The following is a 72089-nucleotide window of genomic DNA, read 5'->3' as shown; positions in this document are numbered from 1 at the left end:
TACTGTCTTGTTCTTGTGATGATCAGCAAGGATCAACAATAAACCTGTAACCTGTTTGCAGCCAGTGTTAATCGACTACCAAAAGTTTGGCAAGCAAGCATCTTTTCATAACAAACGACAGTCAGAGTTAACCTCTTGTAGGTCGTAGCTAAAGCAACAAGCAAGCTAATGTTAGCTGGCCAATGCTGAGCAAAACATGTTCACTAAACTCAGGTTTTGCATTTAGCGCTTAATTTTGTTTGGGCCTTGTTGTATGAAGTTTTAAAGCCAAAGTTTATGATGAATGGAAAAGCAGCGTGTTGTCCTTTCTCACGTCTAACCGCGCGCAGCAAGTACGTAGCATATGTTACGTAGGCAGGTTATAGGTAACGCAGGGAGGGGAATAATAGCAAGCTAATCAGACGTTTCCTAAAAAGAAACATTGTTCACGAGTCCCGCACCTCAAGTCCGAGTCAAGTCTGAAGTCTTTTGAGGACGAGTCTCAAGTCAAGTCAAGTCTGAAGGCACTGTGTTTGCGACTTAAGTGTCTCACACTTGAGTGCCCATCTCTGCTCTTCTCTGCCCTCTCCATATCAGGTTCTCCTGGCACTACGCAATGCTCACCTGTTCCTTCTCTCGCCTGCCTGCTAATCTCTGTCGGCGGAGACAGAGGGAGAAGCTCAGGTGCCTTTCGTGCAGCCGTATGCAAAAGTAGCTTGTCAATCTCACTTTTCCTGAAGCGGGCAGGTCTTTCAAACAAGGTTAACAGTCATAGGTGTCATTTACAGTGGGAACGCTGGGGACATATCAGGATCAGAATGTCTCCATCACTTTTTGAAAGCATTTATTAAACTTGCTCTAAAAACAGCTTGCAACGTCAAATGCTGAATAACAAATTAAACTTCTTTGAGAAGGGTTTATTTGCACAATAAGAAAACACGCAATGCAATTTAAAAATAGAAGAAACAAATGTGCATTGTCCAAAAAAGTTACTTATTTATTTTATATTTTGAATTTTCACCTGCCACCTGAATTTGGTTTCTTTTCATATAAATAAAGACATTTCCACCATAAATTGATGCAGAAAATGTCTCCAGAATGTACCAATGTTTGTGATAACGGTGGTTGGAGGTTCTGCGGCCAATCCTGACTGACTGGGGCCCGCCAGTCAGAAAAGTCCAGAATGTGGGGAGCAGTCCAAGTGCAGAGAGTTTGTGGGTGAGTTTGTGGGGGATGACTGTATTAAATGCAGAGATGTAGTCAACAAAGAGCATCCTGATGTAGGAGTCTTTGTTTTCCAGGTGGGGGAGGGATTAAGGGAGGGTAGCAGCGATGGCGTCTGAGGTTGACCTGTTGGGCTGGTAGGCGTACTGCATGGGGTCCAGGGTGTCCGATATTGTGCTCTGAATGTGGGCCAGCACCACTCTCTCAAAGCACTTCATTAGGATTGGAGTGAGAGCTACTGGCCTGTAGTCATTCAGGCAGGTGGGTGGGTTCTCTTTGGGTAGGAGGATGATAGTTGTTTTTTTGAAGCAGGAAGGTACGGTCTTCTGGCTGAGGGAGAGGTTGAAGATGGAGGAGAGAACATCAACTAGCTCGTTAGCACATGCTCTGAGTGCCCGCCCAGGAATATTATCAGGTCCTGCTGCCTTGCGGGAAAAGGACCTTAAGAGGTAGAAGCATAATTCGGCAGAACAGATGATGTAGGCTACCTGCCGAGATTTGAGTGTTACCTCCAGCGAGGTGCATGCAATTCTCGGCAGGCAGGACTTCTGGTGGTGGAGTTGGCTTAGCAACTTTTTTTTTTAAAACTGCTTTAAATGCAGATGTATACCTGTCTTCGATGTAAACTCCACTTTTGAGGTCACTACCCCTGTCCTATGTGCACTAGTGTAGAGACCACCTAAAACCATGCCCCCCTGTCATTTATGTCTCCCGCTCTGACAAACTGTTGATTGTAGGCGATTTAAATGTTCATATTTGTTGTCCATCCAAATCTATGGTCGAGGAGATCTTATGCCTTGTTGATTCTTTTAACACGACTCAATCAGTGTTTTGTCCAACAAATCATAAGGATCACACACTAGATCTTGTGCTCTCATCTGTTTTTTCTGTTTCCAATCTGGTAATTATCAGACTCTGATCCTTTAGAGACAAATCACACAGTCAGCTGCCTCTAGCAGTTTCAACCTGTGCCTTCTTTCCAGCAAGAGGTGGTCTTGAACCCAACCTACTGTTCCCTAGACATTATACTGTCATGCCCATTCAAGGAAGTTTTTGGCTATAATTAATAGCTGTTTAACAAATGGTGTTGTCCTTTCCAGTTTTAAACACAGAATTGTGCAAACTCTATTTAAGGAACCCAGCCTAGACCTCATTGGCCATAAAAACTACAGGCCCATCTCCAAGTTACAATTTATTCCTATGATCTCCAGATCTCCTCTTATTTAAACACATTTACAACAAAGTCGTAAGTCTAGTCTGGTTTTAGAACTCCGCATAGCACTGAATCTGCCCTGTTAAAGGTCTTCTCTCTGTCGACTCTGGTTCCCTTGGCCATTTTAGTCCTGCTTGATCTCAGCACAGCATTTGACACAATCGACCATGCAATTCTTTTAAAATGCCTGGAGGACAAAGTTGGTCTGCAGGGCACAGTATTACAATAGCCTATGTCCTACCTGAGAGAAATAACCTTTACAGTTCTTCATTCTTGCTTCCACTAAATGTGGCATCCTCCTCAAGGTTCAATTTTAGCCCCTGTTTTATTCTCATAATACATCCTTCCGCTTGGTATTATCTTTGAAAAGTACAATATTTTGTATCACCATTTTGCAGATGACACACAGTTTTATTTACCGGTTATACCTGACAGCACCCACTTTACATGGGGCTGACCCATTCCACACTTCAAATGGTTCAAAATGCAGCTGCTAGACTCCTAACTGGGACAAAGAATAGAGAACACATTCTCCCAGGTGTGGCTCACTTGCACTGGTTTCCAGTGAAGTTTTACATTTTTTTAAAAATGTTACTGTTCATTTTTAAAGCCCTCAGTTAGCTCCACAATACATTAATGAAATGCATATTCTACTCCTAGGTTGCTTAGATCCTCCTCACAACAACTCATCTCAGTACCCCACTCACGCTTCACAACCAAAGGTGGCTGGGCCTTTCTGTTGCTGCCCCTAGGCTCTGGAATAGTCTCCCGTCTAACATTAACTCCCACCATTTAGAAATGTAAATCTAATTTAATGACCTACTTTATTTCTCTGACTTTTAGTTCATTTGGCTGATTTGACTCAATGTTTTTTGTTGAGGCCCGCTTTTAATTATTTTCTCACAGTGTTTTAATCTGTTGTTTGTCTTTTTATATTTTTTATTGTACTACTTCTGATTTTGAGCCTTGTTATTCTTTTAATTAACGTGTACTATGTGTATCTATATATTGATCTATCATGTATTGCAAATGGCAAATCTAATATCTTCTCCCTTTCTCCAGCTGTTCCTCCTTCTCTCCCCTTACCTTATGTTATTTATTAGAACCTTTTTTTGTGGGAACTCACAAAGTGGTTCATAGAAAATAAAACAACCAATCACAAAATAGAGTTTATAAGCCAGGGAAACTCAATAGAGCAAGTGCTGCAGTCTTTGTTAGCAAAGTATCTGTGAAACTCTGTGACCCCATGGTCCTGTCCATTTCTGCCCCGCCCCTTCCTCCTCCCCTTCTCCCGTGGCTCCTACTTCTCTCCCCTTACCTTCTGAATAATCAATGTCTCTTTATAACTTTACAAAGTATGTCTGGTTTGATGGCACAGTAAATGACGGTGTCATGTCACTGTGCGCAGTGGAGGAAATACATGTATATACAGGCTGCTGCAGGGCCTGTGGCCTGTTCAGACTGATCTCTGTCATTAGCTGATGGTGGTGCCTCCCCCAGCTGTCAACCTGTCGGGGTCAGGATGTAAAAACAAACACTGTGCAGCACTGACCTAAAATTCTTATAACTTTAGAAACGTAAGTGGTACAACCACCAAATTTTGTGTGTGTGATTAGGTCATCCCACTGCCTACTTGTGTGAACTTTCGTGCCCCTAGCGGCTCACTTTCATATAGCTGCAACAGACATGTTAAGTACGATTGGGCATCTTTAAAACATGTAGTCGAACTGGGTCACAGAGGAAATTTTAACCTTAGTGTGCTCGACTTCTTCCCGGAACCACACCATCATGCCGGAGCGATGGAGCAGTTAACTGTAGGGCGCTTTCTCGGCAACCTGGGGCTGTCACAGAAACATGGCAACTGGGGATAGAACAGACCCCACACGAATACACAGCCTATCATCATCACAGGGACTGAGATGGAGTTTTTTGTCCTTCACATGTCAAAAAACATAACTTTACACAGTTTGACGTAAGAGTTCCAATAGAGTCATGTCACTGTGAGCAGTGGAGGAAATACCAACACAGGTATTGTGGTTGCTGCAGGGCCTGTGTCCTGTTCAGACTGGCCTCTGTCATTAGCTGATCTTGGTGCCTCCCCCAGCTGTCAACCTGTTGTTGTCAGTGTTAACGTTGGAGTGGAAATTTTCAAATCGAGAGTCAAGAATCAAGTTTGTTTTTAAACCATTTCTGTCCATTAACTCTGTTTTCAAGTTTTTAGGGAGAGCTCTACGTCTCACCTGTTAATATTTGGTCAACATTTGGTGCTACAGCTGAATGTTACCAGACACGTCATAAACTGATTTGTATGTTGATAGCAGAATTTGGTGGGAACAGAACCCAACCGTCCTGTTATTCCTGTATATATTTTTTTCTATTTCCCTTAGTTGCTTTTATGTTTGATGTAAAGCACTCTAAATTGCCTTGTTGTTGAAATGTGCTCTACAAATCAACTTGCCCTGCCTTGCCTTGCATGTATTATACAAGGTATAAGTGCATCACAGTGCAAAATGTGTTTTAGTGTGTTTAATGTGTTTAGAGTTTTGCAAAAAGAGCGGATGAGATTTGCAAACAGTGACTTAAGTACCAGAATTTTTTAAGCTTTTACCTAAAGAATGACTGATTTGACAAATGGGTTTAGGCCTTTGAGCATTGGGTTCAAAGAATGTGGTAATTCCTCTCCTTTCCTCTGGAGAGTTTCGTCTGTCTATCCTGTCAAATTTTTTGTTTTGTCCCACGATATTCGCTGCGTCATTGCTAGTGTCCAATAAACGCGGTTGTCATTTTCACGCCCAGCGCCCACATCGTTTACTTTTTACCTGACACAAACACCTTTAATATTGGTGCAAGCAGCAAAAATCCTACGGAAATGAAATATTGCAGGAGACAACATAAGATGTGCCTCAGACATGGATGATTAGTTGTCTGAGCGGCAAAAGTTAAACACAACTACAACACAGCTGTCATCTTTTACACACAACAACTCATAATTCTACACACTTGTTTCTAATGATGTGATCAAACCAAAATGTGGTCAAGTCCCTCTCCAGTATAGTGGCAATGTCAAGCTATAAGTAAGGCCAAGCTGAAAGCATTGTTTGATTTTAAGCACAGATCAAATGGTTTTGAGGCAAGTGCTTGATTTTGCCAGAAGACTCAGGGGTTTTGTCAATGTAGTTTTGAGACTGGATTTTGTGAAGGTTTCAAGAAATGTGTCTTAGCAATTGTGAAAAACTGTAAGAGGAATTAAACTCTCAGCTTCTATAATCCTTGTTAGATGCTCTGATGGCGCTCAGGACTGACCAGGAGAACGGCTGCTTTTACTCCGAACAGTTTCACTGTATGAACCTGGACTGTGTGTGAGACCTTTCGGCCCTTTGCTTCATTTTGCCACAGGTGCAAGAAGGGCCCACAGTCTTGTTTTGGTTCCCTCATAGCAACGGTGTGTTTCTCAGGAATAACAGGGATCTGCAGTTAAGAGAGTTTTGGCTGAGGTTTAGTGTCAACTGCAGGATGCTGAACTTGTCAACAATGTGTGATCCTTTATGTGAAAGTCCACCTGTCACATTTTGGCTGTGCTGGAAACGGGCTAAACTGCTGTCTCAGAAGGTGTCTAACAGGACAGCGAAGCATAGAGTAGCTGTTCCAAACGGTCCGAACGATATCTTCCTATCTCCTAAGATGTCTTCAAACTTCCCCGTAATGGCCAGTTTTGAAGGCAGCTTCGATGCTGACTTGATGCTGCCTTTTACAAACCAGCTGCAACAAAAAAATCTATGTAAATATAGATTTTTAAACGTTTCTAGTAGTTTTCTTGCTTTGATTATTGAAAAGTTAGCAAGAACTAAACACTGAACTATCATATTAGCCCGATACTGTAACCAAGTATGATTTCTGAGGCGTCTGTTAGTCATTTGTCTTTTCAATAGCTAGTTAGCTGACAGAGGTGCCTTCACTTGAAAGTGGTGCCTTCGGAAGCAGTTGACTATTACGGTAGTGAGGCAGTGAGGCAACTGCCTTCCGAGCAGACACAGCTTTTGATATTAGTAATAATTAAACAAAAGATGAACAGGTCGATGAAGGAATTAGGCAGAAAGAGTCAAAATACCTGAGGAAAGTCTAAACCGAAGGCAAACACATCCAACAGATACAAGAAAAAATCCAAATCCAAGAAGTCCAGAAAATCAGGCAAAAGATAATCCAAAAAGTTTCAGTCACAAGTGATGAAGACATCGGAGATGAAGAGGAGGATGAATGAAGTATGTATCAAGTATTTAGGAAATGTATACCTACTTTGTATTTACAGTATTTTACTATTTGTTTGGCAGAACTGAAAGATTACCAACACAAGGTGGTCGGGAACGTCTTCTGTCTCCTGAACAGGAAACTGAAATCATTAACATGGTCCTAGAAAACAACGCCATAACATTACAGCAAATACAAAGAAAAATAGAAAACAATGACATATTTCAAAATATTGATAGGGTAAGCTTTTCAACACTGGACCGTGTCTTGCGCAGAAATCACCTCAGGATGAAGCAGGTCTACAGGGTGCCATTTGAACGCTTTTTAATTGTTTATCTCCCTCCATATTCTCCATTCCTCAATCCTATTGAGCAATTTTTCTGCCTGGAGATGGAAAGTGTATGACCGAAACCCACAAACGTGTATACCTCTTCTCCAAGCTATGGAGGATGCATGTGGAGATATAGCAGCTGATGCTTTTCATGGCTGGAATCGCCATGCTAGGCCATATTTCCCCCGCTGCTTGGCCAGGGAAAACATTGCTTGTGATGTGGATGAGGTGCTGTGGCCAGACGGCAACAGAAGAGGATGCAGCAAAGTTTGGTTTTAGGTTGGTTTTTTTGTTTTTTTTATAGTAAATTCTTCTGTTTTGTATGTGCAACTTTGTTGGTTGGGAATGGGATGTAAACTGTGTGCATTGTTTTTGTGGGATAAATAAAATACAGTGAGGAAAATAAGTATTTGAACACCCTGCTATTTTGCAAGTTCTCCCACTCAGAAATCATGGAGGGGTCTGAAATTGTCATCGTAGGTGCATGTCCACTGTGAGAGACATAATCTATTTATTTGTATGATACAGCTGCAAATAAGTATTTGAACACCTGAGAAAATCAATGTTAATATTTGGTACAGTAGCCTTTGTTTGCAATTACAGAGGTCAAATGTTTCCTGTAGTTTTTCACCAGGTTTGCACACACTGCAGGAGGGATATTGGCCCACTCCTCCACACAGATCTTCTCTAGATCAGTCAGGTTTCTGGGCTGTCACTGAGAAACACGGAGTTTGAGCTCCCTCCAAAGATTCTCTATTGGGTTTAGGTCTGGAGACTGGCTAGGCCACGCCAGAACCTTGATATGCTTCTTACAGAGCCACTCCTTGGTTATCCTGGCTGTGTGCGTCGGGTCATTGTCATGTTGGAAGACCCAGCCTCGACCCATCTTCAATGCTCTAACTGAGGGAAGGAGGTTGTTCCCCAAAATCTGGCAATACATGGCCCCGGTCATCCTCTCCTTAATACAGTGCAGTCGCCCTGTCCCATGTGCAGAAAAACACCCCCAAAGCATGATGCTACCACCCCCATGCTTCACAGTAGGGATGGTGTTCTTGGGATGGTACTCATCATTCTTCTTCCTCCAAACACGGTTAGTGAAATTATGACCAATAAGTTCTATTTTGGTCTCATCTGACCACATGACTTTCTCCCATGACTCCTCTGGATCATCCAAATGGTCATTGGCAAACTGAAGACGGGCCTTGACATGTGCTGGTTTAAGCAGGGGAACCTTCCGTGCCATGCGTGATTTCAAACCGTGACGTCTTAGTGTATTACCGACAGTAACCTTGGAAACGGTGGTCCCAGCTCTTTTCAGGTCATTGACCAGCTCCTCCCGTGTAGTTCTGGGCTGATTTCTCACCTTTCTTAGGATCATTGAGACCCCACGAGGTGAGATCTTGCATGGAGCCCCAGTCTGAGGGAGATTGACAGTCATGTTTAGCTTCTTCCATTTTCTAATGATTGCTCCAACAGTGGACCTTTTTTCACCAAGCTGCTTGGCAATTTCCCCGTAGCCCTTTCCAGCCTTGTGGAGGTGTAACATGTTGTCTCTAGTGTCTTTGGACAGCTCTTTGGTCTTGGCCATGTTAGTAGTTGGATTCTTACTGATTGTATGGGGTGGACAGGTGTCTTTATGCAGCTAATGACCTCAAACAGGTGCATCTAATTTAGGATAATAAATGGAGTGGAGGTGGACATTTTGAAGGAAGACTAACAGGTCTTTGAGAGTCAGAATTCTAGCTGATAGACAGGTGTTCAAATACTTATTTGCAGCTGTATCATACAAATAAATAGTTAAAAAATCATACATTGTGATTTCTGGATTTTTTTTTTTTAGATTATGTCTCTCACAGTGGACAATTTCAGACCCCTCCATGATTTCTAAGTGGGAGAACTTGCAAAATAATATTCTGAAATATATTACAACACACTTATGTATGTACTGTCTGTAGTAAGTGTAACACTGAACAAAAAAAAAGGCCTAAGTCATTATGATGAATGGAGAAGAAGTGTTTTCCATTCATCATAGTGTTTTACATTGAGCACATCAGTGTTCAACTGGTTCTTATGAATGTCTATTCATATGATGGTTTGTGAGTCACTTGAAAACAAAATACCATTTTGAGAAGAAATAACGTTGTTTTGAATGTAAAGTTTCATTTTTTGATTTGTGTGTAGAGTTCTGAGAATATGAGGCATTCTTACAGAAAATGTGTGTAAACAATCGAAACTGTAACACACCAAACAACAAATTATTCTGTAGTGTACTTCACAGTTTGTCCTGCGGAGGGCAGAAGGGCAGAACGACTATTTCCTCACTGCTAAATCCGAATATAACTTTCCACTGCATGCATAACACACACAGCCTTGCAAAAGTAAGTTTCCAAACGAAGTTATAAATGTATGACTATAGCCTACTGTCAGAGAATATTGAAGTTTTTTACTTTTAGATTAATCTTGGAAATGCAGTTTTTCCTCGGATTATTAGGCTACCCTTTTTATTACCACTAGTCGTCACATTTATGATATTAATGTAATTATTTAAGTGTATGTTTTTGGGGCATCAGAAAATAGTTTGAGTTCCGGAGCTGAGAAAGAATATAATACGCTTTGCTGTATTACAGAGAAATCCAAAACCATACTAATTAGCCTTTGAAATATACATTTATAAGAAGCTCTCAGTGAGCTGCCTGTTAAAGAAAAATCTTGTTGTAACTGACCTAACTAGCTGATGGCAGAGCCTACAGTTAGTGCCGTGGACATATAATAACAAGTCCTAATTCTTAATACATCTTCATACATCTATGAATGCATCCATGAGCACTGCACACAGGTAAGTCACATCTGTGTTACAAGAGAAAGGGTCCATGTTGCAACAATTTCCAGATGGACTTTAAGGTTGATATTTTTTTCACTGAAATTAATTTACCAATGAAAAAGTGGTTTAGTCGACGGGCAGCCCTAGATATAACACACACCTAAATTTTGTGTTAGCGTTCCACCGTTGCTTGTAGAAAACCTATTAGAATAAAATTCCCTCACATGGTACCGATGTGAATTACGGATCTTTAAAGGGGGCCCAATCTTTTGACTCCTAATAATGTGAAAGATTATTCATCTGCAATACATTGAAATATTTTGTCATATTGATTGTTAAAAAGTGGGATATGTCAACACTAACAATCCTATTTGTATAAAAAATGTAACACCCTACATTGTATCTCAACTAAATTGGTACGATATCATATGAAACAAAAAGTTTTTCTGCTTTGTTCAAAAGTGTCATCTGTTCATTGTCACTAAACCCACTGAGCCACAGCCTGCTGACCACACTGCCATCTGGCAGGAGATACCAGCTCTGTCGTACCAGCAGACTTGAGAGCAGCTTCTTCCCTCAGGCTGTGAGGATCCTCAATTCATCCTCAGAACTGCACCATGCAAAATGTTTTAAAAGTTTATCTCTATGACTTATTATTTATCCAGCCATCGATTGTGTATAATTTTTAATTTTAAAAGTGATTAATAATGTGATATGATTCATTATACAATCCCGTGTTAGCTTATCTTGGTCTGTAGTTAATGATATACTTACCTGTAACAACCTGTAGAGTTAATGATATACGCTTACCAGGAGGAAATGATGGCATTTTCTCCACTGCTCATGAAACTGATTTCTGTGAAACTGGCTGGGTACAAGGTCGATTTATTGATTGTGGTGTATAACATATGTGCATTTAACGCAGAACAGTTAGCTGGATAGAGGATTTGTGACCTTTAAGGGGAGAGCAGAGGTCAGTGGTTATGTGGAAACTCAGATCCTTATCTGGTGTCCAACAAGATGTTTACACTTATTCTATAGAACTTTGCTCTTATATGGATTGGAGCCTTAGTTTGCAGACTCAAACCCTGCTATGGTATTTAGCAGATACCTAAACATGTCCTATATAAGCTGTGTTTGATGTACAGAGAGACAGAGTGGCCATCGGGCTGGGTCACTCTCCAAGCTGCTGCAGAGCTTGTAATTGATGCTGAACTCCTTGATGTAATAACCTTTTATGATCAAGAACAGTGTCAAGCGGATTTCTTCTCAACACATCATCTCAGCATTATTGTTCGGACACCACATGATCTTTTACAGGGTGGTGTAACGATGTGGAAGTTGTAGTTCCCTTTATGCTACTCACAAAAACAAATGTTATATACATAAATGATATCGCGCCAATTCACAACAAACGTTATCTCGTTGTACTTTTCATATAGAGCAGGTCTAGAGAGTTCTCTTTGTAATCTTATTTATCGTGACATGTGGCGACTCTAGGATCACATTTAGGGGGGCTCAGCCCATAATGAGAATGTCAGACCCTCTTGGAGGTCCATAGGCAAGCACCAGAAGATTTTGTACATTTTAAAGTTAAGTCATTAATCTGGTGCACTTTGAAAGCAGAATTAAGAAACTATATTGGTGAACAACTTTGCCCTCTTGTAAACCATCATGTGTTCTAGTAAAAAATTGATCATAAACACAGTGTAAATATATAAAAGGTGATGACACAGCAAAAAGTCCAGCAACCCAAAATCATAGAATAAAGTCATTTCCCTAACATTTTAGTGTTTTTTTTACTTTTAATGGACACATGTAATATGTTTTATACTTCCTGTGAATATCATCAAATTTATCTTATTACGTTGTGTTGACACCTTATTTTGAAATCCTCACGTTATTAAATGTGTACCATGGCGCTAAGTTCACCAAGTCTGGCGCAATTTGATAAATGATATTGTGTGTGGTGTTTGTATGGTGTACAATTAAAAAAGAGCTCAGACTGTAACACTTGTCTTTGTAAAGTGAGACAGAATAAACATAATAACATAAATAACCCTGACTGTCAGCTTAGCGTTTCAGTGCATTTACCATAAAGGCTCAAATACGTGTGCACTCCATATTTAGGTGCAGCTAACTTGAGAATGTTCTAACACAAAAAAAGTGACAGTGGAAACAATCAAAGCTGTTCAAACCTTTCGTTAAGGTTACCGTATGGACCTCAAATTATGTTGTGTCCTCAAAATGTCTGGGATGCTATCTGGTCTTGTGTAAGCTGTCCTCCTGATGTGTACATTGTTTGTTCTGATGGGCTTGTTTGTTCTGTCTTTTACATTCCAACTGGTCTGTAGACACTTGTTGGTTTTAAATAAAAGTTGGATCACAACAGGGGCTGAGTTGGTGATCAAGAGCAGCTCGGACGGCTCGGACTTTCTCCAACCCCTGTGCTGGAAAGGCTCATACATTAATTTACTTATATTGACATTATAAACAGGTTATTATAGATAAGGTTTGGTCTGTTTTTACAGACAGACACCAGCGAGCTGCTGACCTGAAGACATTCAGATTACCATGGTGAGTGAGTCTGATGTGTTTCTTACACGTTTGAAAAACTTTCATATCAGATGAACATTTGATTTTAACAACAGAGTGACGAAGGAAATGGTTTTAAATCAATGTGAGGTTGTTGAACTGTCTGGGGCCTCCTAATAAAGAGGATCTTAATTTGGTGGTGAGCTGTGGTTCAGTCATGATGAATCTTTTGAATAAGCTCTTTATTAACAGCAACAAGCAGAAGGCCTCACACTCAGAAGAGAAATAACAAAACAAAAGTTGACTGTAGCATTTTTGATCTTGGAGTTTTCCCATCAGACTTTTCTATGTAAAAGGGGAGCTGGAGAGAAGCCAGTTTGAATGCATGATTCCTTGTGTGCTTTGAGTCGCCTTCACTGTAAAAACAAAACTAACAACAAAACTAAAGTTGTGGCAACAAACCAAGCCGTTCTTTTTACTTCAGGAAAAGGTTTGTTAACTTGTTGTCAGCTGACAAACCGTCAGTTGTGGAACTCAGGAAAGTTTCAGGTCTGTTTTCTGTCAGCTGCTGGTTTGAGGAGAGGTGAAAGAGGAGCAGAGAGGAGGTGTATAGTTAAACTGATGACCCTTCACTGCCCTCTTCACAGTGTAACTACAACCACACCTCCCACTGATGTCTGAAGCTTATCTGGTTTCTTATCTTGAATCATCCAAACGTCCAGATGAAACATGGCTGCCTCACAAAGTGCCATTCAGTTTAGATCTCCATGAAGCAGAGCTCCATGAGGCCATCTAGTGGACTGATGCTAGAAGACTGTTCTCCCTCACACAGTCAATAACTACCTGTTTTTCTTCTTCTTCAGTGTTTCTGCAGTTTGGACTCTGTGGAGCTCTGTCACGTCTCCGGCCGCTGTGAAAACTCTCCCATCAGAGCGCTGACTGACTGACCGACCTTCTGTAACACTGCCACCTGCTGCTGACTGACTGACCGACCTTCTGTAACACTGCCACCTGCTGCTGACTGGCTTTCTGCTCTCACATCATCCTGACGTTTGGATCTGAAGGTATGATCAGCTGATTTGTTAAACTTGTAACGCATACAAACTCACCACCGTCCATTTAGATGAAGGGTTTTCTTGCAGTACAGTGGGGTTCCCCAAATATATTCCACAGCTAAAGGTTTATATTCCTTTGTTGAGAGTTGTCTGGAAAATATTGCTTAGCAGAGCCAACTAAACGCCGACTGCTTCACCTGTCAACAAGCTCCGTCACCGGCCAAAAAACGTCACTTCCCCACTTCCGTTCAAGCCATATGGGTGAGCGGTAAATAATAACCAAAGAAATTATAAATTATAATAACTATAATTAGAGTCCATATTATAACCTGTGTTTACATAAATGGTAATTGGTCTGTATTTGTATGGCGCCTTTCAAGTCATTTGGACACTCTGGCAAACTGGCCTGACCTTAACCCTATAGAAAATCTATGGGGTATTGTGAAGAGGAAGATGTGATACGCCAGACCCAACAATGCAGAAGAGCTGAAGGCCACTATCAGAGCAACCTGGGCTCTCATAACACCTGAGCAGTGCCACAGACTGATGGACTCCATGCCACGCCGCATTGCTGCAGTAATTCAGGCAAAAGGGCCCCAACTAAGTACTGAGTGCTGTACATGCTCATACTTTTCATGTTCATACTTTTCAGTTGGCCAACATTTCTAAAAATCCTTTTTTTGTATTGGTCTTAAGTAATATTCTAATTTTCTGAGATACTGAATTTCGGATTTGCATTAGTTGTCAGTTTTAATCATCACAATTAAATGAAATAAACATTTGAAATATATCAGTCTGTGTGGAATGAATTTATACATTATACAGGTTTCACTTTTTGAATGGAATTATTGAAATAAATCAACTTTTTGATGATATTCTAATTATATGACCAGCATTTTAACAAGTGAGGGAAAACAATAAAATTAGCATGTTTACAACAGAACAACCATTTTTTTATTCAGAAGTAATTGTTACTACAATCAGTTATATATTTGTATTTCACTGCGTGAGAAAATGAATGTGTGGATTGATAGCATGTGAAAAATGTCAATTACATGAGTCTCGCGAGACGGCTCTTTTCATGACATGACTATTAATTATCTGTTCGCTTCTTTGGGACGCGAGGCCTTCGCTGTACCTGTCACAGTGATGTGTGTCGCCTGTTGTTTTCTGTCATATGCTGGTGGTGAGGAGACACACATTGATCAACACATACACAAAGTCCAACTTCACTTCACTCAGAAGGAGTGTGGGGTCAATGTAAGACAATACAAAAACACGTTTAGAGACAATGCAGACATTTATTAGTTATTAATAGATGACTAACGGCTAATCAGTGGTGATAAAGTTTTTAATCTGATTAGTATGTTTTTTCTTGTATTAACTGTAACAGCAACCAAAAGATAAAGGACAAAACAGAAAGTGAAAGTTTTGTATGATATTAACATCACGTACCAAACCTCTCTTTCTCAATTCAGTTCAATTCAATGTGCTTTACTGGCAATGCAATTCACGACCATTTACTTTAGCAATTATAAGTTACAACAACCAAAGCTTTGTCTGAGGGGAGGCCTACAGTCTCAGGCTTTGAAAACCCCTGATTTACAGGACATGTTTTTTTGGCATGTTGTTACTGTTTGGAGCAGGTCTGAATTGTTTTGCTGCTGTGGTTTGAGTTATTGAGTTAACTTACAGTTTGTAAAATGTGCCCAAGTATAATTAATCATTTTAATAATAAGTCATTTAGCTGACACTTTTTTCCAAAGCAACTTACAATTGCTCTATATGTCAGTGGTCGCACGGCTCTGGAGCAACTAGGGGTTAAGTGTCTCGCTCAGGGACACATCTGTCTCCTACACCACTGCGCTGTCAGCATGGAAATTAACTAATCCTCACTGTTATTTTAAAGGGTGCATTATTCTGATAGTAAGATGCTGCGTAGGTTATAAATCTATTTACCCATGATCCATCAGGGGAGCTAGCGTCTTGTTAAGAGGAGCCGAGCTCCCCCGTAGTTTGCACCCTGCGTACAATCTCCACCATTGGATTCCCGCAACAGGAAATAACGTTACTCTTTTACTCATGGATTAGTTTTTCTGACCACCATAATGTTTCTCGGTGTTTGTGAATTTTTTTTGTGAAGATTGTAACGGGTATAATATTACCGATTATTTTTAGTAATGCGTTACAGCAAAAAACAATACATTACTGTAAATGCGTTACTTTTGTAACGCGTTACTCCCAACACCGCTCATAAACAACTGAACTGCAAACTTTTGCCTGCTGATTAGTTTGGCTTCCAGTTTTATTGATCACTGAAATGGCATTGACTTGGATGTGTGTTTTTTTTCAAAGGTTGGATGCAGTGCTTAATTTGTAAATTATTATGCGCTGGAAATGTGCCGCCTGCCTAAAATAATTAATAATTTAAAACGCATTATTCAAAAAGTTAAAAGGGTCCATTAGAACCTGTTAGGCTGGATGAAATCTTGTAGTTTACTTGTGTAGAAGGGCAGTGCATTGACGGAGTTGGGGGGGGGGGGGGGGTCACTATATTTTTGCAGTAACTTAGCCAACACTGCACATTGAAAATTAACATTTGTAAATGTCAGTAATCTGTCTCTGTGGCTGTTTGAGATTTAAGGAAGATTAATCTTGTTAAAACAGTTGGAGTTCCTGTTTCTGGATGACCTGCAGGTACTTCACACCCTGCTTTTGAGGAAGAAGATATTTTAACATTGCTTAAAGTTTCGCTTTCTCATAAGAAATATGCTTTAGTTTGCTTTCTTTGTACTGCTCAGAAAAATGAAGGGAGCACAATAGTTCAAAGTTCAAACTCTTTACAGTACAATTCATTGAGAACAGTGGAAACCCAAATCACCAACTGATTGAGGGCTGGATTCAAAATCACACTGAAAATTAAAGTAAAAAATTGAAACCACAGGCTGATCCACACCGCGGGTTCCCTAGGAGAAGAAGAGAAGAGACTTTAAAATGTTAGCGATTCCTTTGAAAGGTCTTCATGGCCTCTCTCCCTGTTCTATCTCTGACCTTTTAGTCCCGTCCGCACCAGCACGGACCTTCAGATCCTCGCAGAGGTCTGTTGTCTGTTCCAGAGTCTCCACCGAAAACTAAAGGGGACAGTTTGCTGTCGGGGCCCCAAGGCTCTGGAACAGCTTGAGGAAATCAGGGCGGCTCTTTCTTAAAACAGACTTTTAGGAGAGCCTTTCCTGATTTTAGTTGATTTAGTTTTTATCTTTTAACTGTATTTTAATTTCTGATGTATTTTCTTGCTTTTATCGTGTATCTTGTTGTGTGTTTTGTGTTTTATTGTCTTTGCACTTTGTAACGTGGTTGTAAACTGCTCTATAAATAAAGGGTTCTTTTATTATTATAATTATAATTATTTTCGACCTCTCACTGAGGTTGAAGGTGGTGCTGAAGATCTGGATCGTCCCTGTCTCCAAAAAGGGATGCAGTCTCTGTGGGCCCTCTTCCTCTTTTGGTCCCTGTCTCTCCTGCATCTTTTGAAAAATATTGACAAATAATTGAGCTGTACACATTAAACTGTGGTGCTAATTAGGGTAGTCACCAATGAACCATTCTTACTGTAGTGCAGGAGTAATGACTTGAGGTAGGTGGATTTGGTATACAGTATATAAAATATGACAATGTGAGCAGTATGAGCAGCACTGAAATAGAGAATAGTGAATAAATAATAAGTGGTAACCAGTAAACAGGTGGCTGATTAGAGACTGATTAGAGTTACTGGGTTATTGCACAAGAATTGATTCCTGACACTGTGAGTCAGAGTCAGCTGTTCATCAGAGTGATGGCTTGTGGGAAGGAACTGTCCCTGAGTCTGTTGGTTTTGGCGTACAGTGCTCTGTAGCGCCTGCCAGAGGGAGGAGCTGGAACAGGTTGTGTCCGGGGTGAGATGGATCCGCAGTGATGTTTCCTGACTCTGGAAATATCAAATATCAAAGTCCTGAATGGAGGACATATAATAATAATCTATCTAATATAATATGTATATTCCTCTGTGCTGCTGTGCCAAACTGAATTTCCCCTACAGGGGGTTAATAAAGGAACATCTTATCTTAAAGTTTTAATGAACCTTTAGTATGCTTGCTCTGTAAAACCAATGAAAAGGTTTATTTCAGTTTTAGTTTGACCGTGTAACTGACCCCTTACTATGATGTCATCTGAAAACTCCCCTCAGCTCCACTGTATAAAAGCAGATGTAATACTGGAGGCTCTCCACTTGTTTTTCCTTTTTCTATGTATTGACTTCTGCAACTGATGCTCAAAAATTCTTCAACAAGGCTTCGGTAAGGCCGCACATTGAACTGTTTTCTAATAATTTTTGCCTCAAGAGAGTGTCAAGCATTAAAGGTGTTAGAGTAGGAGTTATAGGCAGAGTGATTCAGTGTGACTTTGTCTTTTAATTCAATTCAATTCAAATCAGTGTGCTTTATTGGCATGAATGTTTCAGTTAAACAATGTTGACAAAGTGGTTTGCAGCAAAATCACAACAAGAATGAATGCAATCAGGACCATTCAGTTTAGCAAAATTACAACCACAGAAATGACAAGATAGAACGTAAACTACAAACAGGAAAAAAACAGTAAGTAACCTGCCATGCAACTCGCTGACACTGAGACACATACTTGGCGGCGAGGTTTTCCTACACTGTAAACCCGAATAAGTTCACAGAACTCAAAAATTATTTTGTGACAGATTACACAAAAATATTTAAGTGATGTTTTTAAAAGTTTTAAGTTTACTTAAATTAAAAATTATATTTACTGTTGCCTTAAATTATCTCAATGTTATCTTATAAATATTGATATTCCTCAACTTAAAATTAGTGAGTAATTCACTAAAAAATTTCAATAATCTTCAAATCATAAAATGTTGGAAATACACTCAAAATTTTCACTTTTCTTAAATTACTTAAATAAAAGATTCTAAGTATTATCCATCCTCAACAGCAATAAACTATTAGAATGTGGAGCCATTTAAAGGAACACGCTGACTTTTTGTGACTTTAGCTTATTCACCATATCACCCAGAGTTAGAACAATAAGAATAATAGGATTATTCTTATTGTTATCCTCTTTGCAATCTGGTATTAATTGATTGAATTCGTCAAAATATTGGTCTCTTCTATATTTATCCCATGTAAGGAGCAAATGCAACTTTGTCTCCACCTCACCTGTCGTAGAGCGCACACATCCTCTATAGGACCATGTTTGAGATTTTAAAATTAAGTGGTGTTTTGTTTTTTTAATAATTCCTCAACACCGCGAAACACAACATCAGAAATAAAAAAAACTCTTGAGGACTGCATACTGGGGAGGAGATGACACGGTGAGCGTTTGTGTAATCTCGTGAGACTTGGTGCAATTCAAACATGGCAGCGCGCAGCTAAACAAACAATTCATTAAACAAACAATCCGCCAATTTTAAGCGAATTAACAAATAAGAGCAGTCAAATCGCACTGGAGGACCTCGAGGACGAGTGTTTGGAGGACCTTGAAGTTTATATTGACCAGTGTTTTCATCGAGTGGTCATGGGGAAATCAAAAAGAAACCGCACTGAAGACTCACCTGGAGCATCACCTGGAGCAGTCTCCTCGCAAGGTGCAGATTTTACAGAGATTCTGGATTCAATAGACAAGAAATTGTCCAGCTTTGATGCCCGATTATCTCTTGTGGAAGTACTTCACAAAGAGTTTCAGGCTCTGCGGGAATCCCTGGAGTTCAGCCAGAAACAGGTGGTTGAGCTCGCGGCAGAAAACAAGGTCCTCAAAGGTTCGGTTAAATCCCTCACGGAGGGAATGACGCGGCTCTCGGCAGACAATAAAAACATTAGAGAAGCAATCATCGATCTCCAGGCTCGTAGTATGCGGGATAATCTGGTCATTTCGGGTATCCCGGAGCAGGCGGATGAAACCCCAGAGGAGACCGTTAAAAGCTTCATCCAAAATCAACTGAAGCTCCCGGCCGAGACCGTAAAGAACATCAGCTTCCACCGGGTGCACCGCCTGGGAGGACGGCGACAGGAGATCGTCGCGAAGTTTGAACACTTCAAGCAGAAGGAACTGGTTAAAGGCCGCGGCAGGGAGCTGAGAGGGACCAACTTCAGCGTTAACGACCAGTTTCCCCGGGAGATCCTGGACCGACGCCGAGTCCTGTTCCCGATAAGAAAGAAGCTTATTGGAGAAGGATCACGGGCTGTCATCGCGGTGGATAAACTTTACGTCGATGGCCAGCTGTACCGCGACCGAGACACCACTCCTTGGCTCTACTAAGAACCAAGTCCAGCAACAGGTGAACTGTATCACTATGCGATCATTTTTTCCCCTATCAGTTAATTACTCCGTGACATATGGCAAGTTAATAGTTATAAAATACAGTGCACGTCTCAACAGCCTATACTGTGGTTATCTGACTAGTCTGTCCGATAATGTTTTGTGTATTTTCCCCTGTTTTTGTTTCACTGTTTCTTTCTTTTGTTAATGTTGCTCTTCCTCCGCCGTTTACACATCGATCAGCTGCGCAATTTTCATACTGTTTAATTCACAAACAGTCGGGCACACCGCTAGCACACACACGCAGGCGCATACAACATGAACACATAGACACACACATACAGGCGCATACAACACACACAATGATACAACACGCACACTGCACACACTAGCCATCACCACATCCCTTAGTTGAATGATGACCTCACTTATAATCACCTCTTGGAATGTACGCGGAGTTGGTTCAAGGGAAAAGAGATTAAAAATTTTTAACCATCTAAATAATCTGCAAGCAGACATTGTCCTACTACAGGAGACTCATTTACCCAAGACAGCAGATAAACTAACCTCACCACAGTTTCCTCACTCGTACTCAGCCTGTTATAACTCAAAACAAAGGGGTGTCACCATTATGATAAATAGAAAAACACACTTCAATCATAATACACTACTATTGATCCAGAGGGTCGATTCATTATTGTTAACATTTCGATTCAAAATACTCCTTTATGCATTGCTAACATCTATGGCCCAAATGTTGACGACCCCTCCTTTTTTCATGCTTTCTTCAACTCACTCTCTGCTCACTCAGACACAGCTCTTATATTAGGAGGGGACTTCAACATGGTATGTAATCCAGCAGTTGACAGGCTCAGTACGGCAGGTGGTCACCGTATTTGGAAATCAACAGACATCCTTAAACAATACATGAGCGATTTTGGTCTTTGTGATGTTTGGCGTTCTCACCACCCCACTCTTAGAGAATATACCTTCTTTTCACCAGTCCACCACTCATTTTCTCGCCTTGACTATTTTTTGGTTAGCAGCTCAATTATGACAGACATTTCCAACACTCAGATTCACCCTATCACTATCAGTGATCATGCACCGGTTTCTATCACTCTTACTAAAAAAAGGGTCACACAGCCAACTAGAAGTTGGAGATTTAACGCATCATTGCTTAAAGACCTAGATTTTATAAATTACTTCAAAAAGGAGTGGGCAATATATATGGAAACTAATGACCTGCCAGGAACCTCGCCATGTCTTCTTTGGGAGGCAGCAAAAGCAGTCATGAGAGGTAAAATAATCTCCTATTCATCATACAAAAAAAGAAAGAGAGATCTTGTGAATTACAGCTAGAACAAAAAATAAAAACATTAGAAACTACCCTTGCTGCCTCCCCACAGGAACACATGCTGAATGATCTGAGAAAATCAAAACTTGAATTAAATGAAATTATTAATAAAAAGACCCAATTTCAGTTGCAAAGACTACGCTTGGAGAACTTTGAACATGGCAATAGATCCGGCAGATTCTTAGCCAGCCAATTGAAATTGAATAAAGAAAAAATAACTATTTCTTCCTTAAAGGACTCAGCTGGGAATCTGACTTATAACCCAGAAGAAATCAACAATGCATTCAGAGATTATTATAAAAACTTATATACATCACAAATTGACCCATCTAGCTCTAACATCGATGCATTTCTGAACAATATAGATTTGCCAAGGTTAGATGATGAACAGATCAGGGCTCTGGATTCACCTGTTTCAATGGCTGAACTCCAGGAAGCTCTCTTACATATGCCGAATAATAAAGCCCCTGGGCCAGATGGTTTTCCCGCTGAACTCTATAAGGAATTCTGGGAAATACTTGCGCCCACATTCTATAGGATGGTTATGCAAATTAGGGGTACTTGCATGTTGCCTCCAACAATGAATTCTGCTAATATCAGCCTGCTCCTTAAACCAGACAAAGACCCCACACTCCCGTCCAGTTATCGCCCAATATCACTTATTAACGCAGATCTTAAAATCATCTGCAAAACCCTAGCAAGAAGGCTAGAGAAGGTCACTCCTGGTATAATACACTCTGACCAAACAGGATTTATTAAGGGTAGGCACTCCACCAACAATACACGCAGGCTACTTAACGTAATAGACTATGCCACTATTCATAACCTGGAAACTATAGTTGTTTCTTTAGATGCAGAGAAAGCATTTGACAGAGTAAATTGGAAATTTCTATTCGCTACTTTATATAAATTTGGATTTGGAAACTCTTTCATAGATTGGATTAAAATCTTATACAGTTCCCCAAGAGCTTCTGTCAAAACAAATGATCATACTTCTCCATGCTTTAGTCTCCAGAGGGGTACCAGGCAGGGTTGCCCACTCTCTCCCTCGCTATTTGCTATTTTTATAGAACCACTAGCAGCTGCGATCAGACAAAATAATAATATTAAAGGAATTCAAACAGAAAATATACACCATAAGATAAGCCTTTATGCAGATGATGTATTACTTTTCCTCCTAAACTCACAAACTTCTCTTTCTGAGACAATCACACTTATAGATAAATTCTCATCCATCTCAGACTACTCCATTAACTGGAGTAAATCCATAGTTTTACCTGTAAAGTGTGATTTCCAGAGTATATCTACCACACCGCTAAAGTCTGGGAATATTAAATATCTGGGTGTCAATATTTCCTCCAGGCTGTCAGAACTGACATGGCTAAACTACACGCCTTTACTTAAATCTATAGAGGATGACCTTGTACGGTGGACATCATTACCTATATCACTCATGGGAAGAGTCTCCACCATAAAAATGATGGTCCTACCTAAAATCAATTATCTGTTTTCAATGTTACCCACCAAACCCTCTGCTGTCTGGTTTAAATCACTGGACTCAAACATCTCAAAATTTTTGTGGAAAAATAAACCCCCACGAATCAGTCTAAAAACTATGCAAAAAGCAAAAGACTGTGGTGGTTTAGAACTGCCAAATTTTTATCATTACTTCCTGTCTAATAGACTACAATATATCTCAAAATGGATCAATCAGAGCCCCCTGGACCACTCATGGATGGACATAGAACAAACCTTCTGTAATGAAATTAAAATTTCCGATATGCCATTCATCAGTTCCAGCATCAAACGTCATACCTGCTTTAAAAGCATTAACATAAGCACTTCCTTGGCAGCTTGGTGGGAACTTCTCAAAATATCTGGGTCTTCACCTATCCCATGCAGATTTACCCCAATCTGGAATAATCCTGACATCCTGCAAAATAAGAAAACACTAAATTCCCCACTGTGGTATGACAAAGGGATAAGACATCTAGAGCATGTAATGCAAGGCAGTAACTTTATTCCATTCCAGGATCTAGTGGCACAATATGGAATTAGCCATAATAGATTTCTGGAATTTCAACAGTTTAAATCCATAATTCAGGCTAGATTTAAGGATAAAATAATGGACTTAGATTTACCTCCAATGATAACAGACTTTCTTAAACTCTCGCCTCCAAAACTGTTATCAAAAGTATACATGTTACTGTTAAAAACAGATAGTTCAATCTCTCTCCCATTCTTAAAATGGGAAACAGATCTATCCATTAGTCCAGACCAAAACTTTTGGATGCAGATATGTTTAAATACCTTTAGAATGACTACAAATCCCAATCTACAACTTATACAGTATAAAACTCTCCATAGAACACACTATACTGGACAAAGGATGTTCAGAATGGGTCTTATGCAGTCAAACATCTGCCGGAACTGCTCAGGTAACATATCTGATAGTTACATGCATGCTATGTGGCAATGTACACCTGTTCAAAAGTTCTGGCAGAAGATATGTGAAGACCTATCGATATGGCTAAGTTACCCCGTCCCAGTTTCCCCATCACTCTGCGTGCTGGGGGACCTAAGTGACATTAGTATAGAGGTTGACACATCATACATGCTTCTCACTGCCTTATGCATCGCCAAGAAAACTATCCTCATGAACTGGAAGGCCAAAAAGAATATAAGTATCACCCAATATCGGAATCACCTTATAGATCACATTAGCATGGAGAAAATGTCTGCTGTAAAAAAAACAAATTGACACAATTCCAATCTCTCTGGTCCCCCTTGATCAACTTTATCACTTAATGGGGGTGGGTGTGTACTGCCTTGCTGGTCAGGGTCCCGTACGGCTGGTAGGTGTGTCTGGGGGTGGGTTGATTCTTAGATGCATTGCGGTGCGGGCGTGGGGGACTTTTTCTAATTTTAAATGTTGGTTGATGGCATGGTGTTGGCGGGGGGGGGGGGGATGCTTGTGGTGGGTTTCGGTCTGGTGGTGAACGTGCGGCGTGGGTCACGGTGTAGCCGTGGGTGGGGTCTGTGGTCTCTCTGGCTGCGGGGGGGATGGGGGCGGTTTGCGCCGGCTGGCATCTCTCCTGCGCAGCGCATTACTTGGCTGTTGTGTGCCGCTAGTTAGATTGGTAGCGGGGTAGTGTTGATTGGCTCATCTGTAGGTCATTATTGGCTTGCGTGCTTGTCGGGGGTTGGGGGCATCGGGTGCGGGCCGGGACTGGGCTGGTGTGCGGCTCTGTCCTGTGTGCATGCTGTGCATCCTGATAATTGCATTTCGGTTCTCTGAGGGGTCTGGCGACTGGTTGTTGGAGGGGTGGGGGACCGGGAAGAAGGGGTTGACGGGGTGGGTTGGGGGTGCGGGCTGGTCCTTTTTGAGCTGGTTGGGGGGTGTCTCCTCTGGATTTTAGTGCCCGGACTGGATGCTTGGTGGTTGTGCCGGGATCCTGTGTATGGAGGGATTGTGCTTTGGGGTGTGTCGATGGTTGCTTGCAGTCGCGTCGCGGCCCTCTGGAGTGTGGTCGTGTTGAGTCCTAGGGGCTATTTGCATCTGCTGACTCCCTAGGGCTGAGGGGCTGTTGCTGCTGTCGCGGGGTGATTGCTGTCTCTTTTCTTTGGGGACGGTGGGGGTTTGTGTGTGGGATGCTTCGCTGCTAGGGAGGGAAGGGAGCGGGGGTGGGGGTCTTCTGGCCTGACCTGGCCTGAGTGGCATTGCCTCCTGGGTGTGGGCCGACCTTCGGATCTGGGCTGTTGGGCCGTTCTGTCCTTGGGTGGGGTCCTTGCTGCCCCGGACCTGCTCCCTTGGGGGCTGGTGGTGCTCGGAGTGCTGCTGATTGTGGGGGAGCGGTGAGGTGAGGGGTTAGCAGTGGGGCTGCCGGAGGGGCCCCGGCGAGGACGGGGGATTGTTGGACTTTGGGTTGGGGCTGCACTGACCTGCCTCTGGAGTGTGTGGGGGTCTGGGGCACGGGGCTTTGGAGCCTCTGGGTCTGGGGCGGGTCTGCGCGCTGGGGGGGCTGGGCCCCCCTGGGCCCGTCCTGGGGATGGGCGGGGTTGTCACTGACTCTGGGGTGCTACCGGTGCTAGAGGGGCTCTTGCTATAAGCCCTGGGCTGGAGGGACCTGGCGTCCTCCTGCTTAGGGGGGTGGGGGACGGGACTGAATAAAATGGGGCCAGTCAGGAATCTGGTCTTCTAGCCTCCCTATGACCTCCTTCACCTTTCCCCCTTTGGTCATGTCTCACAACATACACCCTTAGGATCCTGGGGGACGGGCAGCCTGCAGGGCGTTTGGGGGGTGGGGCTGCTTTATTGCGGCCTCGCACTTCTTCCTCCCTCACTGCCTGCCCCTCAATTTTAATTACACATTAGACACAGAGGGCTTGGGGGGTGGGAGGGGCACGATGGGAGGCTCCACTACCTGACAGTTGTGGGGTGCCTGTGTCACAACTACCCTCCAATTTTAGTTGCACCTTAGTTACCACACACCTTATCTTCACTCCACCATACAACACTTCACAATCCATGACATGCATCCAACACAAAACAATACATTTACAGAGGCAGGCAGAGGGGTTGAAGGAGTGGGAGAGATTCTCATTGGCCTCGTGTCCTACCCCTGGAGCCCCGGGCGTTGGGGGTGCTGTGGGGTTGGTGGCGGCCTTGCCTGATCTGGGGTGGGCTGGGGGGGGTCTCCCCTGGCGTGGGGGCCCGCCCTTGGCCTAGGGTTCTGCGGACTCGGGCTTGTGGCCTTTGCTCATTTCTGGGCGGGTGGTGTGTCCCTGGGCCTGGGGGCCCGTTGTCTCCTCTCCTCGCCTGGGCCCTCTTCGGCAGAGGTGAGGCTCCCGCTGCTTCCCCCTGCCAGCTCTCTCACGGTGGGGGCATTCGGGAGTCTCTGGGGCGCATGACCGGTGCTGTCGGGGTAGGTTTTGGTGCTCCTCCTTGGGGGTGCTTGACTGGGGGGGCTGGGCCCCTGTCCGGGGATGAGATCGGCCTCGGGGGCTGCTGTCACTGGCTGCACTGTAGGGAGGGATGCCTCTGGCTGGGCTGGGGGACCGTTGGCCTGGTTCTCCCGCGTTATCGCTCCCTGGCGGTAGCGAGCTTCCCGGCACGGCTTTCTGCTGTTCTTCCTTGGGGCGGGGTACAGCTTCCCCCTGGACATGCGGTCTGGGGTCCTTTGCGCTTTGGGGGGTCGCAGGGTGTCCTGGCTTCTGGGGGTGGGGGTCTGCGGTGGGATTGTGGGGCGATTATCGATGCATCTTGATGTATTATACTTTTTCCCTGGGCAGGGTCTCTGGATGGCTGCTGGGCGTTTAGTTTGTGCGTTGGAGTCCGGGGGAGGCATCTCCTCGTTGGCTTGGAGGGACCTGTTTGCGTTCCTGTTTTGCTTCGTTGGCCTCGGATCCGTGCTTGCCCATTTCTCTGTCGGCCAGTTGTTGGACCCCTCTGGATACTGAGGTATATAGTTAGTTTTCGGGATGTGCAGTGTGGGTGCGGGGCAGGGCTGTGCTCCGGTTTGTTCTGGGTTTGTGCCTGGAGTTCTCGGCCCTTGATGGATGGGTGGGTTGTTGGTGGCATGCAGCTGAGCTAGTTGATTTTGCCTCGTTGCTGGTTTGGCTGGTGTTGCATGGCGGCCGGGGGCGCGCTGGGCATGGGGGATGTCGGCTGGCGCCGGCGGCCTTAGTTTTTTCCGGCGGTTGGGGGGACGGTGGACTTTTATTGGCGGGTGCACGGTGACCTGTGCGGCGCGTTTGCTGCCGGGCTGGGACTTGCTGCTGGTGTCTCTCTCCGCTGGCTTTCGCTGTCGTGTTGTTCCGTTTGCTCTCTCTCATTTGCCCGACCTCGCACGCGGGATTCGCGGGGGGCTGCTGGGCATGGGTGTCGCCGTGCTCGCGCAGTGTGCGCGTTGGGCTCGTCACTTGTGCATTGGTGTTGATGATTGCGTGGCATTTGGGCATTGTGGTTGTTTGCTGCGCGGCGGTGGGGTGCTGGATGGGGGAGGCCACTGGTCTATGTTGTGTCTGCGCCGCGGTCGGTCCGGGCGCTGCTCTTCCTCTTTTGCGTTCCGTCGGCATTACGTTGTCAACTGGCATTTGGGTCGGGGTCTTCTGCGTTTGCATCGCGGTGCATCTGGGAGTCTTTGTTTTTTTTTTTTGATTTATTCTTTTTCTTTCTTCCACCCCTATTGGCTACTGGGGTTCTTGCCTGCCTGTTACAGTCGTGGCGTCCCACTCTCTCTAACAACTACATTCTTTAACAGGCTTATGCGCACACACATGTACATACACACACATACAGACACATTCACCCACACGCACACAGACACACACAGACACAAACAAACTTAGGTTGTCCCTGGTAGAATTATTCCTGATGCCTTTCTTTCAGTTACTTATTTAAATTAATTATTATTCCAGCTCTCGTGGCTGTGTTGTGTTGCTTATTTAGTGTGTGTGACTGTTTCTTGTTTTCATTGTTCTCTTAGTTGTCTTAATATGTCATTAATATGTCAGCTGTTTATTGCTGCTGTTCGGCTGGTTTCTTTTACTATTATTATTATTTTTATTGTTTTTTTTGTTTGTGTTTGTTTGTTGTTGTTTTTCTCCTCCCCAAGCCCCCCTCTGTTCTCTTGCAGGTTTCGTTGCTTTCTGCAATTGGTGTTTCCCACAGCTTTTCCCTGTTGTCCCCACCCTCCATCCCCCTTTCCCCCTTCTCTTGCAGGTGTTGTCCTTTCTCTGTGCTGTCTGTTTGTGCCCCCCCATCCCCGTGTCTGCCCCCCTGTCCGGCCCGGTGACAAATCAATACATAATTAAATAAATAATAAAACAGACAAAGGAGTATTTTAATACTCTCTTGTTAAAGTAAAATCTGTCTGGCACAATATGGTATCCAGGTCATTATACTCTATACCAGGCTGCTGGGCAGGACAGGTTTAAAAAAAAAAAAAAAAGAAATAAAAAAACTCTACTAATTGTTTCCTTGAACTGGAATTCGATGGTTGAGATTGTAGCCAGGGTGCAAACTACAGGGGAGCTCAGCTTTTCTTAGGAAGATGGTAGCTCCCCAGAAAACAATAGGTCTATTGACTGCAACAGCCTATTAGCACTCTTGGCATAAATAGGAACCACTCTTTGGTTCCTCAGATGCTAACCGGAAGCACAGACAGTTTTTGACCACACACGCACATATGCATGCACACACACACAATACCACTACACAGTCATACATATACAACGATTGTCTAGAAAAACTATGGAAATGAATGGAAATAAATTAAAATCAATGGTTTTACCAGCAAATACTTTCATCAATCAAATCAGTAAAATGTGCACTAATTACTCAACCTTGGCACAGCACCTCAGGTTCGTAAAGCTTGGGCTTAGCCTCTACATTGACATTATGATATTTTGCCATTCATTAAATTTTTTCTGAATAGTTATCATTATGGATCATGTGTAAATTGAATTTGATTTGACTTTCATGATCAGAGAGGCTGCTGTCAGTGCATCCTGACCGATACTGTCAAAATATCAGGAGATTAAATTAATCAGTGAAGTTAAGCTGCTGTACCTTGTGCGTAAATGCGCACAGACTTTTACTTAATGGGGAGACAATTCATCCTATTTCACTAATCTTCAGGCCACCCGCAATAAATAAAGTGTTTATGTTTAAGACCCACCAGATCTGTGGACATAACTGTGATCATCACACCCAAAGCACCCACCTATCCAAGCGCGTCTTAATATATGAAAAATGCACCCATTAGACAGCAGTGAAAGCAGGGTGCGAACTATGGGGGAGCCAGGGGGAGCTTTGCTCCTCTTAATAAGACACAAACTCCCCTGAAAACATCATTTTTGAAACTTTGGTAGGTCTCTAAAATATTGACAATAGTTAACAGTACTTTTATATGAGTACAGGTTTTGGCTACTCAACCTCCCTCTGCCTGTAGGCCGTCTCGTAGTAGTTAATGAGTCCGCCTACTACTGTGGTGTCATCCAGACTTTACTATTGAAAGTTTGAGTGGTAATATAGAAGGGAGATGTGGATCCTTAAGACTCTGTTCCAGGCAGATGCTGTTAAACAGATGTGCTCACTCCCTGCTGTCATACATCATAATGTAGGTGATGTAATTTTATCATTTCCATTACACTTCTGCAGGTATTTCATTTCTACTACTTTCTACTTCAATTGCACCACATCTCAAGGGAAATTTAGTTTTTTTAATGCTGCACTGGCAGCTTTAGTTACTAGTTACTTTACCTTATACAGCTTACTCATCTGCAACTGTTCTTTTTAAACTGGATTGAAAAAAACATTTAGATTTACTCTTTGCACATTGCTTAACCAAGAAAAACATTGAAAATTCTATGGCATTAATCCCTCATAAATTAATAATGACGTTATTTTTCACAGAAATACTTGGTTGTCATTTAAATTATTATAATATCAAATGGAATCGTTTCTGAATCGAATAATGAACTTCACATCATAAATCACATCGAAGTGTGAGATTAACACGTCATTATATTCCTAATATGTTTAGAATCTTACTCTCTTGCCAATGCAAAGCTCCAAACATAATGTAAATGGTGTATATTGACATTGTTTATTTTATTTTTTACATTTCTGCTTTGTGATGACACTTACAGCTGGACAGAGACAGGAAAGAAGAGAGAGAGGTTGGCAGACAAAGGAACTCGGGTTTCAATCAAACTCACCACTGCAGAAAGGACTCAGCCTGTACACATGGTATGCATTGTAACAGGTGGGCAAATACTGTATTGTTTTGTTGGCTATGCTCCATTTTACAAAGAACCAAAGAAGCAGGAGTTCCTGCTTTGAGTTAGTTTGTATTTCATAAATATGTCTTTTTTGTTTGTTTCATCAAAACACAGGTTCACAAAAAATCACCACTTAATGCTGAATAAATCTATAAAAATGGGGAACGTACCATCAGAATGTAACATGGGCGACCGCCTGAGATGCTGCAAGTGTTATAAAGTCCTGCCTCCTGCACATCCTTTGATAATCTCTCCAAAGTACTGTTCATGGGCGGTACGTCTATGTGTTCAATGGAGGTGAATACTACAGACCAGTTGGCGCCGATAATATGTACGAGTGTGAATACTGCTTTAATAAACCAATCAGGGATCAAGAGCAAATGAGGAGAGAGGAGAGAGAAGAGAGAGGAGGAGAGGAGGAGAGAGGAGGAGAGGAGAAGAGAGGAGAGAGAGAGAGAGAGGAGAAGAGAAGAAGAGAGAAGAGAGAAAGAGGAGAGAGAAGAAGAGAGAGAAGAGAGAGGAGAGGAGAAGAAGAAGAGAGAAGAAGAGGAGGAGAGGAGAAGGAGAAGAGAGAAGAGAGAGAGGAGAGGAGAAGCGAGGAGGAGAGACAAAAACTGGATCAAAGACTACAAGAATCGCAGCAACGAGCCAAAGAGCAGCATGAGAAACAACAGAGCAGCCATTTCAGAAGAATATGAGTCCAAGCGAGATGTTGAGATGTGGCATCTGGATGAGTTTGAGGCTAAGTATGAATCAGGCAGGGATGAGCTTCTAGAAATCCTCTCTAAGAAATGCAGTTCCCCTGTTCCAGATCTGAGTCTCACTCAGCTGACAGCAGACCAGCAGCGGGAGATCCTGTCAGTCCTGGACAAACTTCTGTTTGATGAATGGATCAGTGCTCCCCCGTCCCTCAGCACTCTGCAGCACACTCAGGTGTTCATCACAGAGCTGTGTGCCCTGTCTCTGGAGATCCCCGAGGGAGTTCCCCTACAAAGCATCTCCAATCAGGTGCAGTCCCTGGTGGACTCCATCAGCCAATCAGCACGCAATGCTTTTGAGAGTCTCCTGCTGACTCAAGCCCTGTACCTGAACCTGATGCACTTTTTCACTGACTATAGCAGCTCTGATACTGACGCAGTCCTCATAGCCAAACAGTGGGCTGGAGATAAGCTTTCCACTGAGAACCTCTGTCTTATAGAATTCCTGAGCACCCTCGCATCATCACTGCAGAATGTAGTGGGAAGAGCCTCTGTGTTCATTTTAAAGATGGAAATCCAGTGCTTGAAGCTTCTCTTATCCACACTCACACATCTAACCGGCAAAGAAACCCACTCAGAATCCACTGAGATGCTCCTCAGACTTGTGCAAAGAAACCAATGGACCCCAACGGAGACAGTGACTCTGCTCAAAGCACTGTCACAGAAATATGCAGAGGATGTTTCAATAACTGAAGTCCTTAAGCTGGTGCAAGCTTATGACATATCACCAGAGTGGACGGATGAGTCCGGACGCACTCTCGTCCAGGCTCTGGACTTTGCTGGCCCTGAGAGATTCCATCAGGATTTCCTAAATACTCTCAGAAGGAACGATGAGAGCAGTCTACCTGCAGCTCTAGCAGAAGTGAAGATGTTATGGAATTTGGATGATTCTGTGGTTGATATGATAAAAAACATTACCACTGGCGTCCTGCAGTACGCAGAAAATGCACCTAAAGATGCACCATTTGTGAAAGATTCCTTCACACGTGATCCCTTGAATGCAGACGACCTACAGAAGTCTCTGTCTCAGCTCTGCAAAGCAGTTTTTGACACCAAAGGCTGGTGGCCCACAGTGAGGCAGATGCTGCGGTGGTGTGCGTTGGTGCTGACTCAGAAGAGTGGAGAGCTACAACTGGTTGGTGTGGAAGAAGACCCATGTGTCACAGCCATGTTTGCAGCCACACAAGTCTGCATGGGAAACAAACTGGACATTGTGCTGAGCGCTGATGTTCCCTCAGAGGAGCGAACTCAGGAGTGGTCTGACTTCTACAAGCACCTGGGAATCTCTCTCAACACAAACATGAAGAAAACAAATGCATCTTACAGGGAGGTCTATGAAGCAGACATTGTGTACGGTACCATCAGTGACTTCATCTCTGATTACTTTCAGTACGGCATCGAGGGGATGGGAACAGGGAACCCTCAGCTTAGACGTGGATTTATCATTGAACAACAAAGTCTCAGTTCTTCCATAATCTGGAACTTTCCAGGTCAGGACAATGATTCCCTGGTGTTTGCTGCAGAGGCCTGCAAAGCCTCATGGGTAGATTTAAGAGTGAGGAAATTGAACTAAGACACAAGTTTCTTAAGGCTCTTTTTCAGGTGCTCCACACCAACCTAAACAACACAAACACTGACAATAAAATCATCACCATCTCACAGAAAGTTACTGGAAAGGAACTTCCTTCTAATGAGGTCTTTGTTCTGACCTTTCTTGAGAATCTCCTGAGAGTGGTTACTAGAGAAACAGAAGCTGAGAAAAACAGGACATCTCCTGCAGGCAAATGGTGTTTGGAGATTTTATTTGACTGTGCAGAGCAGTTCCAAGACTCAACAGCACAAATCAAGGAACTCTTCCAGATGGTTTCAAATCTTGGACTTTGGTCCCCCATGGAGGCCTTAAACCTCCTTGGAGCATTAACTGACCACCATCATGATGAAGACTGTATTTCCATCATGAAGATTTTACACTTGATGGCAACGTATCAGGTGTCTTCCACGTGGACAGACAAGGACAACCAATCTCTCCTTAAACTCTTTGAGTCAACTAGAACTGAGAATCTGATCCAGCATTTAGAAAAGAGCCTGAGAGATGAGAAAACAAAAAGCCTTGACACTCTGTTTGATGAAATACGGCAGATGAAAGACATCGATGAACAAACACTGAGTAAATCATACAGTGTAGTAACTCATGTAACAAACCTGATCGAAACCGGTGAAATTAAAAACCACACAGATGTACAGCGAGCTAGGAATCTGAGTCACAGCACGGACACAGAAGACCTTCAGGAGGTCCTGGCAGTCTTATGCAATGCTGTAAACCTGTGCCAGGCTGAAGGGAAGTGGTGGCCCAGAACCACCCAGATGATCAGCTGGTGCCTCTTGGCCTTGTCTGACACTGGGATTCTCCTGGAGATGGGCACTGGAGAAGGGAAGTCTTGTGTCATAGCAATGTTTGCAGTGCTGCGTGCGCTTAGGGGTGAAAAAGTAGATGTGGTGTCCAGCTCTTCTGTGTTATGTCAAAGAGATGCAGAAGAATGGACCAACTTCTACAAGTACTTTGGCTTGACAGCTGACACAAACACAAATAAAACCCAAGATAAAGATCGCAAAGAATGCTACCAGAAGGACGTGGTCTATGGCACTATCGAAGCCTTCGCTGCAGATCACCTTCGCCAGATATTTGAGATGAAGGATGTGAGGCCTGATCGCAGCTATCAGTGCATCATAATCGACGAAGTGGACTCCCTGCTGCTGGATCAGGGAGTGCAGCTGACCTACCTGTCCAGCCCCATGGTCTGCATGCAGCACCTGAACATCATCCTGGCCATGATCTGGGGCCACGTCAGCCAGTACGGCTTCCTGTCTACAGGAGACCAGACATTTGTCCGGGTCCTCCTGCTTCATTCTTCAAGGCCATCTTTGACTCAATAGACACAGAAGAAACTGACATTAATGATCCAATGGACATTTTACGTATCGCTGAAGAAACCAACACTGTGCCAAGTGGATTTACAGATGATACCTACAAAAGTGAAAAGGATGAACTTCTGATCAAACTGAAAACTGTGAGTCAGGATGCTGTGGTAAGTTTTTCCAAGAAATTGAGGACTATGTCCCCTATGGTTTCACTGTTTACACTTTAGACGACAAGGGATTGCTCCGTCTTAGAAAACGCAGCCCGTACAACAACAGGACATTCCAGAGCTTAAATTTCTTGTCTTGGAGGAAGGCTTGTGTTGTACTCTCTATGATTCAGAAGAAATTCTCATCAAGCCCATTGCAGAATTAATCTCAGAGAAGATTCAGTACACCCCATATACAAACAATGAAGACAAAATCAGCATTCCTGGATTCTTGAAGAATCTGGTGGAGAAGAAAGTGTCAGTGGGTTCAGAATGCCTTTCTGGCAATGCAGCTGAAGCAAGGACGGGAATATGTTGTAGAAAACGACAACGTCTGTCCAGTGGATTTCAGGTCAACTGGTATAATAGAACTGAATAAGAAGTGGGGGGATGGTCTGCAGCAGTTTGTTGAGATTAAACACCAAATCAAACTGAGCACAATTTCGACAGTGACAAACTACGTGTCTAACATCTCCTTTTTTGAAAAGTACCATGGGAAAATATATGGAACAACGGGACACTTGGGAGCAAAGCAGACATTCTGTTTTGCAGGAGCTATATCCAAATCTGTCTGCCTGCAAAATGCCAACATTCGACCGGAAGAAGTTATTTGAGGTCAAAGGTACTCTGAAGACCTCAGCTGAAGAGTGGAAATCTGAAATAAAACGTGTGGTTATGGCTCAGATTTCCCCAAATTCATACAGAGATGGAAGAGCAGCCCTGGTGATCTGTGAAACTATCAACAAAGCCAAAGAGATCTACGAAGAGCTGAAAAGCAGCATCCCAGGTGAGATCATTCTCTACTGCCGCAGCGACAAAGACAGTTTGAGCAAAATAGAAAGGGAGCTGCTACCTGGTGATGTCATTGTTGCCACAAACCTAGCCGGGCGTGGCACAGACATAAAAGTGTCCAAACAGGTGAACAACAATGGAGGACTATTTGTGATCCTCTCCTTCCTCTCTGAGAACACAAGAGTGGAACTCCAGGCTTTTGGTCGAACTGCTCGTAAAGGTAAACCTGGATCTGCTCAGATAATCGCGTCCACTGAACACCAGTCTTTCAGGATGGTGTCTTCTCTGGAGGAAGCTAAGAGCACAAGGGACAGACTTGCAGCAGAAAAGATAAATCACATGATGAACGATGTCACTGAGTTGAAACTGCGAGAGGACCTGTTTTCAGAGTACTGCAAAACTCTTGAAGATGTTTATAAGAAGACAGATGGAGAAGAGGAAAGAGCTGTTGTTGCCATCATGAATGAGTTCTGGGGGATATGGTTGCAAACAAAATCAGAGGAAATTGACCAGTTGAAGAGAAATGAATTGCAAAAGAGTTTGAAAGCTGATTTGTCATTGGCACAAAGTCAGTCTCAAAGTCAGACTTCACCGTGTTCTAGCATTTATCACTACATCACGTTTGGAAATGTCGCGCTGAGTGAAAAACAATGGGACGTCAGCGCCAGGCTATTTGAAAAGCCATGAATCAAGATGAAAGCTGGGCAGCCATAGCTTTTTACAGTCATGCGTACTGCACTATAAAGCAGCAGAAAGCAGATTACCTGACTAAGGCCAGAGATGATCTAAAGAAGGCTCAGGAGTCTCTGAAGTATCTCAGTGAACAATCCGTGGTCTGTTTGCAGTTTGTAAAAATGTCCTCTGCACACTCAGCCAACAGTAACCAAACCAGCCTTGAAAAACAGTTAACAACCAAGTGCAGCATGTTGAGTTACTTTGATAAAAACATTACTGAGGCCATCAAGAAGCTGGATGAGATCAAAGAAAGAGGGAGGGATGCAATAGTCAAAAATCCCCAATGTTCTCCCTGGTGTCGACTGCTGATGAAGAGCTCCAAGTGGAAGCCTACAACCTCTACAGTCAAGGTCTGAAATATGTATTTTCTGTGGAAGAGGAGCCTCGTTTCTCATGGGAAGGTCTGCTGGTGTTCTGTCTTGGAATTTTACAGATTATTGGAGGAGCACTGCTCACTGCATTTACATTTGGGACATTAGCTCAAGTCGGCATGGGACTCATCACTGAAGGAATATCAGACTGCATCACTGGCATAGAGGCCATGGTGACTGGAGAATTCAGCTGGACATCATGGGCTATAGATAAAGCCATTTCTATAGGTGTGTCTCTCATTGGGTTTGGAGTTGGAAAGCTGATTGCAAAGGGCTTCAAAGCTTCTAAAATGTTAATAAAGGCCTTTGGGAAACAGCTGAAGGCGATGCCAAAGTTTCTCTCCAGACAGGCTAAAGATGGTTTAAGTGTTGTCACAAAGACAAATATGAAGAATGCAGTAAAAGTCACTGCTAAAAAAATGGTAGAGGAAATCATTACCTATGGACTTGGTAAGGCGGAAGAGCAAATACTGAAAGAAATACTGAACAGCATCAAAAATGACGTGAAAAAGGGAATTGTTGAAGATGTGAAATCCAATATGGAAAAAGAGCCCTTGGCTTCATTAGTAGACTCCATCGTCCTCTCACACCTTAAGGATAAAAATCAGCTTCATGATCTCCTGCAGGACAAGAACAGAAAGAGTGAGCTGCTGGCCATTTTCAAAGAGTTGACAAATACTGCCGCACAGCCGTTCTATGCAGACCTCAGCTGGCAGAACAAGCTCAATTCATCCTTCTCCAAAGTGATTAACAAAGCTAAAGCAGAGGCCAAAGGAAAGCACGTGGAATTCTGACGGCCATCCAAGCTGTCCACATGGGAGTACTGGCAGGAGATGCTATTAGTACAGTGCACAGCCTCTCCAGCAAGTTTTTCTCAAACCTCCATGAACAGCTGAATATATTTAAAAAAGAAAAAGCTTTGTCAGAGAAAGTGAAGGTAAATGAGCTGTCTGCTTCAGATGCTGAGATGCTGAAAGAATTCAAGCAGGACTTGGCCGACACCATCAGTGCTTTATTGGCTGATGCTTTGGTAGAAGTGTTCCACCAGAAGTTCTCCAGTCACATTGTTTCTCAGTTCAAGGCCAAGTAAATGGCGTCATTGGCCGTTATGTAAGAACTGGCTTAAAGAGTGACAGAACAGAGGAAAAACTCAAAGCTGGACAGAACAACAGATACATCTCATACATGCCAGGAGACCCGAATGCTAAACATAAATCTGCAGGAGAGGCAGGTAAACGCTCAGAGTCACATGCTGAAAAGATCAGGAACCCTGTGACTGCAGGCACCATTCTCGATATCAGAGTCCTGTCAGAAGCCACTGGGACTAAGGTTGTTATTCTAACAGAGGACAGCCATGGCAGACTTACCAAGATGCAGGAGCTGAACCCAGGAGCTAAAGCCACCAGTCAAACTGTGACACTGATCTACAGACCAAAGAGTGCCCAACACCCAGACGGCCATTATGACGTGCGCATCAATAACCAGACAGTAAACATAGACAGCGAGAGCAAGAGCTGCCTGTTTCACGCTTTGGCACGAGGCATGAAACCAGAGGCCAGTGAAGAAGAGATCGCTTTAGAAGCAGCCGCCTCCGATCTGTGGAGGCCGACACTCTCCTCAGACATCCAGGCCAATGGGAGCCTTTCATCAAGCGCAAAGAGTGGACTGAAGCAATCAGAGGAGGGGACTGGTACATGGCAGAGGGAGCTGCACCAGCAAAGAAAAAAATCAAACTCATGAAAGAAACTGAGGAAGCTCTTGAGCAAGAAACTGGGAAGTGAAACTGTACGAAGAGTGGCAGCAGGATTCAAAGGACAGAAAAGGAATTGGAAAGTTCATCAATGGAGATCACCAACCACCAGTAAACAGTATACTGAAAGCAAATGAATTGAACCAGAATAGTAAATTAGCTACAGCTATGCTTGAGGTGGCAACAGCCTCTTCTCCTCTGGATAAAAAGCTTATAGAGGACGTATACAACACTCATGGGCTTGGGCTTCCAATTGTTTATGTGCCAGAAGAGGTGCATCGTGAGTTCCCCAGTACAAAATCTCAAAGATTCAGGGACTTACTGGCTGAAACCATAAGCAAGGATGATGTTGCGGCCACCTTCAAACTGACCATCCTTGGTGCAATGCCCAGAAGTATGCTAGACAGCTCCAAGGAGTACAACAATTTTGACCAAAAGAAAATGAGTCCCACCAGGCTGAAGGTTTTCCAGGACAGTTTTCCAGAACATTCTAAAGCATTAGTGGATAAATGGTTCAACCTCCTGGAACACAAAACAGATCTCATGAAACCAGAGATTAAAAAAGAAATGGAGGACTGGATCAATGCTAAAAAATATGAAGATCAAAATGATCCCTTCAGGAACCAAGTCATCAGCACCCTTCAAAGGTAAGATCATTTCTAAAATGTCAGACATTGCATTTATAGGTTGTGTGTATTTTCTAAAGAGTAGTGTACGGGAAGCAAATTCAGCATAAAACCTGTCTGGTATTGGAATAGGAAATAAAGGGGTGGGAGGTCCATTGTGAAGGCTGTGCCTGTCGGCTATGACAGCAGGCCTAACTTGATGAGGCAACAACTGGCTCAGCCTCTGGAGTAATCAGAACACGATCGACCTCCCAGCTCCCTACTGAGTGAGACCACTCCTAAACTGTAAACTTTGCATTATGGTGAGCAGTTGATCAAAGTGAATTTGTGTTTTCTTTACAGTGTATCGAAACCTGGCAATGTGACTGATTGAACTGAAGAAGTAAAATGAAAACTACAGAGATCTTCCAGCTCCAGGTTCATCATCAAGAGACCTCTCTGAAGATGTATCATGAGAATCACTTTTCCTTTGGTTTAATTCAAAATAACCTTTTACTATCCAGGGGGCTCATTACAGAAACAATCCTAACTGCTTGTCCTGTCTCATCTCAAAAGTGAAAGAAAGGAAACATAAAGATTATTCTACTTTACATTTGAATTCCATAATGGAAATCAAACAGACTGTGCCATTGGACAGACTTTTCACAAACAACATAACTGTCAATGTGCCTATTTTACACCCCAACAGTTCTGCCTTTGGCCATATGATTCTCTGGTAGTGAGTTGTAAACATCTCCACTGAAATGTTCTACGTTCTGTCCATTTGTCCTGGTGTACCTGGAAATCTAGGAGCAATGGTACGTGGTTAGGATACAAACATACATTTAAATAGAAATTAGACAAAGTCCATGTTTAAACAATCTATTGCTGTAACTAATGATAATTTGTCACTAGAACGTTGTCAGTGGAGAACATCACCCGTACTAATTACTGTAAAAGGTCATAATAATCTTCCTACCATATATTTAGGGTTCCCCTTTTTCCAAAGATGCAGTTGTTGAGCAGCCACAGCAGGCTAATATAATTTTTAAATTTAAATCAGGTCTGTGCTGTTTTATAGTGAGGACTCACAATGTTTGATTTTAGCTTCTTGGATGCTTCAGTGAAGTCTGAATCCTGACTATAGGTAAAACAATCTAAAGTTAGAAAACCTCAGTCTGTAATGGGAAAAGATTTAGGATGTGTCTTTAATGAGGACCCTGGTTTGTTTGTTTTTACAGTACAATCTTTTTTTCACTGTTTTAAAGAACATCAAAAAGAAGAAAACTTTAAATATCAATGTTGGACTATATATTATTCCTGATATTGTATTGTTATTGAAATCTTTCCATGACTTCAGCAGGCATAACGTTTCCATATGTGCTTTGATCATCAATTTGAAGCCATACATATTTCCTCATGTGTGCTAGACTGTTTGATTAATTTGATTGTTTTTTAATAAGAAATATCTTCTTCATGTACAGGACTGTGTCCTCATGGTTCAACATCCATTTAATGGGAAAAACAGACATAGCTTTTAAATCGATGCTCTCATCAATTAATGGAGCGAGCAAGCGACTAGCTAACTTTTGATAACTTTCAATTAAAGTAGGGGGCTGCAGAGAAAAAGCAAGAAAGTGGATGTAACAATGCTGGGAAATAGTATGTCATGTACACATGGATGATTAGTTGCTGAGCTGCTGATTGGATGAAGAGAATAGAGGCGGGGCTCAGAGAGGGTGAAACAGAGCTGATCAAATCCCAGACACAGTTTGGATGGCAGGAATGCTCTTAACAAAGATCCGTTCACTTGGTGAATTCTTCCACCATAAAGTGATCTTGCTACCTTCAGATCCACCAGGTTGCATCCAGTTCTCATTTTCCTAAATCCTGTTTGTCTCTGAGCCCCTGCTCTGTGTCTACAGCAGCTCATGCTTTGTCTTACAGATGCTGTCAAATGTTTGATTCAGGGATTCAGTGTAACTACAAGTGCTACAGCTTTTGTGAATGAACTATACACTTTGCCATATAATCTGTGTGTTACTTTGCACAGTGCTCTTTAATCACGGCCTGAATAACATGTAACCTCATGTCTGAAATATTTCTGTCTTCATAAAGTGAGCTGAAAGCTACAGTGTCTTCCTCTGTTGTATTCTTCCACTGGGTGGTGCTGGTTACTCTGGGGGCTGAACAGGAACTGTATTCACTGCAGTAAATATCCAGAATACTCAGTTCAGCTGCTTCGTTTGGGGTTAAGACTTTGGGACGTGTTTTTACACAGTAACAGTGAAATGTAAAAAAAATAAAATGGCAGAGAGCTTGACTTTAAATATGTTGTGACTGTCAAGATCTGGCTCTTGGACCGTGACAAATACGGAGACACACCATGTTGAAAGTATAACAAAGTCATTTATTTTTAACAAAGGATGAGCAATAAATCTAAATAGAACGTAAAACAAAGCATGTCGTGTGAAAATCAGTCAAGTCAGTAGTGATGGGTGTGAGTGAGGGAAAGTATGGTGGATGTAGAGGTGTTGAAGTGTAGAAATAAAACAACGGAGCCACTTCCCTGAAGGGGGACGCCTCTGCTGACGGGGAAAGAAGAGAGCGAGGTGCTGCACTACTGCAAGGCTGAAGTAATCGGCCCACATCGGGACCCTCAGGTGTTCAATGAATGTACAAGAAAGTTACACAGTAGAGCCCCAAAAGGGGTCGGCACCCAGAGTCATAGGTTTGGATGTGATTGTGATTGTGGAGGAGCGATCTCTGAGGAGCAAGGAGCGAGGATTCACCAGTGCATCCTTCGCAGATGACACACCCCCTTATTGGGTAGCCGTTATATTGATTGGACGCTGCAGCTGATCACACTGATCTGATACAGGACAGATAACATTAAACTTAAGTGCATTACTGTAAAGAGTTCGGCTATATTTGATTAGTTTTATGATTCACTGTCTAAGTTAAAGTCTGAGTTCATTGTAGGTCTGAACAATAAAAGCCCAGCACGACTTTCTTCATTTAGGTTATTAGAAAGATGTTTTCGTCTTTTGTTTCTCCCATCAACTTTTATTATGGAGACAATTAGTCAGAGAGAGTCGGAGAGTCTGTCAGCAAGAAACACGTTTTACATCATTTACCATCATGTCTATTCAGTCACATGTGAGGCTGGTCCTTTAGTCCAAATAGACAACTATAAAACACAGTAAACAAGTTAGGAGTCGGACACTAAACTGCACTTAAGTCTCTAACGAGGCAAGCAAAGGAAAATAAACCCGCTCATCCAGCCGATCTCACCTCCTGCATCTGATGAAACCAGCCAGCGGCTTTGCAAGTAAAATCAGCTGATGAAAGTGTGAATGAAAGCTGATGTGCTAAAAAAAAACGCAGTGATGAATGTTTCCTCGTCCCCTCTCTCCGGGCTTGGTTTCCTTTGCGTCTCTCCAAGAATCCCCGGTGGGCGGGGCTAAAGGCCCATTTATACTCCTTCATAGGGTCTACGTGCGTACCTACGCCGTAGGCTACGCAAGTAGCCATGCATTTATACTTGTGCGTAGGTGTGTCCGTCATTCTGCAATTACACCCCCACACGCTAGTCAACATAGCGCTACAGCATCCACTGTGTTGACTTTTGCCATCCGAGCAGGTTAACTTCCGGTTTAGCCCTCCGCTAATATAAATGGGTAAAACTGTAAACGTGCGGCTGGTGTAGCCTTTTCAAATGTTACCGAGCGAATGGATCACATTCTGATTCTGAGTCATTTCGCTCGGGTTGCAATGGTCAAATATAATAATTCACTGTGTTACAGAAGCCGTTTTAGCCGCTAGTAAAAGTTACTTCAATGCGCGGGGTACTTCCGGTCAGCTCAGAGGTATTGCGAGGCTACCCAGCCAACCAATCACAGAGCTGACGGTCCGCATCGACTTGACGTGTCGTTACATTTTTGAGGAGGTACACGTCAGGCGACTGCGTAGCCTCTGCGTGGCCACGTAGCCTACACTGAGGCTACGCAGAAGTATAAATTGCACTTAAGGCGCAAGGAAAAGATGCAAGTGAGGGAAACGTGGATGCAATTAAAAGACTTGAGAAGCAGCCAGAGTCAGGACCTGTTGGTAATTAAGACAATACAGAAACCAGAGTTACATGATAAGACAAAGTAAAAAAGTGCAGTCCTGAAACCTGTAGGGGGGAGCAGCCGGTTTAGTTTAATCCTGTTTCCTCCTGTATTCTTTTGTATTCTTTGTTAGGGCAGCTAGTAGTGAAGGGTATGAGTTGCTTTTGTTTTGACTTCATAACCGGTGGCATTGATCATTGCTGGGAGTGGGAAAAGGGGGGAGACACTGCTGCACTCCAGTTTCCCCTAGGCCTATAACAATATGAAAATAGTGAGAAATGCGCTCAGTTACCCAGAGCCCAAAGTGACACCTTCACAATGCTTGTTTTGTCTGACCAACAATACAAAGCTCAGAATTATTACAAATAAATTTAAATATTTTAAAGGAAAAGCAGCAAATCTTGAACCATGAAATGCTTTTACATGAAAAATGTCATCCAAGTTGTAGATTTTAATGGCAATCTAATAATCATGTTGATTAATTGGCCTTAAATTTTTTAAACTTTAACGAGTAAAACCGAGGTCATGGTTTTTAGACCCAGTGGCACCTCTGATGTCTCACAAATAGACCTGGGCACTCTGCAACCTTATGTTAGTCTGTTGTAACAAACCTTGGAGTAAAAATGGATTGTAATTTTGATCCCTTGATCCCTCACAGACTTTGAGAGGGTCATACATGCATTCATCACAACACGCCATGACTATTGTAAAAGTGTTAGCCAGGCCTCCCTCTCTCGACTACAACTGGCCAGATGCTCCTTCAAGGTCATTAAGGTCTGCAAACCAGTCTCTTCTTGTTTTCCTGAAAACACGGCTCAAGATCAGGGGGGATCGAGCTTTCTCAGTCGCAGCCCGAGACTGTGGAATGAATTGCCTCTCCGTGTCAGACTGGGCCCAAGCCTTCCGGTTTTTAAATCACGACTTAAAACACATTTTTATTCCGTGGCTTTAAATCTGGCACGAGAACTGTATGTTGTATTTGTCTGGTGTTGTATTTTGTCTATTTATTGTTTCATGTCATCATTATCTCATAATCTGTAAATGACTAACCCTAACTATTAACTAGTACACTTATTACTTCTACTACTAGACAGTCAGACAGACCTACAGCACATCTATACATGCAATGATCAGTGAGCTGTTTTCTTTAGAGGTAATGTGGCTTTTACTGAAGTCAGACTGAATATGACTTCTATGACTTATTGCCTTCAGAACAGGTGGTGTGTGCACCGCATTACAGCTGCACCGTGGTTTTGTTCAGTCCTCTGCCCGGCATCAACTCACACTGCAAGCTCTTTAGAAGCGTTTCAGCAGCGAAGCATTTAGCCTGCCCCACGTTGTTGAGTAGTTGTTTATTTGTCCGTTATTTTGCTTAATACTACAGATCACAGCTCGCTGTAAAACGGTTTTGTTACGTTCTCTGCAGGGCTTCATGTCCCACATGGAGCATTTTAGAATAAGATCGTTTTGCCTGCCTGATTTTGCCGACATGTTCAGATTTTGTTGATTTGGTCAGCTGTCTTTGATTTTTGTGCTTCCACCATGGTTAAGTAGGCTACATATCTTTTAAATGTAGTTATTGTTGATATTAGATGGCTTCCTTGACACCTCTTTCATGATTCAATTCAATTCAATTTTATTTATATAGCGCCAAATCACAACAACAGTTATCTCACAGCACTTTTCATAAAAGAGCAGGTCTAGACCGTACTCTGTGATGATATTTACAGAAGCCCAACAGTTCCCACCAAGAGCAGCACTAGGAGACAGAGGCAAGGAAAAACTTCCTTTAAGAGGCAGAAACCTCGAGCAGAACCATGGCTCAGGGTGGGCGGCCATCTGCCTCGACCGGCTGGGGTGTGAGAGAGAGAGAGAGAGAGAGAGAGAGAGAGAGAGAGAGAGAGAGAGAGAGAGAGAGAGAGAGAGAGAGAGAGAGGGGTGGGAGGCAGCCTACACAATATACACACAGAGGTACAGACAGTGAAGGTAATTTTGCTATAGACTAAATGAAAAATGGTACAGATATTTATAATAGTGTTAATGGTAACCATCGTAATGTTAATGATTATAATAACAATAATAACAATAAGACTAGCAACAATAGTCATTGTAGCAGAGGGTGTTGAGCAGGAACACGGGGGCAGTAGGTGACCCGCAACCACAGATCCAGACTCCACAGCTCCAGAGCCAGAAAACCTGCAGGAAGTGATAGGACGAGAGAGGATGATGGATGGTTTGAAAGAGGTGTCAAGGAAGGATCTACACCAGGGTTGAGAAGCCGTCATTGAACAGGGGAGGGGGTCTACGCCACCACTTATCCCCCACTTACAATGCTGTCCTTTCATCACTTCCCAGGAAACTCAACAAATGTAACCTATTGGCCTCAGGTGAAGATACCAACGATGGTCGTTCAGTCTTGGCCACAGGTAGTCTTAACGACTGTAACGACTGTCGTCACAGCAACAAGATAACTATGACCTGGATGACTGAGAATCTTCATAGACATATTGTTGATATTATTGGTCATTCCAGCCAAGCAATCTATCCACCATAACATCACACTACAAACTGACTCCTCAACCATCACTCCAACCAGGGTGGTGAGAAGCTTGGTGTCATGACTGATGACCAGCTGTCCTTTTCAGACCATGCTGCTGCTGTCTCTCGTTCATGCCGCTTTGCTCTATACAACATAAGGAAAATCAGGCCCTACCTCACCCAGCACGCCACCCAGCTTCTGGTACAGGCCATGGTTATCTCTCGCCCTCCTGGGAGGTCTTCTAGCTGTGCGGTAAAACCCCTACAAATGGTTCAGAACGCAGCAGCGCGTCTGGTTTTTGATCAGCCCAAAAGGACTCATGTCCCTCTGTTACTCAGTGACCTCCCCCTGGCTCCCCGTGCCCTCCCGAATCAAATTCAAGTCCCTAATGCTGCATACAGAGCCTCTACTGGGTCTGCACCATCTACCTAAACTCCATAATACAAGTTTACGTTCCTTCTCTGCCACTACGCTCCACACAAAGCAATCTCAGTCCCTGTTCTCATCTGTGACACCACGATGGTGGAACGAGCTGCCACACGCCATCAGAACAGGGGCGTCCCTCTCTAACTTCAAAAACACCTCTAACATGCACTTCCTGTGCCCTTCTTCTTCTATCCCCTTACAATTCTTTTGTATTGATTGCACTTTTTTTGTTAACTCTTCCTTCCTTCCCTAGGTATTTACCCATTGGTGCCATACGTGCTATTAGCTCTAACTAGTATTTATTGCTCCACTTACAAGTATGTATTGTCAGTTGTAGATCTTATTGATGCTTGTATGCTGCTCCTCAAATGTAAGTCGCTTTGGATAAAAGCGTCTGCTAAATGAGTAAATGTAAACTATATAAGATCGGGAGTCTGCACAGAATGTTTTATTTTGAAACTCGACCAGATTCTCTGTGCCGTTTCTGTGGCAGATTTCCTTCCCGGTTCATCTGCTCTGTGCTGCCTGACGCAGCTTCTGTCACAAATAGACTTGCTGCCTATTCTCTGTGGAACGGAGAGCCGCTTCTGGGCCGCGCTGCAACGCTTCAGGTGTCAGCACAAGCACTGATTAGCACTGCCGTGAATAGCGGCGGCAGTTCGGGGTAAGAGAGACAATACAAGCAATTTATTAAACACCTGTTGAGCCTAACAGAGTACTATGGTATGCAGAAATGCTCCTTTTCGCTGTAGCTGGTCACATGTCAGAGCTTGCCAGACTCATAATAACGTATCTGTGAACGTGTGGTTTCGCTGGAAACCCCTCCCCAGCCCTGCTGGGATGGAAGATGTCCCAACCAGTGTTGACACTAAACTATGCCCTTGATAGCTGGGTGTGCTCCTGTTTCTCTGACGTGGACTGTGGTTTCTCTGGAACTGACTTTGTTTGTGCCTTTAGACCAGTCCAAACTGCATCCTTTGATAAAATCACACCTTCAAACTGTCACGATATAGATAGAGTTAAACTGGAAAGGTTGGCGTATGTAAGGTATAGGTGTTACTGAAGTGGAGATTTCTGACTCAGGGTTTGAGGAAATTACCTTTGAAGGGAAGTGGAAACCCCTATTTCAGTTTCGCTGCTAACATGCAATCATCAGCACAGAACAGTGAACAGTGCCACTTAATGATTTACTAAATGAGTTATTAAAAATTATGCATTAAATAAATGCAGGTGACAGTCATGACGGAGACACATTTAAGTTGAGTTTCAGCTTTACCTGAAGCCTCTAACTCAGAGAGGACATCATCTCACACTGAGAATGTTTGGGGCTCTGGACATTGTTTCTGGTAAAAACCCTTCGGCTTGATTTTGGGGAGAGAGATTTCTCTCCAAGTGTGGCATCTTTTTGGAGTGATTGACAATCACAAGGACTTGTTGTTGCTGCTTGGCTGACCAGAAACCACTTCACACAAGTTCCAGTGGGGCACTGTTCTTGGTAAAATGAACATGAATTTAAGGGTGACTCTTTTCTTCTTCTATTAAATGAAATGTGCTGGAGCTTCAAAGCCGATACAGAAGAGAAACTGAATAGTCTGCACCAGGTCCACTGTTAGGAATTAATGGACAGGCGGACAAACATTTTCCATATTGGGCCCCTCATTGACACCCACTTCGACACCACCACCACCACCACCCACCCTTAGCTCTAATACTGCCATGAATAATTTCAAAGAAGCTCTTGGCCATTATACAGGTTTCTACTTGTGGGTCTTATTAAACTTAATCAATATAAATGGAGACACAATTCAGCTGGCAGGTGACAATTCATAATAAAGTACATATATTGCAGATTCTGACACAGAACTCTGCTTGGGTCTAGAGCTGCAACTAACGACTATAGAGAGTTGATTGATAGTCGATTACTGTGCTGAATATTCACACAATAAATCACAATGTTTCGAAATGCCTATAAATTTAGCTTGAGGTTGGTTAGGCATGTGTAATTAACAATAAAGACAATTATATGAATACATCTTTTAATGAACGTTTCTGTGTGATCCACTGAAATGAGGTCCTGTCATGGACCAAATAGGTATTTACAGTAAGAAATAACTGTGTGTGCAACAGTGTGCATTTTAACGATCTTAGTGCATGAAGTGAAGCATATGGTGCAGTCACTGGTGTGGTGTGGAGAAGGTAGGTCAGAGGACCCAAATGCAGGACACACAGCTGGCAGGTACAGTTTAAAGATTTATTTGACAACAAAAGGTGAGCGCACTTACAGGCAGAGTGGCTGATAAACAGAGTCCAAAATAAGGTTATCCAAACAGAAAGCCACAATACTGGCAGACCAGGTTTCAGGCAGATATCCAAAAAACAGACAGAGCTTCTTCACACAACAAAACACAACAGAACACTGGAATGACCGGACAAGGACTAAACAGAAACACCAGGTAAATACACACACACACACACACACACACACACACACACACAGACACACACACACAGACTAACGAGCAGGGCGGGAACAACACAGGTGAGGGACATGAGGCTAACGAGGCAGACAGAGATGGCAAAGGGGAAAACAGAGAGACTGACGTGCAGAGGGATTACTGGGATAACAGACACAACACAAGTTACTGAACACTAAACAAAGGCCATAACACAAGATGTAACAGATCAGAAATAACAAACTAACTAACTGAGACGCAAGCAGACAGATCACAACAAAACTAACACCAACAGGGAAAACAGACTGACGCTGGGATAAGACAGAACTCACACACAGACCCAGAGAAAACACTAAGACATGAACTGAGACACAGAACGAGGAGCAAAGACAAAGTTAAACCTAAGATACAAGACAGATATTAAGTAAACTAAAAGATGCGGATGAACAAAAAGATAAACAAGGCTACACGGAGGCTAAAGCAGAAAGATAAAAATCATAATGAACTAAAGAAGAAGAAGAAGTGAAATGAAGAAGTCCTTTGGATGAGGGATGAAACGTCTTCCAGTATCTTCAGCCAAGTCCAGCTGCCCTTGACTTTAACCTTCGTTGGATAACTATGACCTGGATGACTGAGAATCTTCATAGACATAATGAACTAAAGAGATCATAACCGCACAACCAGACAGTACCGGACCGACCAGCACAAACACACAGAGTAAACTAGACACAAGACATGACTGAACCCCAAAACACAGACTAACTATATAATAGATACTGGACACAGGTCAAAGACAGGACTGAAACCCAGACACAGAGAAATCAAAATCAAAACACCGAGAAGGCATGGCCAAAATAATATAACACAGACAAGCTCAGGACAGGATCATGACAGGCGCAGTTGCGTTTGGAGGGTGTCCATGTCCAATGTTGGTAGTTTAAATACAAAAATAATGGTCAGCGTGTTAGGCACATGGTTCGAAAGGGTTGTACTTACTTACTTGTAGTCATGGGTGTGTTAAATGCAACATGCAAAAAAAATTGCACTTGTACCATAGTGCACTGCTATTATAATGACGCATGAAGAGCACGTCTTTAAAACCATCGATTGATTGATTGAATTGCAGACTCACAGCAGAGAGGAGGATACGGACACAAGTGTGGCCGTGATTTAAAACCCGTCTCTGATCATGAAGCCTAGTGTTCCTGTGCAGCTCCGTGGTTTAGCAGTGAATGTCTGAACTGATAACAGTGAACATACTGACAGACGCTGTCTCCTCTATGAAACGTCTGGATCCTCAGTGCGCTGCATTATTATTAACAGTGACGAACCGGTCATGGGTCACATCTCTCCCCTACAGTGGTTTCTTTATTTTGTGTTTTGTTGCTGTATGAATGTTTACTTTAACAATGTGCTTTCGTGATTAGAGAGGCTGCTTTCAGAACGTTTAAACGTTTTAATGTGCTCAATAAACTCAACAAATATCATGGGGCATTTAAGTATGCAAGAGAAAAAAACTGTAGTTATAAATGTGACATGACAGGAAAAAGGAAACTCTCCAGAGAAACAGATTTCAACTGTTAGCTTCAGAGATAATTTAGATGCTCCGCTGGAGCTCAGAATTGATCAGGATGGCTGCTTTACTCTGAACAGTTTCACTGTATAAACGTGGACTGTGTGTGAAACCTTTTGGATGTGTAGATAAACATGTATTAACCTTAGATCATGACCTATCCTCTGTCGGCTTGTCGGGAGATTTTAATCAACTAGAAAGACATTTCCTAAGGAAAATGCATGTGAGGGCTGCCAGCTGTTAGCTGTGACTGCTACCGCAGTCGCTGCAAAGTTCTGCTCTATCAGATCCAATCCTGTAGTGCCACATAAAGGTAAAAAATATATCATATGCCACAGATAAATTCAGTTAATTAAAAAAAGCTACTATCAGCGTTGGACAGGCCCTCACACATGCTGTACCACAGATGCCCCAGCTCTGCTAGAGGAGCAAGATGGCGCCTGTAACTGGCAGAGCCGCGGCTCGTTTCCTGCTGTGTAAATTATTAATGCTCTGTTTCTCAGTGTACGTGATCATCTCAGCCTGCATAACAGATGGATGTGTTCTGGCTGTATGGACTTATGACCGGGACTCTTTGTTTCACATCAGAGAGTCGATGGAGGTCCTGTTTGATAATTACGACAGGTTCAAACAGGCATTTCCTCCTCCATTTGCTATCGATCCTGACTCTCCTGACTACTTGCTACTATACCGGGCTCCGGGTAGGGTCCGTAGGAGATTCAGGAAAAGAGGCTTGCGGTCCGGTGTCCAGGTCAGGCGTAGGCGTGCCGCAGCGCGCGGTGGCTTTGTTGTCTTCGGCCGCCGGGACCGCATTCAGTGCCTGCGGCGGATTCCTCTTCACGATGTGTGCGGCAGCGTAGCTTCGCCGCCGCCTGTTCGGATTTCAACGGGTGTCCTGGATCCTTCACAGCGCTGGAGTGGTGGTCCGAGACTTTCGCCGCAAATGTTTACTTCCGTGTTTGTGCCGGCTCTTTCCAAATGGACCAGCAAAAGACCATGTGACCGCTGGTCGTGCCTGCAACCAATCCCGTTGCAAAGCAGGGACACTGCCTCCGTGACGTTCTCCAAAATGCATTTCGGCCTGTTGAATGCTCGTTCTATTGCGAATAAATCGCATTCATTAAACGATCTTTTCACAAGGGAAGGCCTGGATATTATGTGTTTGTCAGAGACATGGCAGAGAGAGGACGAGCTTATTCATTTAAATGAGCTCTGCCCAGTGGGTTGCTCTGCTATTGGGAGGCCCCGCCCCTCTCGTCGCGGTGGTGGACTGGCTATTGTGCACAAGGATTTCCACAAATGTAATGAAATTTTGCCCCAAAAATTTTCTTCTTTTGAATTGCAGATGGTAAAGGTGGGTTTTTTATCCCCCTTCTACTGTATTCTGGTCTATCGACCTCCAGGCCCTGCTGCTGTCTTTCTAAAGGATTTTAGTGAATTCTTATCCTCTATAATTAAGCTGGAATCTGTCTTAATCCTTGGGGATTTTAATCTTCATGTAGATGACAACTCATCTTGCCCCGCAATGGAATTTTTAACATTGACTGAAACTTTTAATTTTAATCAGCATGTATCTGAGCCCACTCACCAAAAAGGCCATATTTTAGACTTGGTTTTTACACTTGGCCTAGATATATTAAACGTATCTGTAAATGATGTCTATATGAGCGACCATAATATTGTTCTGTTTGATCTTCACTTCAGTTCTGACCCAAAGCTTCCAGTAGTTAGGTCTCAGAGACGTGTTATCACGGCAAATACTGCAGATACTTTCTCTGATTTGTTTGATCCTGCTCTAGTTATGGATTGCCCTGATGTGGATGATTTTGTTCACTGTTTAAACAATCACTGTGAAAAGATTCTGGATCAGGTGGCCCCTGTTAATTCAAACTTGCCTACTCGGGAAAAAATGTGGCCTTGGATTAATGAAGAGATTTTAAAACTTAAGAGAATGTGTCGAAAGACTGAACGCCTGTGGAAATCCACTAGCCTTGAGGTACACAGGCTTTATCTCAGAGAACTTGTGTTGTCCTATAATGTGACGGTTGGAAAAGCCAGATCTGACTATTTCCGTCAACTAATAACATTAAATAAAAAAAATCCTAAAGTGCTGTTTGATACGATCAATACACTTGTTTGCCCTGCTGCCCCAGTTATCCCTGTTTTTTGTGAAGCTGACAGCAATGCTTTTTTGGGTTTTTTCACTAATAAAATTAAAATGATTAAAGATAAAATCCCGTTACATTCGTGTGGTACCACTGCTGTTTTAAGCCAGTCTCCAGCATGTGGTCCACTTTTAGGACTGTGACGATTTCAGATATTTCTGAATTGGTGACCAGGATGAAGCCATCTTCCTGTTCATCGGATGTCATTCCATTCAGATTATTCAAAAAAGTGTTTGAAGATATTGGCGCTTGTGTAACCAAAATGGTTAACCTCTCGCTGTCTACTGGCGTTTTTCCAGATGCTTTTAAGCATGCTATAGTGGAACCGTTAATAAAAAAGGCAGGTTTGGACCCGTCGGATTTGAATAGTTTTCGGCCTATTTCTAAGCTCCCGTTTTTATCCAAGATCATTGAGAAGGTAGTCTGCGAACAGTTGACATTTTACCTGGATAATAGTAACATCCATGAGCCATTCCAGTCAGGTTTTCGTAAACAACACTCTACCGAAACGGCCTTACTGAAAGTGTCAAATGACATTATGATGTCTGCTGATTCTGGAAAACACACTGTTCTAGTTCTCTTGGATCTGTCTTCCGCCTTTGACACCGTCGACCATCAGGTTTTGCTGGAAAGATTAAGGGATCAAGTAGGGCTGTCAGGGTCAGTTCTGCAGTGGTTCACCTCATATTTATCTGGGCGTAGTTTTAGTGTTACAGCAAACCAAATAAGGTCTGAGTCTGCAGACTTGCTTTGTGGAGTGCCTCAAGGCTCTGTTCTGGGCCCCGTTTTATTTTTGTTGTATTTGATCCCTTTGGGAAAGATCATACAAAGGTTCAATGATGTTTCTTTTCATCTATTTGCTGATGATATCCAACTTTACTGCTGCTTCAAGCCGTCAGAGATCTGGAAGTTAAACTCCTTGCTCCATTGTCTTGTGGAAATTAAAAAATGGCTAAGTGAAAACTCCCTGCAGCTAAATGCAGACAAAACAGAAACATTAATCATTGCCCCTGAGGATGCAATTCCAGGAATTAAACAATACTTGGGTGATTTAGGCCAGTCTGCTAAGCAAAGTCTTAGAAATTTGGGAGTTGTCCTGGACAAAGACATGTCGTTAGTGCAGCACTGCAAGCAGCTGACGAGAAACTGCTTCTTTCAATTAAGGAAAATCTCAAAACTTAGAAATATAGTTTCAAGAAATGATTTGGAGCTAATCATTCACGCCTTTGTGTCGTCGCGGTTAGACTATTGTAATAGTTTATTTTTATGCCTAAACCAGAAGGAGCTCTCTCGACTGCAATTAGTACAAAACTCTGCAGCCAGAATTTTAACACGTACTAATAGGAGGTCTCACATATCACCAATCCTAAAAGAACTTCATTGGCTACCAGTGTCTTATAGGATAAATTTTAAAATTTTGGTTTTAGTTTTCAGAGCTTTACATGGCCAGGCTCCACCCTATATTAGTGACCTGATTCAGCGTTATACCCCTGTGCGTGCTCTGAGGTCTGTGGATCAGAACCTGCTGACGGTTCCACGCACTCGCTACCGTACTAGAGGTGACCGATCTTTTCAGGCTGTTGCCCCTAGGTTGTGGAATGACCTTCCACCATCTATGCGCTCTTCTGATTCTGTTGATGCCTTCAAATGCAGACTAAAGACACATTTATTTGTTCAGGCTTTCAATTAGCTACTTGTGGGTTGATATGATCATGTACTGTCTATGCTTTTATTGTGTATTTTATGATATTAATGTTTTTGTTGTGAAGCACTTTGTGGCCCTATACCTGTGAAAGGTGCTATAGAAATAAACTTTTACTTACTTACTTACTTACTATGTGAAGCCGCACTAAACAACTTTGTGTGTCCCCTATGTGGCGCTCAGGATAATGTTCCAGTACACCAAGTGTGGAACACATCGTGAAAATTGTATTTAAATTGCACGATGATTGTCACACACAGCATTTATTTAACAGAAAGAGATGGTGACTGTGATCAGCCTGGCTACTATCATCAGTCCTCAAACCTACACAAGCTCAGAATGGTCTTGGGATGTTTTTCTCCCAGGGGAGAATGTTGAAAATTGACTCAATTGCACTTTTATTTTACTTTACAAAAGGTACTAACAATGCTGTACAGATCATAATAATCATCTTCTTTTGAACAAGCTCTTTATGAACAGCCACAAGCAGCGACTCACTTTACTGCAGAACACCCGACACCCAGACCAGAAATCTGTATTTTGACAGACAGATGTAAAAGATTGTCAAATTGAATCATTCATTCCCTTTGTAAGTGGAGACAACCTTCACCCCCTGCTCTGAGTCAGCCTTTACTGTAAATCCCCACCCCCTTCTCTGATAGAGAGCACGAGGAAGGTTTTGTTCACTGATATCTGGTCCGGCCCACGGACTCTATGGGTGGAGTCACCTTAATATAAAGGAGCAGGTCTCTGTGTTTACTGACAGACTTGGAGGAGACACCAGCGAGCTGCTGACCTGAAACATTCACAGGAACAGGGTGGTGAGTCTGACTTTTTACTCGTTTGAAAACTTTTCATATTAAATGAAGGTTTGAGTTCAACAACAACAGAGTGACGAAGGAATGTGAGGTTGTTTAACTTTCCGGGGCCCCTAAGTAAGAGGAGCCCTGATATCTTTAGACATTATATCGTGGCGAGCCGTCGTTCACTCATGATAAATCGCTTCTTTTGATCAAGCAGGAAAAGAGGAGCAGAGAGGAGGTATATAGTTAAACTGATGACTCTTCACTGTGGTCACAGATATCTGCATCTGGTTTCACACAAACTGTGTTCTTGAATCATCCAAATGTCCAGATGAAACATGGCTGCCTCACAAAGTGCCATTCAGTTTAGATCTCCATGAAGCAGAGCAGTAACATCCTCCATCGGCTCCATGAGGCCATCTAGTGGACTGATGCTAGAAGTGGATCAGCTGATGGCAGCTTACTGCTCTCATTCTACCTGACCAATGAGAACAAGTAGCATCTTCTCTGTCCAGCAACAAAGCACTATTGATCCATGTATTGATTAGTTTGAAGTGTAGAGTTGTTTTTGCACGTGAAGGGCGCCCGGTTAGACTTTCAAAAAGTACTAGTGCTTAACGTTGGGAAACTTTGCAGTTTGGTTATGATGCTACAGGGCTTCCCCCAGTCCACTGAACTCTCTCTCTGAAGCATTAAAAACTGACTCCAAGGGGTCTGGACCATGAATGGGTTGGCGAGGACGTTGGTTGATTTCTGACATTGTTCTAATACATAGACAGTAAATGTTGTCTTGTTTTTCCTTTTCACCAAGAGTCAAAGCAGCAGGAGTTCCTGTTATGAGTGAGTTAGTTGTTGTATCATAAAGTCATTCAGATATTTGTCTTTTTTATCTTTCAGGAAACCACAGGTTGGACACGAAAATCACCACTTAAGTGCTGAAAAACACGTTAAAAATGGGGAACGTACCGTCAGAAAGTAACATGGGCGAAAACCTGAGATGCTGCAAGTGTGATATAGTCCTGCCTCCGTGCAAATCCTTCGATGATTTCCACAAAAGTACTGTTCATGGGCAGCTTGTGTATGTGTTCAATGGAGGAGAATACTATAGACCGGTTGGCGCTGATAATATGTACGAGTGTGCATCCTGCTTTAATAAGCCAATCAGGGATCAAGAGGAGGAGACCGGGTTACCAGCAGAAAGTAATATGGGTGACCGCCTGAGATGCTGCAAGTGTGATAAAGTCCTGCCTCCGTGCAAATCCTTCAGTGATTTATATGTAACTACTCTTAATGAGCAGCGAGTGTATGTGTTCAATGGAGGTGAATACTACAGACCATATGAAGTCTTTAAGCACGAGTGTGCAAAATGCTTTGAGAGTAAATGAGGAGAGAGGAGACTGGAGAAAGTCCTAAACGCTGTCTGATCAGACATTAGATTTAATGAGGAGCCTTTGGTTTTTTTTTACAGTCCAAATCTTGTTTCGACTGTTTTGACATCAAAAAGGAGAAAACTTCAAGTGTCAATGTTGGATTATACATTATTCCTGATGTTGTATTGCTATTAAAATGTTTCAGGCCTAACCTCTCAATGTGTGCTTTGATTATCAATTTCAAATCGGTTGGATGCACCGTTCTTTTAAATCCTGTGTGCTGAACTGCTTCAAATAATTTGACTGTTTTTAATTAGAATTATCTTCTTCATGTGCAGGACTGTTTCCTCCTGGTTCAGCATCCATTAATGGGAAACACTTTCACTGTCAGACCTTTCTAAATTGATGCTGTCATTCAGAGCAGTTGATGAAGAAAAGTGTTGATTTTCATAAAATATCACCCTTTAAGATCAGATATCAGTGAAGAGAATACCTTTATTTTCCTCTTTCTGTGCTCCCCATTTCTTCTATCTTTTCATAGTGTGTCGATATGTATCAATTAATGGAGCAAGATAGCGACTAGCTAACTTTTGCCAACTTTCAACTTCTTTGTATTCTATCGTACAAGCAAGTATGGGAGCAGATTTGTGTGTAACTTGTGTTACAAATCATCGATGAGAAAGGTGAAGGTGTAAACCTAACCTTTTTAATTCTGCACTTTTTTGTCTGTTTGGTGGAACTTATTGTCTTTATGTTGGATAAGAATAAATTACTCTTAGCAGCGACAAACTGATTTTTGGACTTCATTGCTGCATTTCTATTTTATTGAGTGATGAAGAATATGAGTTCAGATTTTTTTCCCCCACACCCAAGCTTTAATTTTTACCCAACACAAGCACCTTAAATATTGGTATGAGCACCTGCAGGGAGCTGCAGAAAAACAGAAACTGCTTTAAATCCCAGAAGGTGCAGAGAAAAAGTGAGAAACTGAGAATAATGCTGCGTTCCAGACTGCTCAGAACTCGGAGATTTCCCAGTTGAAATTTCCAACTTCCGATCTCAAAGCATTCCAGGTGCATGATGGTTTTTGAGGAAAGTGAACAAAAAACATCACACCTAACGTTCTGCATGATGTTACAGAAAGACCGTTCCACAAGCCTGGCTTTTATTTTAATATATTTACTATTGCTTCTGGGTCACCTGACCCACCTGTCTTGCTTTACTTATTGTCTTTCTTCAAACGGAGAAATGAAAAAAGGAATTTCAAAAAAACAAAATCCGACCGATATTTGAATTTGTTTTTGTCATTTTTGGATTCAGAAACCAAAAACAGATATATGGCTCTGTTTTTGGCAGCTATTTAGCTTGTAAAACGTCAGCAATGACTGAATGAATGTAGATTATTAATTAGTTTAGGCCGCTATGTTGAATAATGTGACTATTGACAGCGCTGTGCCAGATTATTGTCTTGAAAATGAGTTGAGAGAGAAAGGTACTTTGATATCTGTCAGAAGATGTTTTTCTGTTTTTAGTGATCGGTTCTTTTTGAGGTCCTGATGCCTCCACGTCTGCCTCACACAGCTTAAACTATAAGTCATTGTGAGCACCATCTTAGAGAGCTCTTCTCTGACATTTCTGTATTACATATTATTAAAGCAAAAATTCTAATACATTTTGAGATACTGGAGTTTTGATTTCCATGAGTATAGAAGATTAGTATCTCTTTATGGTAACATTAATTGGAGGTGCATGGCACTCCTCGGCGGACGGGCAGAACTCTGCAGCCACTTCCCCCTCCGCTCTCTGCCTTTCAAAAGACTTCGTGTCCCCAACAGTTGAGGTGCAACCACTTAGAATAGAATCTGAGTAGAATCTAACCAAACAGTGACTCCGTTACAGTATGAAGCCAAATCTAACATTACCCCTTTAGAAAGTTTAATCTTAAATAAAAGATGATGAGTTACTGAAGAACAGATCTGATATTAATGAATCATTAATGATTAATTCATGAATATCTGAGAAATGATCATACTGACCACTTTCTATAATGTCCTCCATTATCAGGGTTGTACTCTTTAACAATTCATCAACAATGAATTAATCCCTGATTTGTTCTTCACTTGTTTCATAATTATCTAATCATTAAGTAAACATTAGCTACTCTATAAATTGCTGTCCTCATTTATTCCCTGGTAATTACTGAATATGTTGTGTAACCTTATTGTAAAGTTTTACCGAGTGAAGCCACCGGCCTGAAAGACGAGCTCTTTTTCAGACTGCTCTGTAAACAGATGTATGTGGGAACAGATGATCTGGCTGCAGGATGTGGATCACAGTTTGTAGAAGTTTCCCATCAAAGCGCTTTCCAGTGGATGAGGTTGAAGCTTCTAGATTTCTTTTCTTCCACAATCAGGAGCTTAAATTTGATTTATTGAATTTGTTGTAAAATAAAAAAAAAAAAAAAAAACTTTGGGAAATACATAAATTAATTTGAGCTCTCATCAAATAATAAATGTGGGCTTTTATTCCTCCGTGACAACACGTCTTAATTTAAACAGCTACAACAGAACTGCAGCTGTTTATAGTGCAGTTACTTCATGTTGAGCTCATTCTGTTAACTTTAAAGATATTTTAACAGAAACAAACATGGCGGAGAAAGCAGCTTTCATGTCCGCAGCTTTGTGAAACCTCAGAGGAGCGACCTGCTGCAGTTAGTAACACAAAGAGTGACTAACTGCTGAGCCTTAGTGCTGATAACAGGTCAGTGCACCAGGGAGGGCCGAATGTAAAGAAGGGCCTCACCCCTCTGATAAACAAAACAAAGTACAAAAAAACACAGAATTAAAGACTTAATATGAAGAAATCTCCTGAAAAACAGCCCATCAGTTCTTACTGATAAATGTTTAAATGCATCACTACGAATCAGTATAATAATCAGTAGGAATATGTTTCTGTGGGACTTAGTCTGAAGAAACTACAACGTGTGTGTTCATGGTGATAAAGGAACATGTCAAAGAGCAGCAGTGAGGCTCACTGATGGCAGTGGTGGACAAAGTACATAAATCTTGGACTGAAGTAAAAGTACAGATACCCTTGCTAAGTATTACTCCACTAAAAGTAGAAATCTTCAATTTAAATTTTTAGTTGAGTCAAAGTACAAAAGTACCTGATTTTAAGTATCACAAGTAAAATTGCACTATTAGTATGCTTCTGTGTGTCAGGGGCTGCTGACATGACGAACAGAATTTAAAAATACAGCAGGCAAACTTTCCTATTTATTAAACCCTGCCCTTTCAATAATAATTAAACTTATTCAGTTATATATTATTTGTGTGTGTGTGTGTGTGTGTGTGTGTGTGTGTGTGTGTGTGTGTGTGTGTGTGTGTGTGTGTGTGTGTGTGTGTGTGTGTGTGTGTGTGTGTGTCAGTCATGGACAAAGTATTCAGATCCTTTACTTAAGTAAATGTACTAATACCAATAGGTTTTTTGCTGTGTTAGTTGTTGACTGGGAGCTCATTTTTAACTATTCTGTATCGGATAGTAACGAATAATTATTTTCATTCTGATGATTATTTTCTCCATCAGTCAATTGTCAAAATTCTGAAAATAGTGAGAAATGCCCTCACAGTTAACCAGAGCCCAAAGTGACACCTTCACAATGCTTGTTTTGTCTAACCAACAGTACAAAGCTAGATTAGTGCAAATAATTAAAAGGAAAAGCAGCAGATCTTCACATTTGTGAACGATGAAATGTTTTTACATGAAAAATGTCTTAAACCATCCAAGTTGTATATTTTAATGTCAATCTATTAATCATGTCAGCTGTACTTTTAATATGCAATTTAATTTATAGGCAAGGCAAATTTATTTGTATAGCACATTTCAACAACAAGGTAATTCAAAGTGCTTTACATAAAACATAAAAGCAACAGGGAAATATAAAAAAGTTTAAAAGCAACATTTTTGAAATTGAAAAATACTTTAGGTTACTTTATATCAAGATATAATAAAAGTTACAGTGCACAATCAGGGTTAAAAGAGTTAAATGGAAAATAAAAACAGGCTAAAAACAGGTTGAGCAAAAAATTGATTTACAATTATTTTGAAAAGAGAATAAACAGAGAAGTACACTTAATCTACTCTCTCTAGCTAGTCTGTACTCGGGTCCACAGCAATCTTTGGGTCCACTGAAACATCAAAAACCCTCGGACACTACAGAGAAACCAGGACATGTCTGTCCGCAGGCCACTTTGATCCAGTTATACTCTTGAGGTGGACAGAGGTTCCTGCAAATCACTCAGGCGCGACATTTAAGACCTCTTCCTTCACTCTGTTCAATCTCACTCTCATTATCTTTTCACTCAATTACTTACTCGTTTCTCACCGTGTAAATATTTAATTAAAAGCAATGGTAAAAAGCTAAAAACAAAGACAAAGAAAACAGGACAGTAAAAGTTACAGTGCAGTGTAAGTTATCAATCTACTAGTTAAAGGCAGCGGTAAAAAGAAAAATCTTAAATATTTAATTAATTAGTGGTAAAAAGAAAAGTCTTCAGTCTTAATTTAAAAGAACTGACAGTTTCAGCAGACCTGCAGTTATCTGGGAGTTTGCACTAAACGATTTAGTGCTTTATAAACAAACAGCAGGATTTTGAAATCAATTCTTTGACATACAGGAAGCCAATGTAAAGACCTCAGAACTGGAGTGATGTGATCCACCTTTTTGGTCTTAGTGAGGACTCGAGCTGCAGCTGTCTGATGGATTTCTTAGGGAGCCCTGTAAGGACACTGTTACAGTAGTCGAGTCGACTGAAGATAAATGCATGGAAGTTTTTCCAGGTCTAGCTGAGACATAAGTCCTTTAATCCTTGATATATTCTTCAGGTGATAGTAGGCTGACTTTGTAATTGTCTTAATGTGGCTCCTCAAATTCAGGTCTGAGTCCATGACTACACCGAGATTTCTGGCTTGATTTGTGGTTCTTAACAATACAGATTGAAGCTGAGCACTGACTTTCAATCGTTCTTCCCTGGTTACAAAAACAATAACTTCAGTTTTATCTTTCCAGCCGTTGACCTGCTCAATACAGTTAGTCAGCGCCTGTATGGGATCATAGTCCCCTGGTGAAATGGTTATGTAAATCTGTGTGTCATCTGCATAATTATGAAAACATATTAAAAACATTTTGTTGTTTTCCATAATCTGAGCCAGTGGAAGCTTGTAAATGTTAAACAAAAGAGGTCCAAGAATGGAGCCTTGGGGAACTCCACATGTCATTTTTGTCACCTCAGATGTGTGATTACCTATAGACACAAAGTAGTCCCTGTGTCAGAATGTCCAACCCAGTTTTCAAGTCTGTCTAGTAATATGTTGTGGTCGACCGTGTCGAATGCAACACTGAGATCCAATAATACTAAGACTGAAATTCTGCCACTGTCATTCTTTAAATGGATGTCAAGGCGGCATGAGGAGGATTTCAGATGTTGTATTATGTCCTCCAGGTTTTTATGGTTAATAGAATCAAATTGTCTCATGCTATATGAATTGTTTTTAAGTGGACACAGGGACAAGGTATTTACTGTACCTGATATGGAGGCACTGATTGCTTGTCTAATTGTTTGAATTTTTGTCTGTGAAGAAGGAAGCCAATTCATTGCAGGCCTGGATAGAAGTTCAGAGGACCGCCTTGCATTTCTCAGCTCTAAATTATAAATGTGAAGTCTCTCTTTATAGATGTCATAATGAACCTGGAGATTTGATTTCCGCCACCTGGGTTCAGCTTTTCGATACTCTCTTTTTTGAGTTCTAACCAGCGTGGCATTTCTCCATGTAGATCTTCTCTTACCAGAGACCACCTCCACCTTGGCTGGTGCAATGGCATCAATAACATTTGTAATTTTAGAACTGAAATTATCTACAAGCTCATTGACTGAGACCCGTGAGAGGGCGGGTGTTGAGGAGAAAGCCTCAATAAATATTTCACTAGTGTTTTCAGTGATATGCCGTTTTGTGATTACCTCTGTTTGTACATTTGTGTGCACGCAGATAGCACTCTCAAAGAAAACACAGCAATGATCAGAGAGAGCAACATCAGTCACCACAACCTTGGAGATGTCCAGACCCTTGGAGATGACCAAGTCTTAATTTTCATGCTCTTATCTTTTTTTTTGTATTATTCTTTACACTTGTTAAAGCACTTTTGTAACTTGTTTTTGAAAAGTGCTCTACAAATAAGGATTATTATTATTATAAAGTGTGCCCCTTATTGTGTGTTGGGCTCCGTCACATGTTGGGTCAGTCCATAATTATCAAGAACACAAAACAGTTCTTTAGTCCCTCTTTCCTGAGGGTTGTCAACATGGATGTTAAAATCACCAACAATAACCACACAGTCAAAGTCAATACAGATTATAGACAGCAGTTCACCAAAGTCATCAAAAATGTTTGCACAGTATTTAGGGGGCCTGTAGATATTTAGAAAAATAGCTCGAGAAGAGGAATTCAGCTGAAGAGCCACATATTCAAAAGAAGCAAAATTCCCATAAGACATCTTTTTGCATTGGAGGGAGTCATTAAACAAAATGGCAACTCCACCTCCTCTCTTATGCACTCTAGCTTCACTCATAAAACTGAAGTTGGGAGGGGTAGACTCGATAAGGACAGCTGCACTGTTAAAAACATGAAATTAAGATTGTGAGTGATTCTAAAATCATTGATTAAAAATGTTTTTCCTGCCAAAGACCTAACGTTTAACAAAGCTAATTTTAGTGTGTTAAAAACATTATCTGGCCCACTTTTTTCGACAGGCTGCAGCTTGTCAAAAAAAGTAATACTAAATTTGCAGGACATGTTGAGTGCTTCCTGTTTCTTAACACATTCACCATGATTTTTCTGTTACCTATCAAGACAGGGACGGAGAAGACTACCAGCACACTGGGCCACGGCTTGTCCTGGGAAGAGTCATGAGTGCTATTTTTCTTGTAGCCTGGACCCAGCACATATCAGACAGAGCTTACTGGGCTTTTTCGCCATTGTGGAGCGGGAGGGCGTGTTGGGCGCTATATTTGTGACACATGTGTCAAACCTGGAGGACGTAGAACCAGTGCTGGAGGTGGACGGTGAGGGGGGTTTAGGGTAGAAAAATGGGAGTGGAGCGAGTGAAGGAGCGGAGAGTAAATTTGGTACCAGCTCTAACCAGGTCTTCCATGTGATCAGTGAAGTCCAACAGTGGGGAGAGGAGAGAAAGGGTGTCTGGAGACCTGGATGGGGATTGGGGGGGGTAGAGATGGTGAATCCTCACTGTTGGTTTTCAGTGAGGGGGATGGAGGCTCTTCCTCTTGGCTCTGATGTCTCCCGTGATCAGAGCTGTCTTCCGCGGGGGCTGAGGTGGCTCTCCTTCAAGGTTTGTGGCGTGTTGTGTTATGTCTTCTTCTTGTTTTGAATCAATCAAATCATATTAATTACATGTATGCAGTACAATTTATTTTCATAAATAAAGGTGAACAGGAGGACAAATTACATTTAAATTGAAACAGTTTTCAATGCCTCAGTCGAGTAAATACTAGTGCATAGTTTCATACTATATTGTTATCACATGTTCGCTTCCTAATCGAGCCAAACACTGTGCGCCAGCATATGGATGTGATGTGATGTTTGTTATGGAAAATAACACTATTTCAATGTCGTTTACAACAAGTCACAGGCTATTTCTTTTAACTCATCCCCTGTCATGAGTGGATTGTTTGTGTAACCTGTCTGTGTGTACCCCTCCCCCCCTTCAGTCAGTGACGTCACTACTCAGGAGGAATGCCCCGTTCCTGCTGATCGGTTATAAAGGGTATGGAGTTCTGGTGCCCCTTTTCCTCCGGTGCATGAGCGCTGCATGAAAGTGCATTTTTTACCCACCAAACAATTTCAGCTTCACCTAAAAGAACGTCAGTGTCATGCTGAGTTAAATCTCGTTTTGTAGCTCCTCTGTCAGAGTTTGCCTCCTTTTCTTCCCGCCGTCAGTACGTATTAATATTAATTCCTCTGACCATTTATAGACAGTTGTAAGCGTTTGAAGGGATCGGACATGGCGCTTCCTCACATAGGTCACATTTCAAGTTGATTGTGATTTATAATGGGAACATGCTTACAAGTCTTTTCAATTGTAAGCAGGGACTGGACCAGTGACTGAGATCCTTCGCTTTGCAGCTGCGGGAGTTGTTTGGTCGACTGCAGCAGAGAGACAAGAGCTTGAGGCAGGGGGACCTCATTCTCCGGGACCAGTTTGTCATTGGATTACACGCTGGGCGTATTCGACAAGAGTTATGGCGCCAGGTCAGAAATGATCCAGACCTTTCTTTCGATGCTGTTAAAGGCGAGGCACTGGCCCTGGGGCACATCAAACGCTATTGCACCCACCAGGCGTCAGCACAGGGTTTTTTGGTTGAGCCGGCCACAGTGGCCGGGAGCCCCCCAAACGACCCTAGTCACACCCACTTAAGGAGGCCATCATGGCGAAATCTTGTCCCCGAACAAGAGTCAAAGTAGACGGTGTAGAGGTTGATTGTTTAGTAGATACTGCGTCGCAAGTCACGCTATTTAGTGAGAGCCTGTGTAATGAACTTTTTAAAGGACAACAGCGGAACCCCGACGACCTTCCGTGGCTGACTCTGCGTGCCGCTAATGGACTAGACATTCCCTTTGTGGGTTACCTGGTGACTGACTTTGAGATTGGGGGGTTACTGTGCCATCCAGGGGGGTTGTGATTGTGAGGGATGACTGTTTGGGGACTAACAAAGCACTACTGGGGATGAATGTGATTCTCACCAGTTGGGAAAAACTTTTTCACAGTCGTGAGGATTCGCATCCCCAACCCCAGGCAACAGCATGGGGCAAAGAGTGGGACAGTGTCTTTGCAGACTGCCACAGGTTTCAAGCTGCCACCATCCGGGAGAAGTGGGAGAGCACCGTTCGAGTAGCTTGTCGCTATGCCGTGTCCATCCCAGCTCAGAGCAAGGCGTTGCTGTGGGCTCGGGTCAACACACCTGCCGACCTGCAGAATCCCTGTGCCCTGGTTGAACCGCGGGGGGGAAGAATACCAGTGCGTGTACGTAACAATCATCCTTTCCCAGTCTCTCTATATAGGCACCAGCAGTTGGCCACAGTGTCGGTGATTGATCAAGTGAGTGTTCGGGAAGGCACAGATGTCTCCTTCACGGAGGTGGGCCCTGGGGTGGTAGAAGTAGGGGTTGTTCAGGTAAACCAGGGGCAGAGTCAGGAGGCCGTAAGCCAGCAAAGCATCCCTGTACCCCATAGTGACCAGCTGAGTGAAGGGCAGCAGCAGCTCCGAGAATTTTTAAGTAAGTGGCAGCATGTGTTTTCAGCAAATGATGAGGATTATGGCCGCACAGATATTATCAAACATCACATTCCAACAGGTGATGCAGCCCCCATTAGGGAGACATTTAGGACAGTACCCCCTACATTGTATAAGGAGGTGTGCAGTTTGCTGTAAGGAATGTTGGAGAAGAGAGTCATCAGAGAGAGTTGTAGTCCATGGGCAGCACCTATAGTGCTGGTTCAAAAGAAGTGTGGTGCCTGGCGGTTCTGTGTAGACTATCGTAAGCTCAACAGTGTTACACACAAAGATGCTTTCCCCCTGCCATGTGTTGAAGACTCCCTAACTAGCTTAACCAAAGCTGAGTGGTATTCCACATTAGATCTGGCGAGTGGTTACTGGCAGGTTGAAGTAGAGGAAGCAGACAAAGAAAAAACTGCATTCACCACACCTCTCGGGTTATTCCAGTTCGAGAGAATGCCTTTCGGCTTGTGTAATGCTCCGGCTACGTTCCTAAGGTTGATGCAGCGGTGTCTAGGTAGCCAGTTATCAGAGTCAGTGTTAGTTTATCGACGATGTGATCATCTTCTCGGCAGATTTTGCCACCCGCCTCAGTCACTTGGAAGCTGTGTGTTTCAGTCCCTTGAGCACTACGGCTTGAAACTTCGCCCTGAGAAGTGTCATCTCTTTCAGAAAGAGGTAAAGTTCCTGGGCCATGTGGTTAGTGGGCAGGGCGTGTCACCGGACCCTGGGAAAGTGGCCGGAGTTCAGGAGTGGCGTGCCCCTAACGGTCAGGCAGGTACGCTCCTTTTTAGGTTTTGTGGGCTACTATAGGCGGTTTATCAAAGACTTCTCCGAGGTCGCTAAGCCCCTTAATGAGTTGCTTGTGGGGACAAGGCGCAAACGGGGAGGGACTGTCAACAGTCAATTGGACAGACCAGTGTGACGGCCTTCCACATGCTAAAACAGAACTTCTCAAGGCCCCTATACTAGCATTTGCAGACTTTCCTCTACCTTTCACCTTGTACACAGACGCAAGTAACTTAGGACTGGGAGCCGTGCTTGCACAGGAGAAGGGATTGAGAGAGTTATTGGTTATGCCAGTCGCAGTCTCCACCCTACAGAGTGTAATGATACTGGCAGTAAGTAAGTGGGCCATGGTGGAGAAGTTCAAAGACTATCTATGGGGTGCAAAAGTGACTGTGGTGATGGACAATAACCCCCTAGTACATCTGCAGACTGCTAAATTGGGGGCAGTAGAACAAAGGTGGGCGGCCCAATTAGCTAACTTTGACTATACCATTAAGTACAGACCAGGGCGGGACCACACAAAATGCTGATGCGTGGTCGAGGCTCCCCACTTCTGACCCAGGACAGGACGCCCGGGAGCCAGCATTAGAGGAAGAACTGCTGGTTGCGATGATCGACGTGCCCGGAACCCGGGAGGAAACCGTGCCACAGAGTTGGGGATGGGACCCCACACGTTGGGCTAGAGTCGAAGATAGCTGCAACTCCACCTCCTCGGCCTGTGCCTCAAGGAATGTGAGTATTAAAATGACTGGGAGGGGTGGATTCATTTAGGCTAACATATTCACCATCACCCAGCCAGGTTTCAGTAAGACAAAATAAATCAATATCATAATCTGATATTAGTTCATTTACTAGTACAGCTTTAGAAGAGAGAGATCTGATGTTTAAGAGTCCACATTTAACTCTCCTATTCGTTTGCACTATTGCTCTTGTGGTTTTAATTTTTATGAGGTTTTTATGCACAGCTCCTCTTCTGTTTACCTTTTTAAATAATTTCAGTGGTCGGGGGACAGACACCGTCACTATAGGATTTTCACTAAGTAACTCCTGAAATGGAGGAGCAGAGAAGTGTGTTAGACTGCGACTCTGCGTAGGGTTTTGGGTGGGTAACTGCTGAAAAACACCAGCGTACTTGATGTTTGGCCGTCACCTAAGGTTGACATGGTGACTGGCGTTTTTTTGTTTGTTACTTTAAAGCTTTTATAATTACATCAAGAGGAATTATTGTGGAGGAAGGTGTTGTTGTGTGGAACTCTGTGACTGCCGTGAGCATCCTGTCACCTAGGTTACTGCTGACCACTGCCGAGAGGAGGAACGAGCATCAAGAGCAGTGGAAGTGAGGCGGCGGGCCGATGGACTGAAACAGGGATCGTAAAGACTAACTACTGAGGACCGGACGGATTAAGGCTTGCCCAGTGACTTTTATTACAAGTTTTATCATAAATGACTGAACTCTTTATCAATTTTTTTTTTTTTGTGGTTCATTGTGTTACTTTTTTTTAATAAACACATCGGCATTGGTTTTATAAACAGTACTGGTCTGAGCCTCGTTTTGTTGTTTTGGTGCAGCCTGCTCCCCAGCAGGACCTTACCTAAATTAAGTTTTTATGTTTAAATTTTATCATAACTGGACGACCCGCGAACGGTGGCGGCGGGCGTCCACACATACAGGGGTGGCTAAATGAGCAGTCATCACGCACGGTTACGCAGGAGAGCTTAAACCAGTGCGCCTGTCCCAGATATTAGCCTAAAGAGCAGGACAGATGCAAACATTAAGAAATCAAACACCTTTTCCATTTAAGGTTTGGCCTGTTTATTTTTTCTAATTCGCATTGGTTGATATTTATTTCATAGTGATGCCTAAAAAATGAATTCTTTAATTAGAATTTTGCAGGTTAAAACTGTTGAGAGCCACAGGGAAAGAGCAAATTTGGGTGGATAGAACAATCCTGTTGGGCTTTACGTGTGACGCTCAGGTAGCTTATTGTTTGAATGGTTGATACTTTTACTTGAGTAGTTTTGTGAAATGATAATTGTACTTTTACTCAAAGGAAAGGTTTTTCGAAGGCTACTCTACCCACCACTGCCCTGCTGCCCCAGTATTAGCGCGAACATGAGACAGAAAGCAGAGATGAGGGTAACAGCAATACAGAATCAAAGCCAGCACAACCAAAAGTTGTTTTTTATTGTACTTATGGGTTTATAGGTTATTACTGTACTAGATGGGTGCTAGATAGGTGTTTATAGTTCTGATAATGTATTTTAATGGCTCATTGTAAAGCACCTTGGTCAAGCTTGGTTGCCTTACGTGTGCAGTATAAACCTTTACCTTGACATTTCGTGATGCTCTGTTCTACTGGAATAAATTCTCAAAAACACAGGAATAAAGGTCTCTAAAAACCCAGAGTCCTCGACAAATGCTTTATCCTTAGAACGGGCTAACCAAGGACAATTTAAGGATGACACTTAAACTAAACCCAAAACTGTAAAAACAATCAGTATCAGTATCTGCAACATGAGTCTGCATTTTACTTGAATGAGATAAGTGGTAACGCACTAACATGAAATTAAAGGTGTTGGTGCTTCAAAGCCGATACACAAGAGAAACTGAACATTCTGCACACTTTGCTGGAATATTGACCTATTATCTCATAATCTGTAAATGACTAACCCTAACCATTAACTAGTACACTTATTACTTCTGCTACTAGACAGTCAGACAGACCTACAGCACATCTATACAATGATCAGTGAGCTGTTTTCTTTAGAGGTAATGTGGCTTTTACTGAAGTCAGACTGAATATGACTTCTATGACTTATTGCCTTCAGAACAGGTGGTGTGTGCACCGCATTACAGCTGCACCGTGGTTTGTTCAGTCCTCTGCCCGGCATCAACTCACACTGCAAGCTCTTTAGAAGCGTTTCAGCAGCGAAGCATTTAGCCTGCCCCACGTTGTTGAGTAGTTGTTTATTTGTCCGTTATTTTGCTTAATACTACAGATCACAGCTCGCTGTAAAACGGTTTTGTTACGTTCTCTGCAGGGCTTCATGTCCCACATGGAGCATTTTAGAATAAGATCGTTTTGCCTGCCTGATTTTGCTGACATGTTCAGATTTTGTTGATTTGGTCAGCTGTCTTTGATTTTTGTGCTTCCACCATGGTTAAGTAGGCTACATATCTTTTAAATGTAGTTATTGTTGATATTAGATGGCTTCCTTGACACCTCTTTCATGATTCAATTCAATTCAATTTTATTTATAGCGCCAAATCACAACAACAGTTATCTCACAGCACTTTTCATAAAAGAGCAGGTCTAGACCGTACTCTGTGATGATATTTACAGAAGCCCAACAGTTCCCACCAAGAGCAGCACTAGGAGACAGAGGCAAGGAAAAACTTCCTTTAAGAGGCAGAAACCTCGAGCAGAACCATGGCTCAGGGTGGGCGGCCATCTGCCTCGACCGGCTGGGGTGTGAGAGAGAGAGAGAGAGAGAGAGAGAGAGAGAGAGAGAGAGAGGGTGGGAGGCAGCCTACACAATATACACACAGAGGTACAGACAGTGAAGGTAAAGTTGCTATAGACTAAATGAAAAATGGTACAGATATTTATAATAGTGTTAATGGTAACCATCGTAATGTTAATGATTATAATAACAATAATAACAATAAGACTAGCAACAATAGTCGTTGTAGCAGAGGGTGTTGAGCAGGAACACGGGGGCAGCAGGTGACCCGCAACCACAGATCCAGACTCCACAGCTCCAGAGCCAGAAAACCTGCAGGAAGTGATAGGACGAGAGAGGATGATGGATGGTTTGAAAGAGGTGTCAAGGAAGGATCTACACCAGGGTTGAGAAGCCGTCATTGAACAGGGGAGGGGGTCTACGCCACCACTTATCCCCCACTTACAATGCTGTCCTTTCATCACTTCCCAGGAAACTCAACAAACGTAACCTATTGGCCTCAGGTGAAGATACCAACGATGGTCGTTCAGTCTTGGCCACAGGTAGTCTTAACGACTGTAACGACTGTCGTCACAGCAACAAGATAACTATGACCTGGATGACTGAGAATCTTCATAGACATATTGTTGATATTATTGGTCATTCCAGCCAAGCAATCTATCCACCATAACATCACACTACAAACTGACTCCTCAACCATCACTCCAACCAGGGTGGTGAGAAACTTGGGTGTCATGATTGATGACCAGCTGTCCTTTTCAGACCATGTTGCTGCTGTCTCTCGGTCGTGCCGCTTTGCTCTCTACAACATAAGGAAAATCAGGCCCTACCTCACCCAGCTTCTGGTACAGGTCATGGTTATCTCTCGCCCTCCTGGGAGGTCTTCTAGCTGTGCGGTAAAACCCCTACAAATGGTTCAGAACGCTGCAGCGCGTCTGGTTTTTGATCAGCCCAAAAGGACTCATGTCCCTCCGTTACTCAGTGACCTCCCCCTGGCTCCCCGTGGCCTCCCGAATCAAATTCAAGTCCCTAATGCTGCATACAGAGCCTCTACTGGGTCTGCACCATCTACCTAAACTCCATAATACAAGTTTACGTTCCTTCTCTGCCACTACGCTCCACACAAAGCAATCTCAGTCCCTGTTCTCATCTGTGACACCACGATGGTGGAACGAGCTGCCACACGCCATCAGAACAGGGGCGTCCCTCTCTAACTTCAAAAACACCTCTAACATGCACTTCCTGTGCCCTTTTCTTCTATCCCCTTACAATTCTCTTGTATTGATTGCACTTTTTTGTTAACTCTTACTTCCCTAGGTATTTACCCATTGGTGCCATACGTGCTATTAGCTCTAACTAGTATTTATTGCTCCACTTACAAGTATGTATTGTCAGTTGTAGATCTTATTGATGCTTGTATGCTGCTCCTCAAATGTAAGTCGCTTTGGATAAAAGCATCTGCTAAATGAGTAAATGTAAACTATATAAGTTTGGGAGTCTGCACAGAATGTTTTATTTTGACTCGACCAGATTCTCTGTGCCGTTTCTGTGGCAGATTTCCTTCCCGGTTCATCTGCTCTGTGCTGCCTGACGCAGCTTCTGTCACAAATAGACTTGCTGCCTATTCTCTGTGGAACGGAGAGCCGCTTCTGGGCCGCGCTGCAACGCTTCAGGTGTCAGCACAAGCACTGATTAGAACTGCCGTGAATAGCGGTGGCAGTTCGGGGTAAGAGAGACAATACAAGCAATTTATTAAACACCTGTTGAGCCTAACAGAGTACTATGGTATACAGAAATGCTCCTTTTCGCTGTAGCTGGTCACATGTCAGAGCTTGCCAGACTCATAATAACGTATCTGTGAACGTGTGGTTTCTCTGGAAAACCCTCCCCAGCCCTGCTGGGACGGAAGATGTCCCAACCAGTGTTGACACTAAACTATGCCCTTGATAGCTGGGTGTGCTCCTGTTTCTCTGACGTGGACTGTGGTTTCTCTGGAACTGACTTTGTTTGTGCCTTTAGACCAGTCCAAACTGCATCCTTTGATAAAATCACACCTTCAAACTGTCACGATATAGATAGAGTTAAACTGGAAAGGTTGGCGTATGTAAGGTATAGGTGTTACTGAAGTGGAGATTTCTGACTCAGGGTTTGAGGAAATTACCTTTGAAGGGAAGTGGAAACCCCTATTTCAGTTTCGCTGCTAACATGCAATCATCAGCACAGAACAGTGAACAGTGCCACTTAATGATTTACTAAATGAGTTATTAAAAATTATGCATTAAATAAATGCAGGTGACAGTCATGACGGAGACACGTTTAAGTTGAGTTTCAGCGTTACCTGAAGCCTCTAACTCAGAGAGGACATCATCTCACACTGAGAATGTTTGGGGCTCTGGACATTGTTTCTGGTAAAAACCCTTCGGCTTGATTTTGGGGAGAGAGATTTCTCTCCAAGTGTGGCATCTTTTTGGAGTGATTGACAATCACAAGGACTTGTTGTTGCTGCTTGGCTGACCAGAAACCACTTCACACAAGTTCCAGTGGGGCACTGTTCTTGGTAAAATGAGCATGAATTAAGGGTGACTCTTTTCTTCTTCTATTAAATGAAATGTGCTGGAGCTTCAAAGCCGATACAGAAGAGAAACTGAATAGTCTGGAATTTAGGAATTAATGGACAGGCGGACAAACATTTTCCATATTGGGCCCCTCATTGACACCCACTTCGACACCACCACCACCACCACCCACCCTTAGCTCTAATACTGCCATGAATAATTTCAAAGAAGCTCTTGGCCATTATGCAGGTTTCTACTTGTGGGTCTTATTAAACTTAATCAATATAAATGGAGACACAATTCAGCTGGCAGGTGACAATTCATAATATACTACATATATTGCAGTGATGCTCTCAGACATTCTGTGTTGCTTTCAGATTGTAATATCATCCCTTCTGAGTCAGCACACATGCAGGCACGGTTTAGTCTTCCCTCTTGTTTGTGTCTGTCTGTAGAATTAACCTCTTTCAATGTGCATGTGGCCACTTTTCACCTCAATGATAAATTTATTCTTTTTATTCAGTTAGAAACTCCTGGACTTTAATAGCTCCTGTGTTCTCTGGCATGTCTGGGAAAAAGTTATACGTCATAATTTAATGGGAATTCATAATATGATGTCTGCCTGCCCTGTACTCTGCTGTGCATTACTTTAGTGCTCTGCTGGTAGTATGCCCTAATCTGACACAGAACTCTGCTTGGGTCTAGAGCTGCAACTAACGACTATAGAGAGTTGATTGATAGTCGATTACTGTGCTGAATATTCACACAATAAATCACAATGTTTGAAATG

This window comes from Micropterus salmoides, unplaced genomic scaffold (genome assembly GCF_014851395.1).
Source record: "Micropterus salmoides isolate LMB-PRFRI ecotype aquatic unplaced genomic scaffold, ASM1485139v1 Ms_hic_scaffold_19, whole genome shotgun sequence".
Lineage (NCBI taxonomy): Eukaryota > Metazoa > Chordata > Actinopteri > Centrarchiformes > Centrarchidae > Micropterus > Micropterus salmoides.
This window is presented reverse-complemented; position numbering follows the sequence as displayed.